General features: G+C 33.5%; 2 protein-coding genes across 15 annotated transcripts; one reads left to right on the top strand and one right to left on the bottom strand.

The window, feature by feature from the left end:
• Window positions 1–13,562: 13,562 nt before the first annotated feature.
• Window positions 13,563–25,687, top strand: LOC146945779 (protein TRANSPARENT TESTA 9-like). 14 transcript variants are annotated; one of them, XR_015026483.1, is made up of 21 exons: window positions 13,563–13,848; window positions 15,177–15,228; window positions 15,315–15,391; window positions 15,469–15,602; window positions 15,712–15,808; window positions 15,932–15,989; window positions 16,567–16,675; window positions 16,795–16,918; window positions 17,002–17,188; window positions 17,280–17,605; window positions 19,806–19,894; window positions 19,968–20,038; window positions 20,930–21,040; window positions 21,287–21,352; window positions 22,394–22,531; window positions 23,317–23,422; window positions 23,513–23,584; window positions 23,746–23,801; window positions 23,960–24,116; window positions 24,697–24,844; window positions 25,054–25,687. XR_015026483.1 is itself a non-coding variant. In XM_085744056.1 (21 exons), exons 1-21 carry the CDS (start codon window positions 13,796–13,798, stop codon window positions 25,057–25,059), a joined length of 2,256 nt encoding a protein of 751 aa, XP_085600182.1. In that variant the 5' UTR covers window positions 13,563–13,795; the 3' UTR covers window positions 25,060–25,687. The 14 variants fall into 14 exon arrangements, 8 of the variants coding, with proteins under 8 accessions (XP_085600182.1, XP_085600178.1, XP_085600181.1 ...); XR_015026482.1 differs by having other exon boundaries at window positions 25,049–25,687; XR_015026481.1 differs by having other exon boundaries at window positions 23,743–23,801.
• Window positions 25,688–33,256: 7,569 nt separating this feature from the next.
• Window positions 33,257–38,087, bottom strand: LOC146945778 (protein SMAX1-LIKE 4-like). The gene is made up of 3 exons (XM_085744048.1): window positions 36,603–38,087; window positions 35,395–35,602; window positions 33,257–34,963 (listed from the first exon to the last, which is right to left on the bottom strand). Exons 1-3 carry the CDS (start codon window positions 37,823–37,825, stop codon window positions 33,374–33,376), a joined length of 3,021 nt encoding a protein of 1,006 aa, XP_085600174.1. The 5' UTR covers window positions 37,826–38,087; the 3' UTR covers window positions 33,257–33,373.
• Window positions 38,088–72,089: the final 34,002 nt, after the last annotated feature.

Below are 72,089 nucleotides of genomic sequence, written 5' to 3'. Positions count from 1 at the left end.
CACCCGAAAACCAAGATAAAACAGCTGGCGACTTCACTGGGGAAATTCGAGAGTTACGCCTAGTCTTTATTTCCACGCTTGCGCTTGTATTTTTACTTGCTTCTTTTACTTGCTTTCCTATGTGAATAAATGTTTAATTTCTTGCAAACGTGTGGGGTGAGAATATCAAAAGTCCTGCACCCGGGCTGAGTGAACTTAGGATTTAGGAGGGATATAATCGACAATTCATTCCGGGGGTTGCCTCGTGTTTTGGGTTATGCGATCAATCCCACATAGCTGAGGCATTTTGGGGGTGATGTTGTCGGCGCGAGTTGTCGCGTTTAGGCACTTTGCCTCTAATTGTTCTATGACGCTATGAACCGTAGATAACCAAACCCATCCATGGCCATTTTCTAGGATGTAGTGCGGAGGCTAAACCGGGTGTTGTCTCGAGTTTTAGTCGTCACGCGATACTACACTCAAGTTAGACCTTCCACGTATAATCATGGAGCGAGTGTTGTCTCGTGACACCGTGATATACGTCGGAGAGGTTGCAACTTGGGAACCCTTTTTAGAACCCGGTTACTATTATCCTAAAGCCCTAGTTTCACCGGACACCGTGTCCACCCACGACTCCTTGACTTTGAACCCACCATGTTTTCTCCGAACTTGAACATAATCATGCATTCATGCATACATGCATAAACTTTTTCCCATGCATTTATCAGAGGACTTAGACAAGTCATCTTTTGAACATCACGGATGTGAACACCGAGTGATACCATCTCAACTAAACTTTTAGTTTTGCTCAAGATTTTCAAATAAAACCGTGTTTCTCCGTGATGTTCACAACCACTTTGACAAAGTCCTCTGACAAAAGAGAGTCTTTTTGCATTTGCATATCATGCATCATATGCATCATTCATCGGTCACAAATGGCTTCCCGTGCTCATTGTCTCCTGGTTCTTCTGCCGCAGTCTGAAAAGTGGTTCGTGCTCGCAAGGTTTACCAACCGGCTAGAATTCATCAAACAAGATTGTACAAGAGAAGAAACATGGCTAACCTTGAGGAAGAGAATGCCAGCCCCTCGGGCCAGCCCATTAAAGAGTCTAATCTGGACGAGGTTTTGAGGCTCATCAAGAAGAGCGATTATAAGATTGTTGACCAGCTGCTGCAAACTCCGTCAAAGATATCTATCTTGTCTCTACTCATGAGCTCAGAAGCTCACAGGGAAGTGCTGATGAAAGTACTGGAACATGCCTATGTTGATCATGAAGTCTCTGTGGATCAGTTTGATGGAATAGTGGGTAACATCACTGCTTGCAATAACTTGGGGTTTGGTGATGATGAACTCCCCGAAGCAGGGAAACATCACAACTTGGCTCTGCATATCTCAGTACACTGCAAGTCTGACATGATATCCAATGTATTGGTGGACACTGGATCATCTTTAAATGTAATGCCTGAGTCTACACTGAGACAGTTGAATCATCATGGACTCTCCCTAAGGGGAAGCATCTATTTGGTTAAAGCTTTCGACGGATCTCGCAAGGATGTTCTTGGGGAAGTAGACTTGCCAATTACCATTGGTCCGGAGACATTTCAGATTACTTTCCAAGTCATGGACATCAATGCTTCTTACAGCTGTCTCCTCGGAAGGCCGTGGATTCATGACGCTGGGGCAGTCACTTCTACTTTGCATCAAAAGCTCAAGTTCATGAGGAACGGTAAGATTGTCACTGTGCATGGTGAAGAAGCATATCTGGTTAGCCAAGTGTCATCTTTCTCTTGTGTTGAAGCAGGGTCCGCTGAAGGGACGTCATTTCAAGGCTTGACTGTTGAAGGAGCAGAACCCCGGAGGGCTGGTACTAGCATGGCTTCACTGAAGGACGCCCAGAAGGCTGTTCAAGCAGGGCAAGCTGCTGGCTGGGGCAAAGTGATTCAGATTCTGGAAAACAAGCGTAAAGAGGGCCTTGGATTCTCCTCGACATCTGCTGTTTCAAAGGGAACTTTCTACAGTGCTGGGTTCATCAACGCTATTACTGAAGATGCTGCTGAAGGAAGTCACGCGCCTACATTTGTTATACCAGGAGGCACTGTGAGAAATTGGGAGGCCATCGATGTTCCTTTAGTCATGCATGCTTCCATGTAATGTGTCGTGTTGCTCGTGTTTTTTGTTTTCAAAATAACAATCCTTTCGCTCTGCCCAAGGCGAAAGTGATATCATTGTAAGGGCATGTTTGTTTCGGCATTGCCGTTATCAATAAAAGTTGTCGTCTTTCTCACGACTCTTTGTTTTTTACTTTTTAGTGCCTTTTTCTTGGAAATAATGGTAATGCCAGAAAAAAACCAAAACATTTGTTATTTTCTTATTAATTTCAAAAATCTGCATGAAAAACTTTTTCTAAAATCATCCCAATCATATTATGCAGATTGAACCATAATAAACCCGTTGAACACAGTGACCCTATGGTTCCTCCAAATTTTGAATTCCCTGTATATGAAGCTGAAGATGAGGATGATGATTATGAAGAGATACCGTATGAGATCACTCGACTGCTTGAACAAGAAAGAAGAGCCATTCAGCCTCACCAGGAAGAGATTGAACTCATTAACCTGGGTACTGAAGAGAACAAGCGAGAGATCAAGATTGGTGCTGCACTTGAGCCAGAAGTGAAAAGGAAGATTACTCAGCTTCTCCATGATTATCCAGATGTCTTTGCATGGTCTTATGAAGATATGTCGGGTCTGGATCCCCAGATTGTGGAACATCGGATACCGACAAGACCTGAATGTCCTCCTGTCAAACAGAAATTGAGAAGGTCTCGTCCAGACATGGCTCTTAAGATCAAGGCTGAAGTACAAAAGCAAATTGATGCAGGTTTCCTCATGACAGCTGAATACCCTGAGTGGATTGCCAACATCGTACCAGTACCAAAGAAAGATGGGAAAGTTCGAATGTGTGTTGATTACAGAGATCTGAACAAAGCCAGTCCAAAAGATAACTTCCCATTGCCTCATATTGATGTGCTTGTTGACAGTACTGCTCAATCCAAGGTGTTCTCCTTTATGGATGGTTTCTCTGGTTATAATCAAATACGAATGTCTCCTGAAGATAGAGAAAAGACGTCCTTCATCACCCCGTGGGGAACGTTCTGTTATAAAGTGATGCCGTTTGGCTTGATAAATGCTGGTGCTACCTATCAAAGAGGTATGACCACTCTGTTCCATGATATGATTCACAAAGAGATTGAAGTATATGTTGATGATATGATTGTGAAGTCAAGTGACGAAGAGCAGCATGTTGTGTATTTGAAAAAGATGTTTGAAAGATTAAGAAAGTACAAGCTGCGGTTGAATCCTAACAAATGCACATTTGGTGTAAGATCTGGAAAGTTGCTAGGCTTCATTGTCAGCCAAAGAGGCATCGAAGTTGATCCTGATAAAGTCCGAGCCATCAGAGAGATGCCGGCCCCTCAAACTGAGAAGCAAGTCAGAGGTTTCCTCGGACGTCTGAATTATATTTCAAGATTTATATCTCACATGACTACTACTTGTGGTCCAATTTTCAAATTGCTCAGAAAGAATCAGCCTGTTGTATGGAATGATGAATGCCAGGAAGCTTTTGATAGCATTAAAGAATACCTGTTAGAGCCACCCATCCTTGTCCCGCCAGTGGAAGGAAGGCCTTTGATTATGTATCTGTCAGTGTTGGATGATTCAGTGGGCTGTGTTCTCGGTCAACAAGATGAGACTGGTAAGAGAGAGCATGCCATCTACTATCTGAGCAAGAAGTTCACCGACTGTGAGACTCGATACACAATGCTTGAAAAGACTTGTTGTGCTTTAGCTTGGGCTGCCAAACGCCTGCGTCATTATATGGTGAATCATACAACTTGGTTGATATCCCGAATGGATCCAATCAAGTACATCTTTGAAAAGCCTGCTGTTACTGGAAAGATCGCACGTTGGCAAATGTTATTGTCCGAATATGACATTGTGTACAAAGCTCAGAAAGCAATCAAAGGAAGTGTCCTTGCTGAGCACCTTGCTTGTCAACCTCTTGATGATTACCAGCCGATTAAGTTTGATTTCCCTGATGAAGAAGTTATGTATTTGAAGGCAAAAGACTGTGAAGAACCACTGATCAATGAAGGGCCGGACCCGAATAGCAAATGGGGATTGGTGTTTGATGGTGCTGTTAATGTTTATGATAAAGGAATTGGGGCCATCATTGTAACTCCACAGGGGCATCACATTCCTTTCACCGCTCGAATAACTTTTGAATGCACGAACAACATAGCTGAATATGAAGCATGCATCTTGGGCATTGAAGAAGCCCTTGATCTGAGAATTAAGCACCTTGACATCTATGGAGATTCTGCACTTGTTATTAACCAGATAAAAGGTGAATGGGAGACGCATCATGAGAAGCTGATCCCATACCGTGACTATGCAAGACGTCTGTTGACATACTTTACCAAGGTTGAGCTGCACCATATCCCTCGGGATGAAAATCAGATGGCTGATGCTCTTGCTACTTTGTCTTCCATGTTTCGTGTCAATCACTGGAATGATGTGCCCGTAATCAAAGTGCAGCGTCTTGATAGACCCGCTCATGTGTTTACCATTGAAAATATGCCAGATCAAGCTGACAAAGATGTGAATGACAAAAAGCCTTGGTACTACAACATCAAACAATTCTTGCAAAATCGTGAATATCCACCTGGTGCTTCTAACAGGGATAAAAAGACTTTGAGACGATGGGCTAGTAGATTCCTTCTGGACGGAGAAATCCTATACAAGAGGAACTATGACATGGTCTTGTTGAGATGTGTTGACAAGCAAGAAGCTGAGAAATTGATGCATGATGTACATGATGGTACTTTTGGGACCCATGCTTCGGGTCACACCATGTCAAGGAAATTATTAAGAGCCGGCTATTACTGGATAACCATGGAGCGTGACTGCCACAAACATGCTAAGAGGTGCCACAAATGTCAAATTTATGCTGACAAGATTCATGTGCCTCCACATGCTCTCAATGTTATATCTTCCCCATGGCCTTTCTCTATGTGGGGCATTGACATGATCGGAAGAATTGAACCGAAGGCTTCCAATGGACATCGTTTCATTCTAGTGGCAATTGATTATTTCACCAAGTGGGTTGAAGCTGCCTCCTATGCCAATGTGACCAAGCAAGTGGTTGTCAAATTTATCAAGAATAACATCATCTGTCGATATGGTGTTCCCAATAAGATCATCACTGACAATGGTTCCAATCTGAACAATAGCATGATGCAAGCTTTATGTGAAGAATTCAAAATTGAACATCACAACTCTTCTCCTTATAGACCTCAGATGAATGGTGCAGTTGAGGCCGCTAACAAGAACATCAAGAAGATTGTTCAGAAGATGGTCACTACTTACAAAGACTGGCATGAAATGTTACCTTTTGCCCTGCATGGTTACCGTACCACAGTGCGTAGTTCAACCGGGGCAACCCCTTTCTCTCTTGTGTATGGCATGGAAGCGGTTCTCCCTCTGGAAGTGGAGATTCCATCTCTTCGAGTAATCATGGAAGCCAAATTAACCGAGGCTGAATGGTGCCAAAGTCGGTTTGATCAATTAAATCTGATTGAAGAGAAACGTATGGACGTTATGACTCATGGACAGTTGTATCAAGTGCGAATGAAGAATGCTTTTGACAAGAAAGTCCGACCTCGAGAATTCAAGGAAGACGAACTTGTATTGAAAAGAAGGATAAGTCAACAACCCGACCCAAGGGGCAAGTGGACACCTAACTATGAAGGTCCTTATGTTATCAAGAAGGCTTTCTCTGGTGGTGCTTTGATCCTTACACACATGGATGGTGTTGAGCTTCCAAGTCCTGTTAATGCCGATATAGTCAAGAAATACTTTGTCTAAAAAGAAAAGAACAGCGTGGTAGGTCGAAAACCCGAAAGGGCGGCCTAGGCAAAAATGCGCTTCCCGGTGGATCGAAAACCCAAAAGGGCGATCCAGGCAAAAGTTAGGGACAAAAAAAATGAATATGAAAAGCTCGCTGAGATTGTACGCAACTCAGGCAAGAATGAGCGCCTCGATGAACCGAAAACCCGAAAGGGCGGTTCATGCAAAAATGAGGTTGATAAAAGACAAGTAACTATATCTGGCAAATCACCATCACCCCTTGGGGCATCTGCAACTGTCAATGGTCATCTTCATCAGAAGCTTCTGTACTTATGAATTCAAAATTTCTATGAAATGTAGCGGTCATCGTGTTCAATGTATCACCAACCAATAAAATTACCATTTTCCAAGCTTTGTAAATCCGTGAAGTCATGCCCTTGGCTGACTCTCACTCTTCTACATCAATTTGAGCCTGTGCTATTGTTTGAAATTCTATTTTTCTTCCCACTTTCAATGCTATACACAAAACATTTTCTTTCTGTTTGATAATGCTAATGTCTGAAACAAACATCTTTGAAAATTGAAAAATCTTTTTTGTCTATTTTGAAAGCAAACCTGAGCAATAGGGTACATTTCAATGAAACATGCATGAATAAATGTCTATCAATGTCTATTTCAATACGTGTTACGAGCAGGTTACTCCCCAGGATGATCTGTGGTCAATGGCAAGAATGAAAAAACAAAATGAAAATGAAAAAATCGAAAAAATGAAAATGAAAAGCTCGCTAAGTTGAAAACCCGAAAGGGCGGCTTAGGCAAAAATGAGCACCCCGCTGATTGACAACCTATGAAGGCAATTCAGGCAAAAATGGGGCAATGAAAAGAATCTTACTCCCCGGTGAATCGAAAACCCGAAAGGGCGGTTCAGGCAAAAATGGGGTTTGAAAATGAAAAATGGAAAATGAAATATATAAAAGCATTGACCACAGATGCGAACATCCAACGTTTACCCAGCACTGACACGCCTAGCAACGGCGACCTGTATCCAAGGACCTTCCAAGGGTCTCTCCTTTACAAGTTTTATTGCCCTCAGCCATGGTTTTGATACGTCTCTCAACGACGGTCTCTCCAAGGAGGTTTTTCCCCTGTGAATATGTTGCAGCACGAGCCACTACGTGCCCAATCTTCCAATGTTTCGTCTGCCCTTGTGAAACTTCTCTGTCAAACTGCCAATCAATCATGCATTTCAAGCATTCATACATGCATAATCATGCATTTTATGTGCTCATACATCCAATAATCTTGCTATACCATGCATACATGTTGCATATCCAACTTTCAATTGTCAAATTCGATGCAATCTCAACCTTCCAATCTCAATTCCAAACCATGTCAAATGTCGAATTCGAAGCAATCTCAACTCCAATAACAATGTCAATGTTGACATCCAATGTCAATGTCAAATGCAAATGTCAAATGTCAAATGTCAAATGTCAATGTCAAATGTCAAGTATCCAATGTCAAATGTCAATGTCAAATGTCAATGTCAAATATCCAATGTCAAATGTCAATGTCAATGTCAATGTCTATGTCAATATCCAATTTCAATGTCAATGTCAATATCCAATGTTAATGTCAAATGCCAATGTCAATGTCAATGTCAATGTTAATGTCAAATGTCAATGTCGATGTCAATGTTAGTGTCAAATGCCAATGTCAATGTCAATGTCAATGTCAATGTCAAATGCCAATGCCAATGTCAATGTCAATGTCAATGTCAATGTTAATGTCAAATGTCAATGTCAATGTCAATGTTAATGTCAAATGCCAATGTCAATGTCAATGTCAATGTCAATGTCAAATGCCAATGTCAATGTCAATGTCAATGTCAATATCCAATGCCAATGTCAATGCCAATGTCAATGTCAATGTCAATGTCAATGCCAATGTCAATGTCAATGTCAATGCTGATGTCAATTTCAACTGTCAATTCAATTCAAATCAATGTCAATTTACTTTTGGGCCAACAAAAATGGTCATGTCTATTTTCAAATCAAGTCAATGACAATTTACCCTCAATTGGTATCTTGTTAAACCAGACTTTCAATTTGTATCTTGTTACTGGTCAAGTGCAAGGTTCAATCCAAAAAGAACCACTTGTACCCAGCTTATGTTTTGTTATCAGTCAAACGGCAAGTTCGATAGAACAGTTTGTACCCAGCTTATGCTTTGTTATCGGTCAAACGGCAAGTTCGATCTAAAAGAACAGTTTGCACCTTCCCACGTGACGTGGTGATCATCCAACAAGCAAGTTCGATCCAAAGAACAGCTTGTGTCAACCCTTTTTGTCTATAGCTCCAGCCAAACGGCCAGTTCGATCCGAAGAACAGTTTGTGTCTGTCTATCTGTTTGTATTTTCAATCAAGTGTCAAGTTCGATCCAAAGAACAGCTTGTATCTGCCTATATGTCTATGTTTCTGATCAAGTGTCAAGTTCGATCCAAAGAACAGCTTGTATCTGCCTATATGTCTATGTTTCCGGTCAAGTGGCAAGTTCGATCCAAAGAACAGCTTGTACCCATCTCTTGTTTGTGTCTCTCGGTCAAGTGGCAAGTTCGATCCAAAGAACAGTTTGTACCTGTCTATTTGTTGCCCGTTCTTTCTACCTTGATGTCTATAAATCCCTTGGTGGTGTGACACAGCCCGTAGATTCCGGTTCGATTGCCTTGCATTCATAAATGAAATGTTGCATGGCATTCATGTTTTTTGAAAATCTGAAAACGTATTTTTATGTCCAAAAGCAGTGCAAATGTTAATATTTAAGTATCTTCGTCCCGTCAACTCTAAGACTTCGTCTCTTGACTCCCTGGACAAAGAAACTTAAATAGGGGCAGCTGTTATACCCTAATTTTGGACCTAAAAATACTTGTTCAATTCTTCTTTTCTTGCATTATAAGTCATTTGATATGTCTCTGATTAATTGCATCGTTCTCAGCATTTTATTTCAATGTTGTTTGCAAAATTCACATAAAAGGGTATTTTAGTCATTTCCTGCATTCAACTCATTTTAATCCTTGAAAATTGTTTGAGTCTTTTAAATTGGTTTGTATAAGTCCTTGTTTCAATCTCATGTCAAAATTCATTTCAGAAAATATCAGTTGAGTCATCTTTTAGTCAGTTTAGCCCCTAGGGGCATTTTAGTCTTTTCATGTGTCAAAACCCTGTTTAAATCTTAAAAAATTGTCTCTGAGTCTTTTAATTTTGCTTGTATGAGTCTTTGCTTCGATTCCTTGTTAAAAAATCTTTTTAAAATTGCATTTGAGTCGTTTTTAGTCGTTTTAAGCCCTAGGGGCGTTTTGGTCATTTCACATAATATTTCTGATTCGTTTTAATCTGCTTTGTTGTTTTTAATCGTCTCATTTTACGTTAATTTTCAATTTACTTTTTCAATTCAATTTTAGTTTAATTTTCATTTTGGTCCTCGTACTTTTGTTATTCGCTTTTTAATCCATTTTTTAAGTTTGTTAAAGTCAAAGTCAAGGTTTGTTACAAGTCAAGTGCCATGTGGCAGTCCATCATTGGTCCAAGCATTTCCACATCACCTATAAATAGGTCAAAGTTGGTCAAGGTTCATTGAATTAATCATTTTTCACAAAACTCCAAAAACAAATCATTTTTTAATTATTTTCTCTCCCATTTCTCTCTCATCTTCAACAACCTCTAACTAACTTCTCTCCACCACTCTAACCACCCTAACAACCTTTCTCCACCTCCATCACCACCCTAACTAATTTCCTCCACCACCTTTAACCACCTTTAACCACCCAAAATCACCTTAACTACCTTTTCCCTCCATCAAAATTCATCAATTCCTAGCCAAATCTTCAACCACCGCCGCAACATTCAACTTCACAACCTCCTTCACCGATTGCCTAGACTAGTTCTTCTCAAGTCATAATTTCCTACCAATTGCGCCAACAACAACCTGCTCTTTCATACCGAATTCATCACCGTCGCCGCCGCAATATCCACCACGAAGCTGTGAATTCGAATCATGCCGTAACCGTCATCACATAAACCGATCCTATCAACCACAACGGCGCGTTCCGAAACTGATTTGGAGCTACAACATAACAGAACTGAAAACGGCAGCAAGAAGAAGAAGATTCAGAACCAGAACCTATCCATTTCCAATTACCTATTCATCTCAATTCTCCAATTCGTGACGTAAACGCTTCTCTCGAATTCGCCATCGCAATCATCATCCTCATCCTCAAGGCTCGTAAACACGCATCAATTTCAATCCCTATATCATCTTTTCCAGAATTGGTGCACAACAGTTCAGACAACGGCAACACCAGGACGGGTTCGCATCAAAGTCGCGAAGGTTCGACGGCGAAAGGCCACATCAATTCTGAGGCGAAATTGGGAAAAGCAAGAAGGAGAAAACCGAACCTGTACAACAACAACAACAAGCAACAAACACGCCACCACAATGCGAATCAGCGTTTCCATCGAAGACGGTCACCGTTGCAAACTTCGAACGGTTGTTAGCGGAGCTCCGGCATCATGTCCGATCGTCGGACGTCGTCGCCATCAACCTCGAAATGGCCGGTGTTACAAGTTCTCCCTGGCGTGATTCATTCCAGTCTGATCTCTCTGATGTTCGGTATCTCAAGGAGCTTTCTGGTTTTGGCCCATGTGCAAGAGGTAAGCATGCTAATCCTTGTTGTTGTGATTTTCGTTCAAGAATTTGTCTTCAAAATGTTAAATCTGGATGTTCAAATTTATGTGTTTTGAGCATGAACATTTTTGAGAGAGAAAAAGGACTGGGTGAACACGTTTTTTATGAAATGAAGAAGAAGAGATCCAATTGAAATCCAATTTCCACCCACAAACCCATGGATCCGACCCATATTAACCCTGGGCTTGGGCTTGTCCCTTGCAAATTCGTTTTCTCTATGCTTTTTTGCTAGTTCCACACTGCCTAGCGCTTTTACACCCCTATGTTGCTCAATTTTCGTGTTAATGCCCTAATCTTTTTCCTATACGTTTCTAAGTACATTTGTGACATTTTTGCAGTGTTTTTACAAATTGAAAATTGATAAAAAAAATGTAGGAATTTTCTTGCTTATGTGTGATATTTTGTGAAAAACTAGAAAGAACCTTGCATGATCTTGGCCCTTAATCTTGAGTATTTGATATGGAACCTTGCTATATGAATCTTATGGATATTGTGACTTTGAATCCATGGAATTGGTGCTGTTTGTGAGTATTTCATTAATGCCTTGTGTTCCAAGTTTTGTTTGTGAATAAGTAATGTGAAATTTGCCTAATTTTTGTCTTAAATGCTTGGTAGTGTATATTCCTTTAATCCTCTTTGTGAAAATTGAATTGAAGTTCTTTGGAAACCCTTTGACGTATGAGGATTATAGGTCATATTCAAGCCTTGCATTGGTAATGATTTTTTAGGCCTATTTCACATTTGGTTTTGCTTGTTTTTCTTATGTTAATTTTCTTACTTTTGTTATGATAGCTTTGACTTGCTTTACATCTTGTGCTACTAACCATTTGTTCATTGTTTCATACATCATGAGCATTCCATACTTCATCACCTCATTCACTTTAATTTCTTGCACTTTAAGTTTTAATTTGTACAAAGATTTAGAATGTAAAACTTAGGAAATTTTGTAATATTTTTTCTTATGCAATTTTAATTTCTTGGCAAAGAGGCCATAGAATGTATCTAGGCCAATGATGTAAAGGACAATGGACTCTAATAATGTACACCGACACAAGCACCGACACATGCACACACTTCACTTTAGATAAATAGCTAGAATATGCATGTTTAGATGTATGTTTAGGATTGTATGTTTAGATGAATGCCTAGGATTCATACTTAGAAAAAAATCAACTTTCCAAAAAATATGAACAAACTTCACTCAAATCATTTTCACAATAAACCTTGGGGTCCAAAACCCCATTGAATTTTCCTTTTTATTTTCTTAATCAAAAATTCAATGAAAATTAATCATACTTTGACCTTTTTGCAATTAACTAATTCCACCTCACTCTTTTCATAATCTCATGCCCTTGAGGCCTCTCTCTCTCATTCTTCAAATTCCATTTTCAAACTTAAAATCAACCAACAAAAACAAAAACATTTTTGGAAGAGAACTACGGTGGATTTGATCCCTTAATCGGGTACGTAGGCAAGGAACAAAATTCCTTCAATTCAAATAAAATAAAAAATCCAAAAACATTCTTCACCCTCCAATTCTTCATTTAGAAAACCTTTGAGTGTAAACAACATCTTTCAAAATAGCATTTAAAAATAAAGCGCGCGCGTAGAAATTAAAGACGGTTCCTATAGGATACTATAGTCGTTATGGGTGCCTAACACCTTCCCGTAGCGAAAACAACTCCCGGACCTCGATTCTCAAGGGTTTTGCTTACTTTTTCCCTTCCCAAGAAAAAATAAGATATCACCGGTTTAAAAGGTTCAAACGTAATCAATGTTTGACACCCGAAAACCAAGATAAAACAAGAAACACAAACTATGATGAAGAGAAGAGAAACGCAAGAATCGAAAATCTGGAAAAAGATTTGAATCGAATATGAATCGAATATGATATGGATTGAATCTTTTACTAGATTTGAATCTTCGTAAAAAAACTCTTTTATTAGATTTGAATCTTTTACCTGTTCTTTGGATTGATTCTGAAATGATTTTGGATTTATTATTGAGTTTTTCTAGATTTGTTTTGATGAAGATGAAGAAGAGAAGAAATGAAGAAGATGAAGAAAGGTTAATAAGATTAAGTGTTGGTGGTGCAAGATTAGATATAGTAGACGTGTATCACTTAATGGTTGTATTTTTTTTTAAAATCGAACGTTTAAAATTAAACAAATTAATGAGGTTTTGGTGGGCCACTTACCGTGTGTATACATCTTAGTCATTTCGCTAATTTTTTGACGGAGATAATTTATTTGGTTAACAGAGTAAAAGTTGAGGGATCGAAAATAAATTTTTTAGAATTACGAGACTAAGGGCCCGTTTGTTACGGATTAAAATAAAAGTGATTTTGATATAAAATAATTTAGAGATTATATTTTAGAGATTATATGAAAAATCAGAATCTATTTTGCGTTTGTTTACTGTATTAAAAATCACTTTTTTTAAACAAAAAATCTAGTTTGTTTGGATACAACTATATAAAAGGGATTTTTTTGTTACAAAATTAGTTCAATCTTTTAAATTATATTTTCTCTCTCCTCTAAAAAAAATCTATTTTATTTTAAGCTGCTCCTAACAGCTTCTCATTTGAAGCTGTTTTTAGATTATTTTTAGATTCTGATTTTTTTAAAAATCTGTAACAAACGGATGCAAAACTCTTAAAAGTGATTATTTGTTTAAAAAAAGTGATCTTTTTTCTTAAAAAAGCTATAACAAACGGGCTCTAAAATGAAAACAACAAATAATTAAGTAGAAAGACAATTAGAGTGGAATAAGAAATTGTGTTAATTAAACCAGACATCATCTATACTCATCCTACTCAACAACACCGAGAAGATTCATTAATCTAAAATAAAACACACGTTGCAAATGCATTGCGTCACTTTTCAAGTTTCCTTCTTCAAATTGTTCTATTCATCATCATCACCATCTTCAACTTCACAACCTCTTTCGTTAATCAATAAATAAATTAATCGCAACTCGATACCCAAGTGTTTTGGATTACACTCTTTCTTTCTCTATTTCATCGCGATCTCTCTCTCTCTCTCTCTCTCATCGAAAACCCCACTCTCTCTCTCTCTCTCCCTGTGAAGCTGCTCCCTCGTGTGGAGGATCGAGCAGTTTCAATCTCGATGAATTTCGTCTCTTGATTGATTCTCATAGAACCATGTGGTTTTCCTTCTGGAGATCCAAAGATCGTTTTTCATTGGATCAACTCAGGTTTGTTCACAATTTCACTGTTTTCCTCATTAATCAACAAATATAATTGTGTTTCTCTCTAAATTTTGTTATGCATTGTTGTAATTTAAATTTTATATAATATAGTGAAAAAAATGTTTGTGCTTAATGATAATATAGTGAATAATTGGATAAACTAAATTTGTATGGTAGATAACATGTCAATTACGGATAAGATATGACTTGATTACTCAGGAGCTCATATGGCTCATACACTATGGTAGACACTTCTGATTGAAGGTGTGCCTAGTGTCCGACACATGTTACTGTCAGACATAACACTGACACATGTGATTAAATTGAACTATGACATTTTCTTAAATTATTATTATCGTTGTTGACGTGTCGGTGTCTGTGTGTATGTGCTTCATTGACTATGAGTCTCATTTTTGTTAATCAAAGCAACCTTACATATTGACTCTAATCCGGTCTTTCACGAGCAAACTAAGCATAATGCCATTTTACTTTTGAGAAAATTGTGTTTGACGAGATTGATACTTCATTTGTTGGTTCTACTAAAAATCAATTGGCTGACATTCTCACAAACATTCTTCGAAGACCAATGATAACTTACATATGTGACAAGTTTGATACCTACAAGGAAGAGAGAGAGCTTGAGGGAGAGTGTTGAGATATGCACTAATTTAATTCTTATTATTAGATATGTTCTTCCTTGGATATACTCCATCCGTTTCAAAATAATTGTCTCTTTAGTATTTTTTTCTGTCCCAAAGTAATTGTCAATTTAGAATACCGATGCAGCATTAATTAATTTTTTCCACTATTATACCCTTATTTATTGAATTTCATCAAAATTAACTACTCCACTAACTGCAATTAATAAGGGCATTTTAGTAAATGATACTAATTTTTACAATTGAAATCAACACAATTAATCATTTCCTTAAAAATTGTGCACAAACCTTAAACGACTATTATTTTGAGACGGAGGGAGTATATAATTGTGATTTTATTAGGATTTATATGTCATTGGTTTAGTCTAGATTTATTCCCTTAATTAGGGGATTCTCCTTGTCCGCAAGGCCTATCTCATCTGGCAATGTCGATATTGCTAGGCTGGACACCTTCGCCGGGGTTTGAACCTGGGACCCCGCAGCTGTGTGTATGAGTTTTAGGTGGTGCTTGCCACTTCATCTACAGACACAGAAAAAATAATATCAAGCTGACAGCTAATCTCTGAAGCTATTCAGTATGAATACTTTATTCTCATGTTAGATAGAATTGGGTAAACTTCATTGATGTTCTGTTTTGTTTATTCATTGAGTTTCCCTGCTGCTTGTGGTGCTTAGGTACTTAGCTGATCAGTTGACAAAAGTTCAAATAGTTAATGAGGTTAACAAGGTAATAAAATTCCATCTTATGATTAAAACTTTCTTTGACTTGTTTTCACAGTTTCCTCTATTTATCAATTGTATTATTTGTGGTAGGATTTTGTTATTGAGGCACTGAGATCAATCGCGGAGTTGGTAACATATGGCGACCAACATGACCCAACCTTTTTCGAGTGAGATTCCGTTATGCTTATGCTCCATGGTATAATTGTTTAAATGCTTGAAATTTATGTATCCTAGCTTGTGGCAGATTTTTCATGGAAAAGCAAGTTGTGGGGGATTTTGTACGTATTCTAAAACTTAGCAGGACTATTAGCATTCCACTTCAGTTGCTACAAACTGTTAGCATTATGATCCAAAACCTACAGAGTGAACATGCTATATGTAAGTTGATTGTCAAATGATGTTCTCTTTTCCGCAGTTACGTTATTTCCTACCCCAGATGTAACAATGTTGATGGGCTTGATTTTATTCTTTATTGTTACTTTTGCAGACTATATGTTCAGTAATGAACATATGAACTACCTAATTACGTATTCATTTGATTTCCGCAATGAAGAGCTGTTGTCATACTACATATCTTTTTTAAGGTTCGTTTTAATGTATCCGACTAGTGTACAGAAGTTGATGATTACACTGCACAACCTCTTTTTTTTGTCCCTTTTTATAATTTTGCTAACTAGTACCTTAATGTCTTATGGTCATCATTGAAGAGCAATTGGTGGGAAATTAAACAAGAATACTATTTCTCTGCTTGTGAAGACTCACAATGTAAGTTTTCTGTTTTCCGAATCTTCTTGCTCTGTTAATGATTTAGATTATTAGCTTAACAGTAATTTGTATGATGTTCTTCCTTTGCACGACGTTCTTCCTAATCCTAACACTTGGACTTGGTTATAGACTTATTTATAGTTGATCTCATGTTTGTGGCTTAAAAATGGTAAAGGAGAGGATACTTGGTTTTTGATTATTTTTAGCTGTATTCTTTTATTGTACTTTGAGAAGACTTTGAAATTTTATTGCATCAGGAAAAAAGAAGAAATGAAAGAAAGGAGGAAAAAATTAACGGTTCTTTTTTATCTCTTAAAAATTAACAATTTAAATTCAACTCAAGTCTGATGTTTTGTGCAGTTGAGGCTGCCTATTGAAAAATTGTTAGTCCTGTAATCCAGGCAGTCCAATATTGTGAGATTTATAATTTTATGGATCAGTTAATTAATGAGCATCCCAGTCTTTCAAGTATAATTAACTTCTAATAATGTTCTTTACTGGGTAGAAGATGTCTGATAACTCTGCCTTTGTTTTTGAGATGCCCATATGTATTTACTGTACTTAACTATCCATTTAGGACGAAGTAGTTTCATTTCCATTATATGTCGAGGCGATACGCTTTGCCTTTCATGAGGAGAGCATGATCCGCGCCGCTGTACGTGCTGTGACCCTTAATGTTTATCATGGTGAGTTTTTTTTCTGTTTTTTGGAGTCCGTTTTCTATGCCTTTTCAATTTCTTTCATAACTCAGTTATGTTATGATTAAAAATGATTTTTCTAATGTTTTTGTGTACTTAATTTTCAGTTGGAGATGACTCTGTTAATAGATATATAACTAGCGCACCTCACACAGATTACTTCTCAAATCTGGTTTCCTTTTTTAGGAAGCAGTGTATGGATTTAAACAGATTGATCTCTGAGACGCTGAAGTAAGACATACATATTTCTTAATTTACATATTACATTCAGATTTTTTTGTTTCCTTAGAGAGTAATTATGGTTACTGATACAGAAATCCAGGCCCAGATTCAAACTCTACCGTTACTACTGCTGTAGATGAAATTGAGGATAATCTATATTACTTTAGTGATGTAATCTCTGCTGGAATTCCTGATGTTGAAAGGTTAATAACAGACAGCATTCTAACACTTCTGATTTTTCCAGTCCTTCTTCCTTCCCTGAGGATAGTGGCTGATAATGTATGAAACTTCACTTTATGGCTTTCTTTCTTTACGTCTCATTTATGCTATTCAACATGATCTTATTAATGTTTAGTAGCATGTTGACCAGGATATGCAAAGTGGTGTTGTGACTTCTCTTTACTTGCTTTGTTGCATCTTGAGGATAGTCAAGATCAAAGATTTGGCAAATACAATAGTTGCTGCTCTTTATTACCCCTTAGAGTCCTTTACAAAATGTTCTGGGGGTCAAGTCAATGGCTATATACCTGACCATGGTTTTACATCTGAAAGCAACGGGATAGATAATGATAACCTTGCTGAGAATAGTACAAAATGTTTGGTGGTCAATGTGCCATGCTCATCTAGTTCTTCAGATTGTCATCCACAAAGTATCACCATGCTAAATAATGGTAGCAGTTCAAATGTGGCTTTGAGGTATTAGCCAATCTTTCCACATACTGATTTATATTCCATTTTCTGTTAATATTCTTATGTTAGATTGGGAATAGTAATTTTCATATTTCTTTTTCTTTTTCTGGTACAATGATCTTCATATTTCTGCGCTTTTGGAACTGTGACACATAAGTAAACATATCATGCCAACTTAAATAATCCGGTTCATACTTTTTACCAGTCATTTAAGTGAAAATTTGTAACTTCTATAGAAAAAGTAATTTATTAGAAATTTTCATACATAGCATTGATGATGGTGTTTTTGATTTTTGGCTGTGTTTGTTTCAAGGATTAAATTTACAATCCTGGGAATATTATTCCTAGGAATCTTAATCCTATTAAAGTGTTTAAATTCCGAGGAATATTTTTAAATATATTTAATTAAAATTTAAAACAAAAAAATAAAGGGGTTAAAATAGCGTGGGAGTGGGAAGTTGGGCTTTAATTTAAGGTTTCTCCTCTATCCTTACTCTTATGGACGGTATTAATACCCTTTGTAGGTAGTGGCTAGTCTCCTATCTCACACATGGCTACAGATTGACCACTAGTTGTTAAGGCTGTCTGTTATATATGAAAGAATTTGCAAGAGCGAAGTTCAAAATCCCTAGCTTCTGGTTTAGCCTCTGTCAAAGGGCTACCCTGTTTTAGGTTTCATTCTTGGGTGTCCAACTGTACACCTTGTTTGAACTAGAGGCCGGCGATTGGTAGTCCAACCAAGCGTTGTCGTCAAAGGATGTGTCACACGCTTTTACAATCATTTTTTGTGTAACTGTCTTGTATAGCGTCCACACGCCACCTTCCCGCTATTAATTCACAACGCCACCTTTTCAGTTCGTTTCGCCGGCTCATTTTGGTTTGTTTGGACCACTTCCAAGTGGGTCCCGCTGTTCTGGTATGTTTCAGAGGTTTTTCGTTGCTGTTTTGGTCATGCCGCTGTGATTGTTCCCTATGATCTGTTTGTTCAGATTCCATGCCTTCTTGTGTCTGTTGTATTTTTTTCCCCATCTTGTGGGTCCCACTTTGAGGGTTTTCCGCTGCTGTTTGAACATTTTTACAGCTGTTCGGACCCTGTTTTAAATTTCTTGGTAGCCTCGGGTTCAATTTTCTGGTTGCCCACTTCACTCCCATGTTGTTCAAGGTTAATTTGGTACCCAGTTTGATGGCAGTCCAACAGGCTTCTTTGTTGGCCACTCTGACTCATTATGGTAACTTTATTGTTTGCCTATGTCATTCTGAGTTCCTGTATTTAGATTTTGGTGCATATAGCTGGTAATTTCTCATCTATAATTTGTCCCCTAAACACCTCATAGCATTACCTTGCAATGGTCAAGGTTTGCCTCTTCCATCTCTGTCTCTTGACCCGTTAATTTGATTTTAGTTAATCAACTTACCCGCTCTCAGTTGTTTTGTAACATTTACCTCTGACTCCTGTATAAAGGATTGAAGCATGGGACACACGATTGGAACAAGATCTGAATCATGATATTTCGTTTACCTTCAACCTCATTCACCCACTGTGTTTATTGTTTATGTTCATGCATCTCCAAATATCCTTCATTGTCTGTCGTGTCATCAGTGCCTGGATAAGTTAAAAGTGTTGGTTCCTTATCTGTAGAAATATGGTATTTGATAGAATGTTATAGCATCGTATGATCCATGTAGTTGACCCCACTTAGTGGGACAAGGCTTGGTTGTTTCTGTTGTTGTTAATATTTGATTTCTAAATTTCCCAGTCTCACTTTTTATCCAACCAAATAAAGGGAGAGAGAGTACATACTTTTTTCTTCTCTATTTCTCTCGTACAAAATAATACATAAAGTCCACTCTATTTCTCATCCCTCTCACTCTCTCACTCTCTCTCTCTCTCTCTCTCTCTCTCTCTCTCTCTCTCTCTCTCTCTCTCTCTCTACATACTCATTCTGACCTCTTTCTCTCGTCTCATCTTCACACATCCAATCAAAGCCTTAGGGTTCCTTCACCCTTTTAAAAATTAAGGGTTCTGAAGAAATATTGGGTACTTTTTTGAGTTGTGATTTGAAACTTTGTTTCCAGGACACGGTCTTTTTGTAGGCTAAGCATTATAATGCAACAATGATACTTCATCAAGTTGTGGTTTAAAACTTAGCTTCTAGGATATGTACTTTGTTTTTGTTTTTTGTCATAATGTCTCTGATTGTTGTAGGGAAGTTTTGCTCGAATATGTAACTGGCGGGGCTGATGTACAAGTTTTGGGTTCCTTGAGTGTGCTTGCCACTCTGCTGCAAACTAAAGGTTGTATAAGTGAATGTCTTTTTGCTTCACCATTGCACTTATTTCTGTTTCCTTAATATATTTCGTTTTGTAGAACTTGATGAGTCAATGCTGGATGGGCTTGGAATTCTTCCACAACGCAAACAGCAAAAAAAGCTCTTACTGGTAAGTTGTATTAAGGATACACCTAGCTTGCATCTGCCATTTTGGCCATTTTAAAATATGAGCATTTGACTGTTGACTTATGTTACCCTTTGTCAATACAGTAAATCAGGTAGAATTTCTACCTTCGATACAACAAATCCTCATACGACATACAAGTTTATATTGTTCTTGCTAGGATCCAATCCCGCGTTCTATATTTTAAAATTTGCTATCCTTGTTAAGTGTGGCGTTTCTTTAGCGTAGTTGCTTTGTGAATACGTTGAAGATACCTGATTCATCCAAGTGCCATTATTACTGTAACCTGTAAATTGGAAAGGAAAAAAAAAAATCAAGAATTACTGTTAATAGTTTTGATGACACTGATTATTATCCACATAATTCTTGGATGTGATATTCTCTAAATGGTGTTGAAGGTGGTGAGGAAGACTCCATTCAAGGCTGTGCGTTGGTGGCAAGAAAGCTGTCTTGCGGACAGAACAAAAAAGGGGAACATTTGTTGATGGACATGAATAAAAATATGAAATGCTTGTAGAAATGAATTTGTCTCAATTAGGTTTTTGCCAGGGGCTTTTGTTGTAAGCAAATTAAGTTTGGATATGTGAGAACTTGATTTATATAATATTAACAATAAGATGGTATTCTGTTCTCTTTGTATGGTCGAAGAAACAATTAGAAGATTAGTGGAGACTTAAAAGGTTTGCTTAGGAAGGTTATTTCTGGATGGTTTATTAATTATTTCCCTTTGCTATTGAAATAGGGATCATTTTAATAGGAGGAGGGGAAATAGCTCATAGTTTTATTCTAGCGAAGTGACTTGGTACTTATTTCGACTTTTGATTGATTCGGTGTACTTTTAATATGCTATTTGATTTCCATTGCATGTTTGTGCAGCAAGCTTTGGTTGGCGAGGCTTCAGGAGAAGAACAACTTTTTTCTTCTGAAAGTAGCTCAACAAGAGATGGTATTGCATGTGGGCTTGATGTTTATCTTAATAAGATTAAGGTTTGCAATTTCCTCTATTTTCCAGTTTTAGTTGATGCCTTTTTTCGCCTACTGTATATTTTCACTTTTGCCTTCTTGAATGCAAGCTTAGTTCTATCATATTCATCAGTCAACTAGTTGGTTCGGTCATTAGATTTAAATAATATCTGATTATTATTTTCTTCCCTTGGTTTATTTTATATGAAGGTTTAAAAGATGTTTTGCTTGATGATGGCTTCCTTACATTTTGCTTACAATGTTTTACAGGAGCAGTATGGTGTATTTTTTCAGCCTTCAAACGTGGTATCAAGCCCTCGTGTACGTAGATTTCAGGTACATTTTTATATTTGATAGTCTTATTGACATACTTTGTCGAAACAGTTAAATCTATACTATATGGAAGTCCCTAACTGCTTATGGGTAGGAACATCTTTTCATTTTCAGGTATTGGAAATGTAGTATTGACATATTTGACAATTACCATAGTACCTAAACTTCATGATTGCCAAATTTTCTAGCAATCTCTGAATCATGCATGTTTACAACTCTAGGTATTGAGATCAAGTAAATTGCTTTAGAAAGTCGTTTATGTAAACTTGGGTACACTTGCATAGACTTGCGTAAAATTGCGAGTTTTAGGACAATTGAACGAGTCTACAACATAGCAAATATTTTCGCTGGACATGCTGAAATGACATTGGCTCAGTGTATTTGGAAAAACTCTAAATGCAATAGCTGCATGATCAAGCTCCTTAGTGCACAAACCATGTTAAGCGAGCTTCTGCTATCTACGCTTTAATGCCTGCTACTCTAATATTCTCTTAAATGCATTTGTTCACATATATTTTCCTGTTCCTCCAGTAACAGCTGAATCACTGTGCCTTTAACCAGTGTTTTTTTTCCCACACTTTACCAATATTTGACACCGAAGTGGTGAAGAGTATTGTTGGTCAAAGGATCTAATAGATTGTATATATTATAACATATAAAGTTTACCTATTGAAGGAACCATAATTCAAGTGATATGCTAGACTGATAATGCTACTTGGACCAGAATATTGTGGTTGATTTTACTAATAAAAATATAAGTATCTCCTAACGTGAACAAATAAAAATAAAGTTTGGCAGTTCATGTGAACAAATTACCTGCCTGGTGTCGCTAACTTTACCATTTAGTTTATGCCATGATGTTCCAGATTCTATAGGATATGATTACAATGCTATAGTCAAATGGTCTTTATTATTCATGGTTTACGGTTTATCTTTTATCCACGGTGACATTGCATTTTTTGATGGAATGTCAAGACAATCTTATTTTATCACTTGATGTTCAAATTTAGTAATTTTTTAATATATATGGGATGTTTTTTTCAGGTGCTCGATGCATTAGTGAGCCTCTTTTGCCGTTCTAATATATCGGCAGAGACACTATGGGATGGTGGTTGGCTTTTACGCCAGTTGCTTCCTTATAGTGAGTCAGAATTCAACAACCACCACCTGGAATCGTTGAAAGTAAGAACATACGATGCCTTAGCAGTGACATCGACACAAATATTAATGCATGCCCCTATACTCGCATACTGTTTACACATGTAGGAGGTCCACTTCTTTACTTGAGTATTGAAGCAATTTTCAGGCGGGGCTGGCTTTGTGGTTCATGTGTCAATTTGTTTTATGCTCTGTCGTTCTTCCAGATATATAACTTGCAAAAACTTGTTTTTTCCTGATATGAAATGATCGGGACTTGGTGTTATGGGGTGCCTAAGTCCCACATTGGGTAGTTGAATGTCTTTGTTATTCCCCCTTGACAGCCAGCTATCAAGGGATTTATCCCTAAATTTCAGAAGGTTGACGTGGAATATCCAGAAAAAATGTTCTTTGATTTGCAAATGTAGTAGGTGTTCATAGCTTATAAGATGATCCCATGAAATACTCCATTCGGTCCTTATTATAAGAAACCCTTATTTATTATGAGAGAATATTAAAAATAAGTAAGTTGGTAGAAATAAGAGTAATTGATATAGGGGCATTCATGGAACAAATTTAAATTTATTGGTGTATTAAATGAAATCAACTATTTTAAGACGTTTTCTTGGTCTTGATGAATTAGGGTTTTGTTTCTTGTAATAAGGAGCGTAGGGAGTAATTAATAGTCAACTAATACAATAAGTATATGGTTTTCGACATGAAATTACCATATTCCCTTTAGGTATAGTCAATAATCATTAATAAAATGAGTTTATTATATGTGCTACAGTAATACCTTAATTTCAGTTGCATCTACTTTCCTCTCACAGATTTCTTACGAGAATTCGGCTTGTGCTCTTGAAAAGGAAGTTAAAGGTTTTTGGCCTGACCTTCTTATTACTGTTCTTTGTGATGAGTGGAGAAAGTGCAAAAGAGGTGATTTTAATATTTCTTGTTGTGCCCAATGGATTTCTATGTTTGTCTGGCTTACTTATGTGCTTGAATTATATAATTTTCTACCTCCAGCAATGGAGTCCTCATCCCCTCCAAAAGAACCAAAGTGCATGCTTTTTCCACCTCGGATGTTCTTTTCTGAAGGTAAGCTTGTAACCTTGTAGCTTTTCGAATATTTATATATTTATTTTCTTTAGCTGGTTGTTATATCCAGGCTCTTATTTATTTTCTTTAGCTGGTTGTTATATCCAGGCTCGAGAATAATAAGAAAGATTTTAATTCTGTTTCTGTTGTTCCGACAGAAGATATACCTGAGGGATCATCATTTACTGCTGGAGAAAGAATGCACGAGTTGGTGAAGGTCTGCCTACACTTATTTATTGTCTTGTCTTGTTATATTATAAAATTGCATTTGTTAATAACATGCTCATACAGTTGGATTTTCGTCCATTCTGATTCGTCATAGATTGCATACCTTTATAATGAAGAACTTTACATTGGTTCCCCTCTCTCTTGTAGGTATTTGTACTTCTGCACCAACTTCAAATATTCACTCACGGTAGAGCTTTGCCTGATCAACCTCTTATTTATCATCCTTGTGATCATCGTACGAATTCTCGAGCCCAGACTTCTGGACTTGCGGCAGTCCCAAAGCCAGGCACTGAAATGAACCTCGGTAACTGTTCTGAATTACGATTTGTGTATTTTCTCATGACTGGTTTTTTTTAATATATTAAGCTTATTGTTACCTAAATACTTATTTATAACTTTGCTTTTTATGTTGTCAAAGAAACATCAAGTACTTATAAATACCTCACTTATGATATTTACCATAATAAGAGTTATCAATCCCAGATAGCGGCATATAGTAGACAGCCTAAAAATGCTATAGTGGGATAGAGCGAGCATAGCGGAATGACTGTTATTAAAAAAAAAAAATTATACATATTCCCTTCAGTCTTTTGTAAGAAAAAAGATTAGATCACAAAGATCAAGGAAGCACATTCAAGAGAGTTGATGCTAATTATTTGTTTTTTTTCAAACATGCCCCTAACAATCATTAAATGAAATGAAACCCACTTGCACATGGAAGATCAATCTTGGTCAAATAAAACACAATAAAATAGGGGGTATAGAAGGAAATTAAAAAATTAATACACTTAAAAAGTGTTCTGTGTTTTATATTTTAATTTAGGACAAAAAAATAACCTATCTGTCTCTTATTTACCACCTGCAGTTAATGCTGTGCCTTGTAGAATTGCTTTCGAGAGGGGCAAAGAGCGCCATTTTTGCTTTCTAGCAGTCTCTGTAGGAACTTCTGGTTGGCTCGTGCTTGCAGAAGAATTGCCTTTGAAGAAGCCGTATGGAGTTGTTCGGGTTGCTGCACCTTTGGCTGGGTGCAATGTATGTATAGTTGTCTTCTACCTTGCATCTTAATCTTGAAACAAGTAGTTCTGTTAGCTGACAGTTATACACATTAATGTTTGTTTCCACGCAGAAAGAATCCATGAATGCAATTTAAACAAACCGAATGTTACAATTATTTTTACTTTCAAGTTTTATCAGTCAGTGTATAGTGATATTACAATAACTTCTGTCATTCTTTAGCCCAGGGTTGACGATAAGCATTCAAAATGGTTACACCTGCGGATCCGACCTTCGGCTTTACCTTTTCTGGATCCTGTCAAGTTCAATCGACATGGGAAGTTAAAGACAAAAGCTTTTGTTGATGGAAGATGGATATTGGCGTTCAGGGACGAGGAGTCTTGCAAAAATGCTTTTCTCATGATCCGTGAAGAGATTAATTATCTATGCGATGAGGTTCATAGAAGAATAAAACCTTTGCTCAAGCTTGAAACCGTGCTAGACATATCAAGCTCGTCTGCTCCTGTTTCAGAGGATTCCTCTTCACATACAACACCTCCCGATTCATTGTAAGTCTTTGACCTAATTTATAATAATAGGCTGTTTACTCCAGGGGTGGGAAATTATTAAGTCTGTCACCCTTTTGTATATGCTCCCAAAATATATATTAGGTTTGTAGATTAGAAATTGTGGTTTAGTGTCATTCTTTTTGTATACTAGTCTTTTCTTTCCTGATTTGTAAATTTTCCCTTTTCTCTCATTCTTTAGGAGCTCTAACGTAGGCCCTATATTTTTCTCCTATGTTATAATAACATTATTTGTAAGCTCTATAACAAATGTAAATTTGAGGGAACTCCATAGAGTTTTTTTCCTCCTTGTTCAGACTGGTGTAATTTTTGTTGTATGTGTGTTATTTTTGATTATATGGATTATACAATAAATGAAAGCTTTTCACATTCACTTCTATTGTCATGTGTTATTGTCTTTTTGTCCTAGTGCTAATGACTAGTATTTTAATCTCCCCATAGATGTTATTTGTCACTTTTAATTCTATTTTTTTAAATATTAAATAAATTATTAATGTGATATGATTTGATTGTATTTCTATTTATTTATTAGCAAGTTTTTGTTTGCGAGAAGGATCAATTTGGTAGCTCAAAAAAAATAATAACCAGAGGCTAGTATTAGTATATTAGAGAAATATGTGTAACTTCAAGTCCTAACAAAATAAGAATGCCCACGTCTATCTGCCAGTATACATAACAATGATTATGTTCAACTAACCGACTAACATTAGTGATATGATATGATGTTGTATTATCTTTTCTCAAATACTATATACATTACTTAAAAATAAAGATCACAAGCACTACGTGCGTTTCTTTTTCCACCATAAGAAACTGAAGCACTACGGTTGTAATGATTTCAGGGTTATTGGGTTTATGTCTTTTAGGTTTTTATTGACTATACTTTCAAAAGGCTCTTAATTGATTGCATAGTCTACAGTGATGATTGCGGTACAACAACTATATCATTGCAAACTTTTGTTTCCATCCAACTAAACACCAATTGGCAGCTCTTTTGAAAGATAATGATTTGTTTAGGAGCTAGAAGGAGAAGAAAGGAAAGGACTTTGGGCGAGAGAGGAGGGAATGGAAATTTCTCACCTTGTTTGGGAGGAAATTTTTAAAAAGGATGGAAAAGAAAATGTTGATGATTGATATTTGTAGGTTTAAGAGTATTATATCGACAAAAAGATGATTTAGTTTGAGAATTTGTAGGGGAAGAAATGTAAAAACTTTGGAAAATACTTGAGTGACTTTGCATTTTGGTGACTTTGGTAACTTTAGTGTATTTTAGATGAGAGAGAATGATAAATGAGTGATTAAAATAAATTATTTTGATGAGAGAGAATTCTTGGTTAGGAGAGAGATAGAGACAAAGTCAAAGTCACCGAAGTGTTACCCAAAAACTTTGGGAGAGGGGAGGACAGAGAAATAAAGATAAGTTTTTTATGGTTTGAGACAATGTTTTTTTTTATAGAGAATGAGAAAAGAATGTATCCTTTTTTGGGGAAAAAATAATGTATATAAATAGGAAAATGCTAAATTGTATCTTTTTTAGGGAAAAAATAATGTATATAAATAGGAAAATGCTAAATTACTCGGAAGAAACCATCCCGAGATTGTCCCGAACTAATATGTGTTATTTTAGGGAATGCTAATATATGAAGTTAATCAATTTTTGCTGGATATTCGTGAGAATATTTTCGCGAGATATACCATTGCCCTTATAAATAATACATTTAATGAGAAAAGAGTGTTTTTATTAGAGAAAAAGAGATGAAAATGATTTTTCCTTCAAAAACAGTTGACAATGATTTGAAGAATTTGTTCAAGCCCTCTAAAATTGTTCACCAATATAATTTTTTTAGTTCTCCGATATTAAAAGATTCTGTATTATAAAGAAAATTAAATCCTTCATTTAATTTGAGAACTATCTTTTCTTCACTTTTCGTTTCCTTTTTTTTAAGTCCTAAACTCCCAAATAGAGATTTATAGAATTTGCTCGATCCAACAATGTCCTCCAAAATTCTCTCTTAATATATTATTTTGAGTTTCTCTTCATATGAGAGTTTTAGCTTTATGGAGAAAAATAAACGTTCCATGGGAGGGTTTATCATCTACCTCCTTTTCTTCCTTTCTTTCTCCCAAAGTCCTTTCTCTCTATTAACTCTATTCAATCACTGATTGAATCAAAAGAGAGGGACCCAAATAATGAAGGTACCCCGAAAATCATAAAAGACACTAAGGCTCTGTTTGGTAAAAATAGCGGATAGTTGATAGCTTTTAGCTGATAAGCTAGCTGATGACTGATAAGTTAGTTGAAGTGTTTGGTAAAATTAGCGGTTCAACTAGCTGACTAGTGTAAAATGACGTAAAAGGACATTCTTAATTCATAGTAAAATTTATATCAATTAATATTCAAAATATTTTTTTGACAAAATAGTTAAGATATGTAGAATTTAGTAATTTAATATGTATTATGTATTATTATTAAATTAATTCCTTTTCAATGAAATTTTGTTTTAAATATGTTTCCATCTATTCATTTTAAATTATAATCTTACCAATAAAATTATAAACTTTTCTTTAAAAACAATTCGATACACATTCAATTCATTATTCATTTTATTTGGAAGGGTACAATACATAAGTAACAAAAAAAAACGGTTAAATTCATAAGCAACGTAAAAAAAACTGTTTGTTAAATGAAACAAAAAAATTCAGACAAAAAATTGGGGATGAAAATCACTTCAGCTTAGCGTTTATTTTATTATCGACGTTTCAGCTTTGAATTGAAAACATATCATGTTTTAATTATAATAAAAGTTATAAAGGGTAAAAATGAGTTTTAGTTAAAATGATAAGGGTAAAATAGGAACAAAAAATGATAAGCTATAAGCTATAAGCTCAAACGCTACTTGGAATAGCTTCTTAAAAATAGCTTATAAGCTCGTGAAATAAGCTATAAGCTCATGGTGAAAAGGTGTTACCAAACAGAGCTTTTTTTGTCAAACGAGCTTATAAGCTATAAGCTATAAGCTATAAGCTCTTTCGGTGGCCTTACCAAACAGACCCAAAGAGGTTTGTCATTATTAAATCTTAACAAGGTATGCAACTTTTGGACAAACTCTACACAATCACATACTTAAATATTTTCTTCACGATAAAATTTATTTAGATTGGCATTCAAAAAGTGGCCCAAGGAGTATAGCTCAGTTGAATAACACGTAAATTTTGTGTAAAAAGATTAGAATTGAATTGATAACCAAAGCTCACTATTGAGGAAAAGTAAAAAGATTTAAGTATGAATAAGCACTAAATTAATAGAAAATCTTATAATTGAACCTAATAATGAGATATATAAAAATAGAGAGGATAAAATGGGTCTGACTGCCCATCTATTAATCCGTCTTAAGTGAGACAAAACAAGACGAGTTTGTGACATTCTCTATCTTAAAAGTGTTTAAAAACGTAGTATTTAGAAAATTACGGATAAATATATCCATTTTTAGAACACTCCCAAACATGGGAAAAAATAAACTTAGAGAATAATATAAATCAACTTGCATTATAATTTTTTTTTGAGCAAGCTTGCATTATATTTATTTAAAATTAAAGAGTACAACCCCAAATATGTTGTCACATCGTACAAAATTGACTCTAAATATAAACCCAAATGTCAATCACATAAGCAGTAATTGAATTATCAACAACATAAAATAAATCCATATATACCGTGACAACGACATGTTGATCACTTCAGGCTTTGGTTTTCTCTTCAAATGTTGTCAATCTCATCATCTAACCTTACAAATGATTGTGCAAATAGGCACAATGGAACATATAGAGTGAGTCCTCATTTTCAAGAATATACTCCCTCCGTTTCAAAATACATGTCCAATTTTTGCAATGTGCACTATTCACTTGACTTGCTTTGACCATACTTTTTAACTAATGTATAAATACAAATATGGGTTATGTTACAAGACACCTTCATGAAAAGTAGTGTGGTGTCTTTTATCAAGTCACACCTCAAGGTGTGATTTTCACTTTTTTAGTTATAACTTTGATAAAAGACACCTTCATAAAAAGTAGTTGGTGTCTTTTAACAAATGCTCATAGAGTAACTTGATAAAAGACACCTTCACAAAAGGTGTCTTCTATCATAACCCTACAAATATTAGCATGTAAGATGTTGTTTGATTTGTCTCGACTAATATTTTCAAAATATTAAATTCTTATAATTTTTTACTTTAGATAATTAAAGATATTAACGGTCAAAATTGTGCATTGACATATGTGAAATGGTTGACTTGGACATGTATTTTGAAACGGAGGGAGTAATAAACTAGAGTATAACATACTAACTACACAACATTTATACAAAAATAATCAAACAAGCACACAAGTCAACATAGAACACAATCAACACGTTATACAAGACCATGATTCATGCAACCTATACAACTACTTGGACACATGGGTCCAATCTACTCCAAGTTGGTGAACGTGGAGAAGTCACAAACCATTGAATCGAAGAGTGTAGTCGATATAGGTGTTAATATGCAGTCGGATCACCCCATTCTTCTCTTCCTTTCATGTAAGACTTTTTCCTATTGATACCTCTTCAATACTTCAATTTGATCATCTGTTCTAATTCTATAACGACACTAACATTTTGACATTCCCTCTACATGAGCACAAGGAAATTAATCGATAACATTTCCATCAAACGATACTAAACACACTTATTTCATGTTGAGTTGATTTAGGTTTACAAGTCATTAATCATCAATAAACACCATCAATCATCACCCATCATCATTATTAATTAGCTAATTATTATCTAAATCCATTAACTAGAGATAATTAGGTTTACAAGTCATTACATATTAATTACTAAGACTTTTAAGATTTTCGTCATATAAAAATTGATTTCTACAATGCTTAAGGAATTTCATATAAAAATTGATTTCTACAGTGCTTAAGGAATTTCATGACTTTTGACTCTAAAAAATCGATTTTTGTAATCCTAAAAATTGATCTATGTAATTCAATTCAATCAGCCAAATTTGTTCTTAACATCCAATTAACATGATTTTATCTCTTAAAGTCCATTTATTGTCATCATTAACCTATAATCTAAGACCAAAATCACCACTTAAGTATTTTCCAAGTATTCAACTTCTAAATTCATTTTTTCTAAGCCAAAAATAGATTCTTCTAATCAGTTTTCTATAAGCCTCAAAGTTCATCCTAAAAATCGTTTTCTCTAATCTAAAAATTGATTTCCTATGTTCTTTTTCACACTCCCGAGTTACCAATTTCCATCCCAATTTTTTTTTTCCTATAGTCATGAAATCAATTTACGAATCCAGAAACGATTCAAAGCTCAACAGAATCATACAACAGTCATCATAAATCACATTCCAACAATATTAACATCACACCAATTACATGCATTAATAACTTAAAAATTCTTATTTAATTCATTCCATGTTAAAAAAATTAAAATTTTACATGAGAGATTTTTGTAAAGTATTAAATACCTTAAAAGAATAATTCAAAATTTCGAAAGATAACATAATTTTACTTAAATGTAGGGACCGAAAGTGGTGACTCAATATTTAGGGGACTAAAATTTGATGAAAATTTTTAGAGCGACTAAATTTTAGACAAGACTAGTGTTATGCTTCTCTAGTTTGGTGATCCACAACAACAAGCATCTTTAAAAACGATTAAGAATCGACACTTTTATTGTTTTTTGAGTGTAAGAGAATTTTGAATCAAACTTTGATTTCAACTATTAATTCAGAGAAACAAAAATCTGAATTAAGGCCCCTTATATAGGTTGGTTTTCTGTTTTAAGAAGATAGGGTTTTCTAATTCAAATTTCATAAACTATGGAACTAACTCTATATTTTAAATTTGGCTTCATAAAATCTATTTCTGAAACAAGGAAAATCAACCTTTTGCAGTGAAAATAGAATCTCCCGGTGCAACCTGATTAAAAACGGTTATTGCAGATTGAAAAATTGTTTTTTTCCTCAATATTTCAATTTTTGATGTCTAAATATTCAAACATCTAACAATTAACATAATTGACTTTAAAAAGGTTTAGAATGAAAATATTCATTCTGATATTTAATATTCATTCTGATATTTTCAAGATTGCAAGAATGAATATCAATAACGGCAATTTCAAAAGTCAAATTGCCGGGATGAATATTCATTCCGGCAATTTCAAAATCTCAATTATCATAATTAATATTTATTTTAGATGAATTTTTCGTACTTTCACATGAGTTTTTTTTCCTCATTTATAACAAAAAAAGCTTTTGTATATTTTTTCCATATCCATGTAAGTTTGTTGCTGCGGTCCATTAGTATCAATATGGGCCACATTGTAATTCAAATATAATGAGAGGATATCTATCATTCAACTATGATGGAATAACTTTACATAATTAAAACAGCAAGACACTCAAGTACTTTTCTCTAAAAAAGTATAAAATGTTACGATCATACATCTTAAATCTAACGCAGAAAATCAAAGCCATGATGATGTTCTAAGAATGGAAGACAGGACCCACATTCGCCGTTCAATCATACAAACTTTAAGGTCAAAGAAATTATAAAGAATAATATTTCAAGAAATAAATTTGGAAATATAAAGTGTCCATGTCTTGTAGTGGAGTCTTGTTTTTGGTTTTCATTGGGTTGGTATATTTGTGCATGGCTTAAGATAAGCATGATGATCAATATATTAGTTAACTAACAAATAATAAGCTATAAAAATTGAAATGATTGAAGATTCAGAAGTAAGATATACTTATAATTTTAAAAGAAAATCAAGTACGATAGTTGGATTACATTAGGATATTGAAAGAGAATTGTTACTGGTTGAGAATTTAAAATCCAACTTAATTTTGAACAAGGAAACTCTTATTTGTGGATTTAGAAATTTTCTATATGATGTATCTCTTCAATCACATGTTTTAAATTGCATTGTTTACATCATGAACATGTTATAATAACTTTTCAAATTTATCATATGTTTTTGGTATCTCCAAACTAATGAACTTAATAGTGCTCCATAGTCTTCCAATTATATGTGACAATTGAAGTATAATAGGGTTGATTCATGATACATTTTTTTCTTCATAATAACAATATATAAAGCTTATACTTATCCAAGTTTTGATTAATATTCTATGAACAAAAATTAGGAACAAAATATCAATATGAGATTTTACTTTTTAGACATGAATTTTTTGTTGTAGTTCAAACGAAGTGTTCAAAATTTGGATATGGCATCAAAATCTTGATAGCACCTAATTCTGTTCTTGTTCGGTCATGAAATGATTCATCAAATTGATGAAATGACTATGATGCTTGCTGGATAGAGGATTAAAAATGGTGCTTTCTATGAATAGATAGTGCATTCTTAAAACGGATCAAAGATATTTCACCATGATGTTATATTTTTTTTTTGCCTTCTATAAAATATCTCAACAAACATCTGCATTGGTGATATTTGATTGAATAACATATCGTTAAGCCTCCATTAGACATGACCAAGTATTTGCATACACACAAACATCATCTTTAACTTCATGCTTTTTTTTTTTTTTTTTTTTTTTTTCTTTATGTGTTATTATACTTTATCAACTATTGCACCTTAACATTCAAAAATTTATTACAATCAAGTCTAGCGCAAATGGTTGGTGCATATAGTGTGTGAGTGTTGTAAACCCTGAGATCTTTCGATTCCTACTTATTAAAAACAAATCATCAATGGCATTACAAGATGCTGCTCATGATTGTAAAGAATACATACAAAATAAAAGGTAAGAAATGGTTAACAAAAAAGGACCAAAATGCATTAGAAAAAAACAAACACATTCTATAATAGAAATTAGAAGTTACACAAAAGAAGGTACCTATTACTTGCATTTTACATCTTCTCCACCCCCACTACTAACCAAAGTCAGTGATATGATCAATCCATTAAGTAGTTAACAATTTGGATATTTTTAGGCAAACATGAACCCATAAACCCACTATCCCATTTTCTATCCTCTTTACCACCCCAACAAAGTGTATAAACTATACCATTTTTACCCCCACCATTAACCCTCTCTAAACTTGTTTGAAAAATGCCTTTTAGCCATTTCTCAAACATGTTGTTAGTAAAAGAACCACACCCTACACCAATTTCCTCTATCACCTTATCTTGTACACTAAATTTTACATTCCCAAAAACCTCCTCAAATGACTCTTTTACCCTTGACATAAACATCTTTGTCATTTCCTTGTTCTTAGCTGGACTTTGATTGAACTCAAACAAATTCTCAATTGAGTCTAGGGACTCATTTGAGATCAAATGTTCTCCTAATGTTTCTCTTGTCAAATCACTTGAAATTGGACTATTTTCTCCCTCATCATAGTCTTCATCTTCTTCTTCATCAGCTTTCATATTCAAATCAAGAGTGTTGTTGAAGCTTGATTGTCTTGAAAATGAAAATTCTATCTTCTTGTTCCCTTCATTTTCTTCAATCCTTGGAATTTTTACCTTGCTAAACAAGTCAAGTTCAGCACTTCTTTTATTACCTAAACAAGGTGATTTTGATGATGATGAAGATGGTGATAACTCAAAAGTTGGTTTTTTCTCAGTTTCACTAATCTTCAAAACCAACTTCATCACTGAATCCTTCTTCTGATCTTCATTGACAATACTGCCACCATTGGACAATATGAATATTTTTTGGCCTAAAGTTCCAAACTTTGCAATCTCAAATTCATCAGCAAGCATTTTCCTTAAAAGGGTGTCACCAAAATCAGCATTTTCAACCAAAACAACAAACTTTTCATTGTTTTTCAATAGCCCAACAATCTTTTCAGAAAAGGGTGTCTCTGCATTCTCTCTCTTCATCATATCCATCTGAGAAAACATTTCAACTGATCCAAACACTGATTCTGCAATTGCAAGTGCCAACCTTTTTTTCCCAACAGAATCATTTCCTTGCAAAAACAACCAAGTAGCACATTCCTTTGATGATTTGGAATCAACCAAAGCTTCTGCTATTGAACTAACTGTTTCACATTGCCATGGAACATTCTCCTGCAACACTTTATATATATGATCTCTTTGCAGTGTTAAATTTTCCATCTTTTTCTGATCTGAACCACTGAATGTTGAATTTCCAAGTGCAAGAGTTGTCTTTACTTCTTTAGTACCTTCCATACCCTTAAGAGAATCCAACTCCAAGGTTGTTGTTACTTGGTTTTTCTGTGCTTTTTCATCATTGAAGCTGAACTCAATGGTGCATGATTGTTGTCCGCGACGGAATCGAGGTATAAGGTTTGAGCTATAAGCTGGTTTGGTTGCAGAATCAACAAAAGATATTGAACTTGGTGTATCTGGCAAGATACTACTACCTTGGTTTGGCCAATAAGGGTATGATGAATTATAAGGGTAGATCTTTGCATTGGAACTATGATTGTTGCTCCAATGGTTTTGAGGTTGTTTGTTCTGGTGGAGACATTGACACAATCTGTTCCACTTTTTGTTCAACTGGGTCAATTCATCCTGAAAAAAAAACATTAAATTGTTCATAAGCCACTATTTCAAACATACGCCAAGTCAAAAATCACATAAGATCATTGTATCTTATAATCAATTTTGATGAAGTCAAAATATGAACCGTCTAATTTTGATCTAATGATTAAAATGTTTCAACTAGGATACGATAAATGTATGGTTTGTGACACTAAATTCAGATTTGACGCGTTAAATATGTGTGACGCATTAATTAACCTAGACCGGTTGATCTCAAATCAACGGTGTAAATGATTTAAAAATGATTTGGTAAAAGTTTAACATATATGTGTGGCACTAGTTATATTATGTAATTATAATTAAGTGTTGGTTTGTATATGAGATAAATCTTTTTAAGAATTAGCTTTTTCAGTCTTTTGTATTCTTGTACATGTTGGGAAAAAAAGATAAAATTTTGCTACCTTCTGACGTGCTTGTGTGCTATGAGACTGAAGCCATGAAGGCAACAGATTCTTCTGGTCTGGTTTGAACAATTGAGCTTCTTTTTCATAATTGGAGACACACTCTTCACAGCAATTAAGCTTCTCATGTTCCTCCTTGTTACTGAAAAACTTTGATTCCAGCATAGGAGATGGGTTTTGAGAGATGCTCATTTTTGAATCATGCACACTGCAAATTGAGTAACAAACTCCAATTAGCATCCAAAATTAAACAAATAAACACTAACACGTCAACACCAATAATACACAAAATATATCGGTCTTAAACACTGATTATGTCAGACGTAAGACATGTCTTCGATCTAAAGTGTCGATATTATATTTTATCACACTCTTAGCTTAATATGTTTGAAAATGTTGCTATAAAATAATATTTAAGAGAATGAAACGTTGGAAATAGAACATATTAGCAAAAACATATATCCATGTTTTTACTTTATGATATTGCTTTTGGTAAAGTATAGTACCTTGTACAAAACATCATGTGAATCCGTAATGTCTAAAGAGGTTTTGTTTATACTGACAAAACAAAGTGAAGCAGAAAGGCACTGCTTCACGTCTACCTTACCTTACCAACCAACAATGCTTTTCACAGTGCCTTCTGCCATATAGTCCAGAATACCGTACATACTTAGCCACAAATTGCAAAACAAATTAACCTTTCACATAAACACTTATCATGCTTCATAAACTTTTGTATATATTTCCATATTTAAAATAAAAATTATAAAGTAATTAGTTGTTTGAAATTTAATCAAGATACTTAAATAATAAAACCCTCTTTTTTGTATTTTTTTTAGTGTTATGAGTGTCATAATATTATTTACCGACTGTATCAAAATTACAAAAACATCCTTAAACGTGTTTTGTTAGTAATTTCATGAATCAAACGTAGTAAATTGTTGTCAATTGTCGTATGGTCATTAAGTGTATCAAAATTACAAAAGTATTCTTGATTGTGTCTTTCATTAGTAAATTTATGGTCCGAAATGATTCACGGAAGACATGTCCTAAGTTGAAACTAAAAAACAACATAAGACAAACCAAACTAAGTAACAAAATACACCTTCATATATGTTTTGATAAATATATAGACTAAAGTACCAAAAAGGACTATTTATTCTTAAAAAAAATGATTAAGCTAATAAGAGATTAATTAGATTAATTACCTTGATGAATGAAGACTCAAACCAAGTCCACCAGATGGAACAGGAACAGCTTGAAGACACCATTGATTCTCAAAAGTTGGTACCCTCATTTGACACCTCATGTAACTTTGATAACTAGATGTTGCAACAAGCCAAATCTTACCATTCTTGTTCCCTTCTTCACCAAACAACTTTCCTATTTCTTCCACAACATAATCAACAATCTCTTTTTCATTCAAACTTCCATCATTATCATCCACTATCCACTTCAAATCTCCAACATAGAAAATAGCTCCAACACCTAATGCAACATAATCACTAACCTTCCTTTTCAACACTCTAATAACATTCATTTCAACTTCTTCCTTTTTCATATACTTCAAAGAAACTGAACTAAGACCATGAAACTTCACAAAATGAGTTGTTTTCAATTCATCCGGTACTTCACCTCTTTCAAATCTTTTCATTATTTCACTAACTAGTCCTTCAGTTAAAGAAACTGTATCACCAACTATCACAGTGTTTTTCTTCTTCTTCCTCAAAAGAACATCAAAAACAAGATTAATATCTTCCTTATTAGACTCAGAAGATTTTAAGAAAGGATGATATACTACTTGTTCTTTCTTCTGTGAAGAAAAGAGAACAGAACCATAACCATAAGAACTCAAAAAATGGTTATGACTAAGAGAAGGTGAAGAATGAAAAACAGAAGAGTTTAATAAAGTTGAAGAGTTTTCCAAATTGTTTTTAACAGAAGGACTAGAAAAACCAGCTTCTCTCATAACTCTACTAACAGAAGGGTCATCAAGAATGGAAAGAATAAGCTGATCAAGTTCAACTTTAACACTCAAAAGTGGTTGCTGCTGTTGCTGTTGGTTTTGCTCAATACACCCCCTTCTTTGATGAGCTTGAGCTCTTTTAAGAGCAGCAATGAGTGCATTAGAAAGAGAAGGAACATGCTGTGGTTGAAGCAAAGGTGAAGTAGTAGTAGTTGGAAGTCTATTAAGAGCAACATTGAAGCAAAGTTCAAGAGCTCTACATTGAAGAGGATGATTATTTTGTTGTTGAGATTTGAGACATGCATTTCTTAAAGAAGAAGATGGTAAACTCAAAAGTGTAGCAGCAACGTGAAGAGGTGTGATTTGTGCATGGCCTCTTCTACGTGCTAAGCCTAGAGAGTGCTTCAAGATTGAAGCAGCCTCGGCTGTTAGTGTCTCTTGCAATGTATAAGCTCCTGAGCGCATTACAATTTGCTATACCCACCCCCACACCACCCCCACTTTTGAAACTTAGTTTTCTTCACTCTACTACACTTGTTTTTCTCTTATGTTTCTTTTCCTCTCTCCACCACCACACCCCCTTGTGTTTTTCCTAAGGTGAAGTTTGGTATATTTCCTCTTGAAAGAATAGAGGAAATTTGAAGAAGAAAAAAAAAAAGTTTAAAGGGTTTGAAAGATGAGAAGAGTTTTTTTTAGAGAGAAAGAGAGTGTAGTTAAGATTTAGAAATACAAGACTAGGCCTCACCTCTTCTTTATACATCTTTGTTGCTCATTATTTTTTTAATTTTTTTTACTTTTACCTTTTACTTTTGCTTAATTCTCTTTTGGTTATAGTTTAAAGAAGCAGCTTTTTCTTAACTTTTTATTCCACTTCATTTCTCTCTCTCTCTCTCTCTCTCTCTCTCTCTATATATATATATATATATATATATATATATATATAGTTTAAATTAAGTTTATTGCTATAGAGACAACAATTCATACCAATTTTTTTTTTTTTTTTTGAAAAGGCAGTTTGTACTAATCTAAATATGTGTTTATTCCATAATGCATTATCAAAGTACTGCCTTTTAAAAATGTAATGATGTATTCTTTGATAATGTCTCAATATATAATACATTCATTTCATTTTTAAATGGGAATATTTTTTCCCATAATATATTTCAGTCTTTTGGACCTAAATTAATAAAAGCAAATAAATTGGACAAATGCACATTTTTGTAGAATTTGATAAGTATATATTATGATTGTTTACAGAAGGGTGAAAAGCTGTAGATTGCAGGCAGTAACCATAGTTCTGCAAATAGCAAAATGCATGCATGTTGGTCATTATTGTGAAATAACAAAGAGGTAAAAAAAAAACTATTTGATTTCAGTGATTAACTAATTAATTAATTAGATGAGATAGTTAAGTTTGTTTATGCATGTTGTAACATTTGTGGAGAAATTAGAGAATAAAACAATGGTGGACCCCACAATTCAAAATTATATAAGTTGGAGTCACACAAAGCTTCCCTCCTTACACATCATCCTTTGAATAGGCAGACAAGCCGATCAGAGATTAAAAAAAAGGAGAAAAGTGGAAAGGTGAAAGAAAAAACGGTGTGATCAAAAGAGATCAAAATGTAAAGAAACAAAAGCAAAAAGCGACAAATTAATAGGACTATTGTTTAAGCAAAGAATAACTCATGTTTGATAGTCCCGTAAGTGTAGCTCAGTTGGTAGCTACCAGGGATAATGTTTGCAGGGGCTGGGGTTCGAACCCCGGATTCCCCACTTCTACACACTTTAAAAGTGTGTGATCTAGCCACTAGGCTATTGAACAAAAAAAAAAAAAAAACTCATGTTTGATAGACTTAAATATAAGAGAAATTTAACTAATTATATAAGAGAAATTTAACTAATTTTATGTATTTAATGATAACATTTCAAAAATACTCTTAAGTAATATTCTCATAAAACAAATTTTCATAAAATCAAATGAAGAGAAATCATAGTTTTCTTTTTTGTGTAAATCTATTATTCTTTACATGTAGATGTGTAAACTAATTCTTCGAGTTGATAAAACTATAATTTACGGTAAAATTTTATTTCAAGGGTTTTGATTAAAATTGGATTCAAATCCGCGTCAGTTGATTTAGTGTTTATTTGGTATTTAGGTGAGTTTAGTAGTGAAACAATCATGAATTTCAATGATTTTCTAAAAGTTTCACTTTGTAATATTTAGATTTACAAAGACTTTGTCAAAATCACGATTAACCATTGTGGTTTAGGTAAAACCACTTCAATATCAAACATATACCGATAGGTTGTTTGGTTTGGTAGTGAGAGAAGATTTCTTGCGTTCCAACGTTAATTTATTGTGATTTTAACCAGCTAAAATTTGTAGCTCTACTCAAAGGTGGTATTCTGTCGCGAAAACAAATATACCATATTTTAACAAAATCATGGCGCTAATATGACTTCGTGTAACACAGTTGGAAACAAAACACAGGTGTAGCTGGAAAAGATCCGAACCATCTCATTGACACATTCTTGGGCTAGAAATTGTAGTTTGTTGAGTATTAATATTTTTCTTATGTTTTTGTTTTAAGTTAAATAGAGGACTATATAGGACTATGGACAACAATAAAACTAGCTTGTTTGTATTATAAAAGAGTGATAAAAAAAGAGCTCTTTCTTCATCTCTCTCCACGCCAATCCTCGTAGAGAGACAGCATTTTATTCCCCAAGTACCCAAAAAGCAACTCTCTGTCTCCTATCCTTCATTGCATTATTGGTTAGCTCTTTTTCACCTTTTCTATTAATCTCTTCTAATTTCCAACAATGCATTTTTTTAAAACCTTTTGTGTTGCCAAATAAAGGAAACACAACTGATATATACTGTTATAATTCATACAAAACATGATGCTTCATTTTGTTTTTTCTTGTAAGCCAGAAAACATTTTTGTAAGACATTAATTATAAACTTTCAGTGTTTTAACTTTTTGACTAGCTACTTTTTCATCATGTTTTTACCCCCTAAAATTTTTATTGCTAATACAAATCTATTATTTTATTTGCTATACTATTTCTTTCTTTGCTTTCTAAGTTCATTTTTTTTTTTATTTTTTGGGATTTGAGATGGATGATTTACTTTATCCTCACTATTTTAGATTCTTATCTAGACGAATGAAAGGTTGCTAGGGTCTCTTTAATAATAAATTTAGATAAGTATATACTCCCTCCGGTCACTATTATAAGCAAAAGTTGACTTTTTAGGTTCATTCAATAAATGATGTATGTTGTCTATATATAGACTACATACATAATTTATTGAATGAATGTAAAAAGTGAATTTTTGCTTATATTAGTGACCGGAGGGAGTACCTTTTTAATTATCCTTAATTCATTTAGTAACAATAAATTCATTTTTGCACCAAAAAAAATCCTTAAAGAATCAAAGTTTTGGTACAAAAATGAAAAGTTTAAAGGACCAATGATTAACTTAATTGAAAAAATTATCAAAATTGATTGACTGAACGTTATGACTGGAGTTCAAACTTCAACTTATCCACTTGTGTGTGTGAGTTTTTAACGACTAATGTTATTTTGTCTCTACCAAAATGAAAAAAAGATAAAGGAAGGAGTAGTTGATTATCTTATCACAACATTATGGAGACACTATTTTTGTTATCATTGTCCTTAAGATATCTTAATCTGTGTATTTTTAGTTATGCGCCTAACACCATTGTCACACCTAGTGACGGTATATCTTGACAACCAAAGAATCTCACGAAAGTGAGACAATTTTAAAGAAGTTTGAAGGAGAGGGTCATGAATTCAATATCCTAAAACTAACATTTCTAACATTTGCTAAAAAAAAAAAAAAAAAGAAAGAAGAGAGACAATTAATGTCCACTAGCTATATTCAAGAATGGAAGGCATGTTCTATCCTCTTATAACTTAGAAGGTTTTGAAGAGTTGAATCATTTCCAATCTTGGGTGATTCATAAGTCCATTTTAACATCTTTGATCCTCTACTTTTAATCTTTGTTAACTTTTGATACCTCATTCTAGAATCAGAGTTTAAGATTTAAGCCATGTTATTTTATTATAAAATTGTTTTGTTTGACCGTACCATGCAAGGCTAAAACCCTAGGTCGATTCACTAGTTAAGGATTATTCATTGAGGATATTGTGGTTCCGTTTATAATGTCGATTTGATTTTTAGGATTCTATCTCTTTTCTTTCAAACCTTAGTCGTGCAATTTCAATTTCACTCTAATTGTTGTTTAGCTCTAATCTAGTTTGGAGTAATTAGTTGATGCTTTCAAATTAGAATTAAGATTATTCTAATTAATTTCAATGGTTGTTAGTTGTAGGTTGATTGAATTTGGTTTCTAAATTAATTGTGTTTTTGTAGCGGTTGTGCAAGAATCACGATTGATCATCAAGGTAGTAGGAATTCATATAAGAAGAATCTAATTAACTTAAAGAAAAGTGGAAATAATGAATAATACAAAGATAGAGCCTAATCTAAAATTAGGATTATTAGTCCACATAATTAATTTGATTCTAAACAAAGTAGTAATATATACCCTTAAGTGTGATAATTCTGTTAACTTTCCTGAACTGTATTCAACTTCTTTATTGTACGAAAATAGTACAATTGTTTTGTAAAGTCTTAAAACGTAAAATAGTACTGATAATTGAGAAAGCACTATTTGAAATAACTTTGACCAGATGAATAATAAGGAGGCATATGGGTCCTCACGTAGTCACATTAATCTGATCCTTGCAAAGATTCGGAGAATGATGAAAAATTAATCATTATAAACTTTACCTTTAATTTTATTATTTTAAAAACTAAATGGAAGAGATAAAAAATAAAAAAGGTATGGGGAGAGCTTTGATCTTGGATGCATATGCATATATTTAGTGTGGATTCCGAGGTTAGTATCGATCTGTTCAAGAATTTAAGGTATGTATTGAAGAAAAAGAAAGTGGAAAATATTATAGAAGAAAAAGTATATTACTCTAAATTATGCAAATTCCTTATTCACCAGTGCATAAAAAGAGCCAAAAGAATCTGCTAGTTAAGACCTATACCAAAGAGGTTCTTTGGTTGAAAGTGTGTCGAAAGAACATTCAAATTATAAAGTGTTCTCTGATTGCTTTGCATAGTTTTATTTGAAAAGAAAAAAAATTATAAAGTGTTCAATAAAAGTACAAGGAGATGTAATTTTGATCGAGGATTTTGTGTTATGAGATTCCTATACGCTGTTCTAAATACATAAAATATGTCGCAAGACTCAACAAGCATTAATGGAGATACTTACATATCATCTATTAAAGAGATCCTCATAGTGATGGTGAGAGTTGAATCCATAACTTTATGGTAAATAAACTTCTTACTAATTGAGTTAACATTCAATAACACAATACAAAGCAAAATACAAAATTGACCAAATTTATAAATCGTTTTACAATATTAATAAAATATTATTAATTTTATTATAACATTTAATATTTATTACTACAACTTTTTCTAAACTTCTATTTTATATTTTCCACATAAAATTAACCATATTTATTAATCACTGTGTAATTATTAAAGTGACCTGTAATTTGAAAATGAAGGAATACATCATTGTTAAAAAAAATACATATACATGTCCATTACTTTTTGATTAATTACCAAACTTTAAGAGAAGTTATCTTATGAGACAAACAAATTTTGTTGCCAAGTGTATCAAAAATGTATGCTCTTTATCAAAATTCGTCCGATTTGAATGAATGAATATCTTTCTGCATCCTGTCAATCTCACATGACTTGTCAACATGTGGTTAAATTGGTCGTCTCAAAGACCACCAATGGTCGATTTTAAGAGAACACATGGAAATATATTTTGCCATAGTTGGATGAAATAAAGGATTGTGGATCTCAAATTATTTCTAATTGTTGTGAATTTTATAAAACTCACACCAATACTATGATGAATGCAGCAAAATTATTAGCAGCCAATAACCAAAGTGATCAAGCAAACCATAAACAATGAAAGAAGAAGAAGAAAAACACATCAATATTTGTTTACCCGATTCGGCCCAAGTCAACCTATGTTTGGGGATAGAATAGCTATCCAATCCATTATCAATGAGTTTCTTATAAAGATATACAAGAGTTACAAGAAACTGTCCTTCAACAATAAACCTTAATTTCTACAATTTTCCCAATCTCTTTCCTTGAACATGATAGAATCAATAATTTTACCACATAAGGTTTTTCCCAATCCTAGAATCTATCCCAAAAGGAATCAACCTTAAGCTTTTGATTTTCTAAGGATTCCATCTTTTTGTAAAATCTAGTCAGACTCACTCTCACCTTTTTCTTTACACCACTCTTTGCTGAATAGAAACCATAAATATATAGGTACCTCTCAACACTTCAAACTTGGCAAGCAAGAAAATAATATAGTAAGGCAACCGCCTTGCTTTTCTTACAATTTAAGAAATAACCTTGCGGACTACAAGACTTTCCAAGCAAGAAATTAAACAAGTGAAGGAATCTCCTTGTTTGTCTTGCACTTTAAGAAGCAACATTTCTTGTCTTGCATATCAAGAAATAGCCTTGCAGTCCATATGTCTTATCGAGCAAGAAGTCCTCCTTGTAATTCCATTTTCTTGATAAGCAAATAGCTTAAGAGTAAAATAATTTAGAGACACCAACTCTCCACCTTGACTCCAAATCAATTTTTGTTCCAATTTAACCATCTTCCACCTTGATGTTTGTCCTTGTACGCAATTGCACTTTGTTGCCCCACAAGATTCCACCTTTACCTCTTCAATCCTCAAAACATCCTATCATCTTGAAGATTTTATTTCTCCATGACCTCTTTAAACCTCAAAGATGCTTCCCTATCATCTTGAAGATTTTATTTCTCTAAACTAAGCATTATACTCAAGGACTCTATAGTTGTACCTTTTCGGTACCACCATTTGTCTCATCCTAGTCCTTGTAGTGGAAGACTCCACCTGAAGTTGAGCTTTCTCCACCTCAACTTCCAAATGTGTACATGCATTATGACTTTCACCTTATAGCCTGCACCTCTTAAGTTGATCATGAGTATTCTCACCTCCACCTCTTTAGACAAAACTTGAGTATTCTTGCCTCCTCTTCTCCAAACTGAATTTGAGCATTCTTGTCTTCGCCTCTCCAAACTAATCTTGAGTATTCTTACCTCTGCCTCTCCAGACTGATCATGAGTTTATAAGGTCTCACTAGACAAACCCCTCTTTTACATGAAGGTCAACTTGCAAGTGTCATTGTTTTCATGGTCAGATACTCCACCTTCTTCTTTCTCCCAACTTGACACCATCAGAGCACTGCCATCCTCACAATCTTTTGAGGATATTTCAAATTTCGCAAAGTCATCTTTATACCCTAACTTACGACAATCTTTCTTGAAGTGAACGATCTTGTGACACTTAAAGCACTTATACTTTGACTTGTCACCACTGTACGAGTTTGCTTGATTTCCTTTACTATCACCTTTTCCTCTTAATACACTGAAGCCTTCAACACTATTATCAACTTTCAAGTACTTGTACTTGGTTCACTCCTTTGTTCTCAGCGCCGCTTTAACTTCCTCCAAGGTGATAGTGACTTCATTATCATGAAACGTGGTATCCTTAGAATGCTAAAAAAATCTAGGTAATGCACAAATAAGAGTAAAGCCTTGTCTTCATCCTCAATTTTCACTTCAAAGTTCACCAAACCATCAAGGATTTTGTTCATCTCCATCAACTTCTCTGTGATGATTTTTGACTCATACATCTTAAATGAGCAAAGTTTTTATTTCAGGAATTGCTTATGAACCAATAATTTGGTAATATACAACGACTCCAACTTTTTTCACATCGCCTTTATGGTTGTATCTTTCACGACTTCTCTCAAAACTTTATCTCTGAGGCACAAGACAATGAAACTCCTGGCATTGTTAGCCATCTCGGTCTTCTCTTCTTGTGACATTGTGTCTGACAACAAAATCTTATCCTTTTGTGCCTTTGCACATTTTTGCTGAATCAAGACTGCTTGCATTTTCATCTTCCATAACCCGAAATCACCGTCTCTGATGAATTTTTCGATATCCCACTTGGTACCCATAATGCTCTCTTAATGATTTGTTATGATTGCTCCCACGGTGGACGCCAATTGTTGTGAATTTGATGAAACTCGCATTAATACTTTGATACATGGAGAAAGATTAGTAGAAACCAATAACCAAAGTGATAGAGCAAACCACATACAATAAATGGAGAAGAAGAAGAACACATTGATATTTGTTTATCTAGTTTGGTCTAAATTGACATATGCTTGGGGGAGAAATAAACTCTCCAGTCCATTATCAATATGTTTTTCACAAAGATATACACGAAATTTGCCTTCACACACACAACCCACACACACACACAAACATATAGGCACCACTCAACCCTTCAAGCCTACGAAGACAAAAAATAAACAAGTGAAGTAACTACCTTGTCTTGTACTTCAAGAAATAGCCTTGTGAACAACAAGTCTTGCCAAGCAAAAAAGTAAAGAAGTGAAGGAACTGCCTTGCTTGTCGTGCAATTTAAGAAACAAGATTTCTTCCTTTTTAAGAAATAGCATTGCAGCCCATATGTCTTACCGAGTAGGAAAACATCCTTGTATTTCCACTTTCTAGAGATGTAAGTAGCTTCAGAGTAAAATAATTTAAAGTCACACACAACACTGACCTTTGACTTTTTGTGGAAGAAATTAGTTTGGTTTATTGAATTCTAAACTATCTATATATGCATCGTTAGTGTGTATTCAATTATCTTCATCAATTATACTAATATCAAATTATGGATAAAAAAATGTCTCAATTCATGATTCTTTGGATTGTATTATTCCTATTTCAACATTTGAATGAATGAAATTATTTTAATTTACGTCAAAAAAAAAAATGTATATGCATATAGCTAGCTAACATTAGAGACTTCTTTTTACTTTGTGAAAAGTTTTTTATTGAATAGATCATTTATTAAACATGCCCTTTCAAGATTAATGTCTTTTGTCGTTTACACATCCGTCATGATTGAAAGCTTCACATATCAGATTGCTTAATTACAGTGAAAAGATAAAAAGCTAAAACAATTTAAGATATCTATGTCATAATGTGTGATCAAATGGGGGCACTAATGTCTGTTCTTTGTGCACTCTTTATCATCCTTTACTCATAATTCAATTTAAGATATCTAAGTACATAATTATGGGCTTACTCATTTTGGGGTCATCAGTGGCAACCCTTTAAGAAAGGATGAGGTTTTGATTGGAAGGAAGGGTGCCCCCAAAATCATTGGAACATTATATAAAAAGTGGTGAAGACAAAAATTAAGAGTTCTCAACTTAGAAGAAAAGGATCCCTTTGTGCATTAATGTGAATGTAAAGTTTTCTCAACGTGACAAAAAAATTAATCTTGTTAGAACTTTGGACTTAATCGAATGATTTGGTTTGCTAATTCCCTTACAAAATTTCAACAAAGCAGGAAAGTGAAAACTTGAGGTTTTTCATGATTAGACTAATTAAAAAGGCAATCAATTAACAACGTTTTTACCATATAAGACAAACATTAAGTAATTCAACATTGAATTTGTAAGCTACTAGGTACAACTTATCAATTGTATGGTATAAAAGATGTGGGGGCATAATTTCCCATCTTCAAAAAAGGAGATAAATAAAAAGTTACACTTTAGTGTGAAGAACGCCTATTTTATTTACAGCCAGTAACATTTATTTTAGTAGTATGTTTTTTTTTTTTGACTAATTATTTTAGTAGTATGTTAATTAGGAAGAAATGATATAATTAGTATGGTTTTGTGCATGGAGTTAGGTAGTTAATAAGAAGTGGAGTGATAAGAACGTCGAGGGTTTAATCTTCATCAACAAAGATTAACAATATTAATATTTATCATTTAAAAAAAAGGTTTGGGAACAACAAAACAAAATATGTTCATCGTTTTAAATTGCAGTCTGCAATGAAACTAAAAACACAATATAAACATTTTAGAGGTGTACGCAATGACACCAAATTCACAATTGTGACTGCATCCATCATATCCATATGCATTTTACCGTAATATAAAGGTTCACAGTGTAACCGCAACCACAATTTAAAACTATGCTTGTTCATATAATACTTAATCAAAAGCTAGTATAGCCGATGGCATTTGATGACCACCAATGCCAATAAGTCAAGTTTACTTCTATAATATATATAGAAGTACCTATAACATTTTATCATAAAGAAATTGGATTTTTTTTTAAGGATAAACAAATTGGAAATTCTTCATTTATTTTTTATTACATTAATATATCCTGGATGATCTTTAGATTTCCATAGTCAAATTAAGGATCAAATCTTATCAAAAAGAAAAACTGAGAAGCTCACATATCAAGATAAGATGGGATAAGCATGCATGGTTTGATTTCTTATTTTTGGGCGTTCCATTAATTTAAATATTATGTCAGTCCACAAACAAGACTAATCCTAGATTGACAAAAGGAATTTTTTCAGATTGATTATTAAAGTTCAATTATGCTAAGATTAATGAAAAAATATATTATGGGGACGTAGTTTGTTGAACGGAGTAAAAGTGTATGATACTGTATCTTGAAATACATGCGCGTGAGAATAAGATCTGTACCCATTATATGTTAATCAGTTCAACTCTGAAAAGGTGAAAAATACATCTTATATTGGTAATGTGACACGTTTATGAATAATATGATCAAAGCTTTTGAGAGCAATATGATGATCAATGCTTTTATTTCTCTTTTCTTCTTTGTAAGAGTGAAGAAAGGTTTGGGTGATCAATGATCATCAAACCAAAACCAATCTTACCATTTTTTTGTTTAATATAAATATGTAGTTGTGAATGGATTCATCTTAGCAAGAAAATACCTTCCAAATTATTATGCTAAACAATATAGCACATATATGAACACACAAGAATAAGTGAAAAATGAGCAAATTAGCATGTATTATACAAACAAAGATATATTGTTCAAATTGGTAAAATTCCACCTCATGAATATCATGAACACCGACTCTCTGCGGTCACTGACTGCACACATTCATATTGCCAGAATCTATGACCGGTTGACGAGTCCAAATCTAAAGTAGATTTTAGTTTTGGACTAAAATTACTGATTTTGAGATTTAGATTGTCTAATCTGACTGAACAGTCAGAAAATTCTTAATCGCGTGAATGTTTGTAGCCACACCCTTAATTAGTGATTTAGTCTGGAAATCCAGGTTTAAAATTTACGCCGAAATATTTAATTTCTTCTAGTTACACCTTCTGTTTGAATCTAATAAATTATAATTTTCAAAATGCTCATAACAATAAGCATTTATTTTTCAAAAAATATATTCGATACATCATAAAATTGAAACATAAGTTTATAAGTGGAGCAACTATCATTTACAAGTCAATTTTGTAAAATGTTCGGTTAGGACCAACACAAATTTTAAGATCATGTTCAAATGCGAAAATTATTAATTGAAACATAAGTTTATAAGTGGAGCAACTATCATTTACAAGTCAATTTTGTAAAATGTTCGGTTAGGACCAACACAAATTTTAAGATCATGTTCAAATGCGAAAATTATTGACCAAAGGTTAAAAAAAGTAAAAGGAAGGATGTGAAAGATAAAGAGTAAAGGAGGCGGAATATAAAGATAGATGGAAGATGGTAGGTTTTGAAAATTTGTATAGACTTGGGGATAGTTTCATCAACTCATTTGATTTTCAAAACCAACATGAGCGTAATAAAAATTTAAGGGGTATAACGTATAACTAGGAGAAATCATATTTTTAACTAAATTAAACACGTGAAATCTAATTCAAATGCTCTTAAATAAACTATAATTTCTCTACTAATCGTGATTATTTATATATATAACTATATAAAATTGTTTATGAAATGAATTTTTGATAGTATCCTAAAATGTCTACTATATTAAATGATGCACATGCATCTTTTTTTTAGCAAATCAAAATGAGATAGAAGGCAAGCAGGCAACAAGCTGCGCCGCTAGACCTTTTGGAAGGCAAAACCAATCCTCGTGAACACAACATTCATAGACCTAGGAGACATGACATTGCTATGCATGACGTTTTGAACTCTATGTAGAAGGTCAACAGCCTCTGATGCTAGGAAACCGAAAGTGTCAAAAGCAAATGATATAAAGGCATGTTGATTGTCAGAACACGTTTTCTCATGTTTGACCACTTTGCTATATTAAAAATATTTGGTCCTTATAAATGAGATATATTAAACACTACAAAAAGTCACGTCATCAGCACAAGATGTGGTGAGAAGAAGCAAAAAGTTTAAATACACAACAATTAACCAGCAGACTATTATTGTTGGTTGGTAGGCGCAGCCACCAACCAGCAAACTCAAGAGAAACATTTACAGTCTTATGCTTCAGCCACCACAAAAACAAATATTTAACCTTATTAAGTAAGTGAGACATCGACTTCTCATTATGATTAAAAACTCTATCATTTACCAAATTATTTTATTTTTTTATTTTGGTTTACAAACGGCAATCATTTACCACATTCTATGACAAGTGATCAAGTAGCAAAAAGGTTGATATACGGAGAACATTAATGCATTACTCATTCATATATAAACTACTGTGCAACATGACCTCCAACTTTCTAAGTGGGAATGTGAGAAAAAGAGTGAGAAGGGAATGTTGGGTGGGTCCTACACATGTTAGAACAATGGAACCCACAAAGACTATTCTCATATAAATGTGTACATATATCTATAATCACTAGAAATATTTTCAACAATTTCCAAGTCATACCTCACTCAAAAAGTTAAAATAGGGAGATTTTTGGGGGGTAGTAAAGAAGGCTAGCGTGCTACTTTATACAATAAATGTCCCCAGAAACACATACTATGCTCTTTGATCATATGCTTTCTCTCTTATTCATTCAGTCCTTTGCTTTTCCAATTACAGTTCTCATCTCTTTTTTACGTACTCACACTCACATAACATTCCAAACCCTTTTTCTCGGGGAATGCGGTTTTCAATATCAACCCTAGCTCCACTCATTTTAATTAATTAATTGAGTAAATCACCATTATCATCTTGCTTTATACTAATATTTTTTCCACATGTTCGTTAAATGTGTTAATATATGGTTTTGCACAATTTTTTTATGTAAATCAGATATCTTGTGCACGCAATCGCAACGACTACTTTGTGTGAACCTTGTGAGGGTCACAAATTCTCTGAGTGTGTTTGGTTTAAAGAGAATTTGTGAAGTAGGTAAAAGAGTGTGAAAAGAGAGAAATTAGTGAGAAATATAATATATTTGTTGGATTGTTTAGTATAAGACAAGAAGAAAAGAAATATAGAAGTGTTCATGATCCGTTTGAGTTTAGATTAAAGAATTCACTAAGATGTAGCCTCACCCGTTTAATTTTTATGTTTCAAATGAGAAGGTGGCGAAGACTATTTTCTTTATGTTATTTTGCATTTTGATGTTATCTTAACTTATGAATATTTTATGTATTTCCTTAAATTTGTAACTTGTACTCAAACTTAAGACAAGTGTATGATTACAAGTTGTAACTCTAACATTATTTTCTAATTTATCCGGTATAAGAATGTAACACCTTAATTGATATTCTAGAAAATTATTTAGGGTGTTATATTTTGGTATAATAGCAGGTCGATTCATATCATATCTTGGGTATTTGAGGTTCATGTGTACATTGGTTTCCTTAGTTTTTTATTGTATATTCTAATTACCATTTTATTAAATATTAGGGATGATCAACTTAATGTGTATTTGATATGCAAATTGATATGACTGAAAACAGGAGGAGACCTGACAGGCTCCCACTGAACCAAGAGACGAATGTAGATGATGACCATTGGGGTAAGATAGTGCAACAACAATTAATGCAACAACAAGTGCATGCCCGTCATCAACCACCATTTTCACAGGGAAACAAGGCTTTTCATGAATTTTATAAGCGGAAACCGCTAACATTTGAAGTCGTTGATGACTCTTCAACGTTCATTATTTTTAGAGTCTTTTTACTTAAGTTTTTAGTCTATTATATTAACTTTAATAAATTACGATTTTTTATTTATCAAGTCAATTAAATACTTATACTTTCAAATTTATCTACTAATGAAACAAGTCTCGTAGTTTTGATTTATTTCAATTATTCAACTAAGCAGGTTGATATTTAGAAGTGAAGTACTACAGATGTTTGAATGAGAAAAAGGCCAAATTAAAGATTTTGTGCAAGAATTATGTGTAATATAAATTATATATTATATATTATTAGTCCAATCTTGGACCAAAAATAGAAGGAAAATGTGGCATAGAAAAATGCTCTTCTCCCAACAAAATATGCTCGCTCCCAACTAAACTTCTCAAAAATACCCCTGCATGAGTTAACTCGTGCTGGGTATAACACCCGCTTGAGTAAACGTGATCATGGCCCAAAGAAAGAAAGGTGTACGTGAATTGGCCTTGTGCAAACATTAGGTTTTCTAGCTTAGAAAGTGAATCATGGAACAAAAAAGGAAGAGGAATCACCTTAATATATAAGGAGTACGGATATGAAAGGAAAAGAGTTGCACTAGGAGAGAAGCACATTGAGAAAAACAAAACGGCAGTGAGCAAAAACTACAAAGGTGGAGAAGAAAAACTCATGAGCAACATATCTCTGGTTTTAATTTCTTTTGTTGTTATTATCTTTGACTGCATATGAGCCCAATTACAGACTGTTATTATCTCTGGAGAGAACCATGCTAATATGAGCCCAATTACATAATTATGCAATCATATTACGACTTTGTCACGATATACATATATAGATTTTGGTTTGATTATTGATTTGATCCTTTTATTTCCACCTGCTCACTGGATATGCCACCTATTTTAAAATTCATCAATTTTTGTCTCTTTGATATATTTATGAACTAAAAAAATCTGCAAAATATTTAGATGACTCGATATACGACTTGATGATGTGAAATAATCAATACTTTGAAATTGGAAAAGAAAAAAAAAGTCTCTAAAAACTTTGAACTCAAAACTAGAAATTATTCCTTTTTATAATTTAATTAACGTGTATATTATTTTCCCTAAAAACCCTAAAAAAGAAAAAAAATCCCCTGAAAAAATATATATAATCTATCCCAATTTTTTTGTTGATAAAATCCACATATGATTCAAAATCACCAAATCACGTCATTTAAAATATATAAAATCACCACTTTTTTAGTTTAAATTTTTTGAAAGAGTGACCAAAATCGGTGAATTTTATAATAGAGGGATCAATTCCTCAACGAAAAATAAATAGGAATCAAAATTATAATTAAGCTTTAGGTAGATTTTAGCATCCGTGATGGTGGTGGTTCAGCGTTGGGTAGTTGTTTTTTCGAAAATTTACGTCTTAATGTCGGTAACGAAGTTAGTACTTTTTTTTTTTTGGTTGGAGGGTTGGAGATGTCCATCTTTGTGATAGGTTTCGCCATTTGTACGATTTATCAGAATATAAATCGATTACTGTGGTGGAAATGTTTGCTAGGGGGTGGGACGAGGGAATGGATGCTTGGAAGTGGAGAAGGAGATTATGGGTGTGTGGGAGGAGGAGATGTTAGAGGAGTGTCAAAATTTATTGCTGACTGTTGTGCTGCTGCAGGTTGATCTTGATGATGTGTGTGTTGGAGTAAGCCCTAATAGCCAATCTATGTTGATTGGATTTGGCTTTGTATCATGATATTGATATAAATATATATTGTGAATATATAAATAATAAGGCATTTCTTTATTGATTTTGTTTTGTTTCAAAATAATAAAGTCCCTGGAATAGTTAGTCTGTTTAATGGAACATTAAGTATAACTTAATTGTGAGACCCCGTTAAACATAAGGAAACTATTCTTAAAGTATCCGTAGTCAAGCTTTATTGAGAAGTGGGATATCATTAAAGCATAGAGACTATTACGTGGGTAGACTGATGATCACATCTCACAGATCATGGATAAAGAGTTATCAAATCTTCACATAGATATAAATATTAGGAGTAATATTTATATTGGATTGACCCGCCATGAGAATGCTACATAGTAAAAGTTATGAAAAGTGTCATAAGATATTCTCATAGTGATAGTGGTGTATTCCACCCTTCGACCTGAAACCACTATGTACCCTAGATGTTGGAGTCGAGTGCTTTGTCACCATTCAAACGTTGTCCGTAACAGGATGACTATAAAGTTGGTTGATGGGTACTCCATGAATCATGCTGAGGGACATGAGTGACCTAGATGGAATTTGGCCCTCCTACATAACAAGAGAAATGTCTACGGGCCCAATATTGAACTAGACAAGGATGACACGGTCTATGCCTTGTGTTCAATATAGACATGAGGGCAAAAGGGTAATTATACACATGATCATTATCATAGAAAAGGTTTCGTCAGATCACATGACATTCTCGTCACTTGGGTAGCAGTGATGTGTTGCTAGATACCGCTCACTGTTTATAATATTAAATATGTGATTTAATATTATTGCCAACGTTATGAGAATCTATAGGGTCATACACAAAGGACAGATAGATGAGAGAAATAAATAAGTAAGACTTATTTATAAAATAAATAAGTGAGACTTATTTATAAAATAATAAGTAAGACTTATTAGTAATTAAATAATTAAATATGACTTTATTATTTAATTTACGAAAAAAATAAAGAAACGCGGTCCACCGTAAAGTACGGTGTATTTAAGTGATTGGCTTGCTGACCACACAAGTGGTTCTATAAATAGAACCCTTGTGCTGAAGCATTACTAACCTTCTGTTGAAACACTTAACCTAATTCTAAGAGTTAGAAACCCTAGCCGCCGCTCTCCACTTAACCTAATTCTAAGAGTTAGAAACCCTAGCCGCCGCTCTCTAAACCTAGTCTCTCTGAATCTCCGTTGGAATTGGCTAGCACCGGTCATCGGAGAAGTTCTGTTCGTGTGGACTGAGTAGAGGCATCGCTGCTTTGCTGTGCTTGTGATCAGAAAGATTTCTACTACAAAGGTTCTGCTCTTCAAGAGGTAAACACATGAATCTTAAAGTGTTTACGTTTCTATTTGATTTGTGATTAATGATTTAATCAAGATCCGTTTCAATGGGATTTCTTCCGCAAAGAGGATTAAAATTTTGAAAAACCCCTCTTAAAATCCCTTCAGTGGTATCAGAGCCTAGGTTATGATTAAATGATTGAATTCAAATCTAATTATGTTTGCCTAAAAACGAGTGCGTGATTTCTAGTTTTGAATATGATTCAATTTTAATCATGTTGTCTCGTCTCGGTTGTGAACATATGATGTTCATGATTTTGTACATGTGATATCTATTGTGGCATGTGTTCATAATTTTAATTTGAATATGATTCACGAGTATACGGTGATATTTTAATAGTTAATTGTTTGCCTATTAAAATATGATTCATATTTCATGTTTGTTACCGTGTATATATGACATACATGAATAAGCTGATTCTTTTGATTCAAAGGAAAAACCGAATGTTTTTAATTGGCTAGAAGCAAATATTGTTTTGTTAAAGTTTTGTTTCAACGTTTTTTCTGAGAATAAATAATTTTGTATGTATGTACTATGTGATAGTGCAATGGCCAAAATCAAAAGATGTACTATATGATAGCGCTACCATAAATTGTTTGCTTTGATTTTGGTAACAAACATAACCTGATATGCTGATTAATCTGTTAAAAGCATGATCTCGTATAATTTAAATTTCCATATTAGATATGTGAATATAGATATGGATGCACCGAATGAATTCAATGATATCCAGCAAGTTTTGTTTTGCTTCTAAAACATGAGTTTTGATTTATAAGAGTCAATGGAAATCGTGGGATGCAATACACAGTGTGAATTTATTTGATTTCGGAAACTTGTGAATTTATTTGATTTCGATATATTTGCGATGTGAATAGTATAAGTATCAATTACACAGTGTGATTCTGTTAAATGTCATTGATACGCTAGTTTAAATTGGTAGTATTAGTTTGTTGAGACTAATAGGCTGACCCGAAATATGTGGCAAGATATTAAAGGTTATTTTTTAATTTATAGTTATTATAATAAGGGTTATTATTGCAATTATAATATTTTTTTTTTGAAGAAGCTAATCGAAAATATATTAAAGAAAACTGACAGTTCCTCAAGCACAAGGTGTGCTTAAAAGAAACTGTTAAAAAACAATTACACCAACGTTAAGCCATAGTCAGGCAAGAAACCGAAAAGAAAAAAATTACAATAAGGCTTGCATACAACATAAAGGATTTAGCCTCCAAAAAGAATAGTCAAAATCAAACAAGGTATAGTGTGATTTCAGCCACCAGAACGTTTGGAGTTTCACTTTTTCTGCAAGAGTCTCAATTTGATCAGACCTGTTTTGGAAAATCCTATTGTTACGGTCTTTCCAAACAACAAAAAGCACCGAAATCCATAAAATAGCAAACACCGTCCTTGAATTTTTGGAAAAGTCTCCAAGGCCACAAAACTGATAAGCATGCGTACTAGGTGTGGCATTAAAAGCCGATTCAAAACCTAACCATTTTGAAATCAATAGCCAAATACGTCCATAAACACCACACCGAAAGAACAAGTGATCTCTGTCTTCTAAATCTCCACATTTAGATATGACCTGCGTGATTTATTTTGGCGCGTGATTTATTTTAGTTGAATACGACCTGCGTGTCATGATTTATTTTATTTAAATATGACCTGCGTGTCGTGGTTTATTTTAATTATTTTATTTAAGTGTTAAATAATGTAATTGCTCAAGTTGAAGAGAAGACGACGCCAAATGATGATTCCAGTTGGAGAGCTTGGGAAGTTTGCTAGTGGGTCAAAGAATTGTAATAAAATAGTTTATTTAATTCTTACGCATTAGGAGGTCATAATCATACTACCTAATTTATTTTATGTATGTGATGTATGAAATGTATGTTTATTTAGCGCATGTATGTGATGTATGCTTAACATGTTTTAGATGTATGTTAGCATGTATATTTTAAATGTTTTATATACTTGCTTTCTATGAGCATGAATGTCATGCATCTTTAAAGACGTGTGTATGAGATACACGTGTCAATAAGATCTAACTAAATAAAAATCCTTCAAATAGAATATGAAGTAAATTGTTTTCCAAAGTATAACACACTTCAAGACTAATATCGAAATGTGTAGGTTTCGCCTCCGCGAGATGCACTTTCTATACTAGTAAGTTGTGGTGCGGTAATTCTATTTACCGATTGTTATTTTTGGATCTAACTAAAATATATTTTAATAAGATTAATATATATATATATATATATATATATATATATATATTTACTTCAAATGAAATATTAAGTTTAATGCTTTCCAAAAGTTTAACACCCTTCAAGACTAATATCGAATATGTGGGTTTTGCCTCCGTGAAGCGCATATTCTATACTAGTAAGTTGCGGTGCGGTAATCCAATTTGCCCAAGTGTTATTCTTTTGGGTTTAACTTAACTAAATTAATTTTAATAAGATTAGAATAAATTTAGAAGCTATAATTGGGGAATGTCTATATGATAGACTTGAGTAAGAGTTATTCACCCAATTGATTTGAAAGTTGTATAGGATACAATTGGAAATGTTCCTACCTAAATAACTGAGTTTTGAGTACAACCTCGTTGACTTAAAGCAAGGTGAAATATGGATTTCAACCCACTAGAAAATCTTCCAATGAGATTTTCGGATTCAAATGTTGAAGGTCATTTGTTTTGAGTAAAATAGTGGGAGCATATTTAATTAAAGACCTAATTAAATATGTTTTTCAATCATGATACATTTATTTTATTTATTTTCTGTATTTAGAATTTCTTCGGCATATACATTTTTATTATACTGTTAAATGTTCTTATGAAGAACAAAATAGAAGTAAGACTTCTTATCTGCCCATATAGTTATAGAAAGTTAAATTTGTACTTCTGCATCATAAGTATATGATACTTGATGATTAATCTCATATTTGTTGAAATATAGAGAGTTTTAAAGAAGCGAGACATTAACTATAAGTGAAGTCCACTTATGTTTAGAATGAAACAAATTGTTTCATTGACATAGGAACTAATGCTTGGACTTAAATTTAACTTGATATGGAACCAAATAATTGTTATTAAATTCCATATAAAATAGAAGCATCAAATCATAAATCTTGCATTGACAAGAGAATGATTGTGTAGTTGAATAAAAAGACAAATGTTGTCCTATTATCCAAATAATGTTTTCTATACAAGTGTGCTAATCAAGTAATGGAATTGAGTTCCATGATCGTGATAAGCTGATCTATATAATATGAAAAAGGATCAAATGAGATTTTAACCTTTTTGTATATCATTGGCATTATTGTTTAGTACAAACAGGTGTGATTCACATTTCCAAAATCCGTAGATATGGACTATTGGACTCATTTGATTTTATATCATTTGAAGGATGTGAGTCCCACCTTTCAAAATAGATTAGTATACCAGTCACCAACAAAGGTGAAAGGGCACGTAATTTATTTGAGTTTATATACATATGAGATGTATATGGAGAACTAAACATATTTGCTAGATATTGTTTCTATTACTTTATCTAACCTTACTAAATCATTTAGTAGATAAGCAAAGTGTATTTGACACGATTCAAGAAAACTTTGAAATTGTTCAAAGATTTTAACAATGAAGTAAAAGGAATAAGTTTGAAAAGTATAAAGACTATACGAGTAAGTCGTGATGGTAAATGCTTGATTAATGAGTATAATGATTATTTATATCGTTTCATGTTTGACCTGACTCGATCTAAAATAGTTTGATTATAACTCAAAGACTCTTGAAATTAATTAAATTATAGTTATTCTTCACCCACAACAAGTTCTAATTGAGTAATCATAAAGGCACCATATTAGATATGGAGGTAAGAGTACCTATTTTTGACTTCATGATAATATGAGGTTATATGGTTTACTAGATAAACTAAACTTCAAATTAAATGAATGTATACTTGTGGAGGTTCCCTTAGGAAACTAGAGGATACTATTTCTACATCTTCTTCCTTGACAAAAGTTGTCTGTCGCTAGAACTGGAGTATTCCTTTTCAAGGAGTATAGCTTTGCAAGAGCTAGTGGGAGTGATGTAGAACTTGAATTAAGTCAAGTACCACAAAATACATGTTTCTTTAAGAATGGAACATGAACTGATTCAACAAAGGGTTGTTGGTAAATCGCTAGTTCGAGTAGCACATGATCTAGATGAGTCTGATATGTTATAACACTTGGATGAGAAACATGATTTTGTCATGACTCAACAAGGTGGATATGATGCTCATGGAAGATGAGCACCTGACTTACTAGAAGGTCGCAAATGACCTGATTTTGAGAAGTGGCTAGATGCCATGGGATCTTATAAAGAATCCATGTACACAAACCATATATGGATATTGGTTATTGTTGGAGTAAGCCCTAATAGCCAATCAATATTGATTGGGTTTGGCTTTGTATCATGATATTGATATAAATATATATATATATATATATATATATATATTGTGAAAATATAAATTATAAGGCGTTTCTTTATTGATTTTGTTTTGTTTCAAAATAATAAAGTCCCTAGAATAGTTAGTCCGTTTAATGGAACATTAAGTATAACTTAATTGTGAGACCCCGTTAAACATAAGGAAACTATTCTAAAAGAATCCGTAGTCAAGCTTTATTGAGAAGTGGGATATCATTAAAGCATAGAGACTATTATGTGGGTAGACTGATGATCACATCTCACAGATCATGGATAAAGAGTTATCAAGTCTTCACATAGATATAAATATTAGGAGTAATATTTATATTGGATTGACCCGCCGTGAGAATACTACATAGTAAGTTATGCAATTGTCATAAGATATTCTCACAATGATAATAGTGTATATCGCTCTTAGACCTGAAACCATTATGATCCCTAGATGTGGACTCAAGTGCTTTGTTGCCATTCTAACGTTGTCTGTAAAAGGATAACCATAACGTTGGTTGATGGGTACTTGATGAAGCATGCTGAGGGACATGAGTGTCCTAGATGGGATTTGTCCCTCCTCATAAACGGGAGATATATCTTTAGGCCTCTTGATAAAATATGACTGTAAAACTGCATGGCCATGCCGAACTAAGTCAATATAAGATATTGGACTTATTCGTTATTCAGTATATTTCGGAATCAAGGAATATATATATTGATCTATACAAGGGTGACAATACCTATGCCTTGGGATCAATAAAGATATCGAGACAAAGGAGTAAGTGTACACATGAGTATTATCATGGAAAGGTTTCGTCAGATCACTTGACATTCTTGTCACTTGGGTAGCAATGATGTGTTGCTAGATACCGCTCATTGTTTATAATATTAAATATTAGATTTAATATTATTGCCAACGTGACTAGAACCTATAGGGTCACACACAAAGAACAGTCAAAAGAGAAATATATAAGTATGACTTATATAAGGGGTGCGTTTAGTAAATAACGCTAATTAGTTAGCAAAATTACTAAACTCGTTGTTGGGCTTAATTAAGCCCATTAGTGACTTATGACTTGCAGATCACACTAGAAGTTCTATAAATAGAACTCTGGTGCTGAAGTTTTTGGTTACACGTTTTGAAGCAACCCCTTTCTTCTCTGCACTTCCAATTCATTGGCTAGCACCGAGTTTTGGAGGAGCACTGTTCGTGTGGACTTGCTAGAGGCTTTGCTGCTTGCTGCTTGCTTGGCTGTGATCGAGATTCCAGTTTCCAGTTCCAGCTTTCAGATTCCACAGTTCAAGGTAACAATCAAATCACTGATTCATGTTTGAATTTCGTAATGATCCAAGGAATGAAAATCGAAATTTTTCCGCTGCTTCTACTCCATTCTTCTATTCGATTTTCCTTCAGTGGTATCAGAGCCAATTACGAAACCTTGAATCGGATTGCTTTGTTACTGCTTTATGTTTTAATTTGATTAAACATATTGAATGTAATTAAAATTAATAATTGAGGAGGACGAAGAGGAAATTTGATTTCTATGTTCATCTCTTTTAAGATATATGATGCGAGCACAGGATCCATTTGCAAAGCTATTAGCCTATACGTATCCCAAGAGATCATGCCACGTTTGGATTTTGGAATTGTTTCAAAACAATCATCTTTAGAAGTTGTTCTAAAATTAAGCATGTCTTTGGTTATATAGCCTTTATGGATCGGTTAATAAACTCAATTCGGTTAATTCCAATCCGTTGAATCCAATCCGTTAATAATAATAATAATATTAAGTGTTAGTATTTTATTATTTTAAATAAAAATTAATTAAAATTGATTGATCAACATCATATATGTGATATATGATTCTAATACAACATCATTATATGTGATATATTGATGATGTCATTCGTTCAATAGATTTTATGAAATTGATTGTGAATTTGTAGACAATTCGTGAGATTGAGCTTCGATATCCGAATATTCAATTCTGGTGAAGCATCAAAGATCCGGTTGTCCATACTGAACAAACAATTGTTAAAACTATTGATGTTTGATTGTCGTATTAGGGTACCTAACTATACAAGAGTTGTATAATTATGGTTGATCAATTGTTTTCAAGAAGATTGTTGTGACTTTGAACAATTCGTGAGATTGAGCTTCGATATCCGAATCTGGTGAAGCATCAAAGATCCGGTTGTTCATGCTATACAAACAATCCTTGAAAATATTTATGTTTAATTAATTTATTCAATTTGAGTAAGGTAGTAAATTTAAAATATATGATTTTGAAAGAGTTTCAATATCAAATATGATTCTTTGAATTTGGTAATAAAATATTTGCTTAACTTTAGCACCATAATTTGTTTTGGAAACAAAGTGGTCACCCAAATAAAGCAGATTTAATTATAATAATTATTGAGTGTCAATATTACTATAATTAAGTAAATAAAAATTCTACCTTTTGGATTGTCTTTCAAAAGTAGTTTGAAAAGGTAATAAACGATCCTAATTTGTTTCTAATTTAAAAGAATCATGATTTTGAAAAGGTTTCAATATGAGATATGATCTTTTAGATTTGGTCCTGAAATTTGCATAATTTAATTTTATTTATGACCCGATTGATTTTGAAAATAGTTTCAAAAGGAATATATACTTATATATGAATCAATTTTATTTGACATATATCTCGGTCAAAATATTATTTCCAAATCTTGATTGATTCTAAAATTGTTTAAAATAATAATAAATAGTTATTATTATTTATTATATGGTAATCAATCATAAAACGCAGTTAATAATAATATCAATCATGTTTATGTGCATGGCTTTTCGATTTGCTTTGATGGTTCAGAAACCGTTTCTGGTGAAACGTCAAACCTTTCGATTATACATATCGACAGAAGCATGATTGGTAAATTCTGTATAACAACGATATATGTGATATACTGGATTTGATTGTATTTTAAATAAGTCAGATGATATTTGTTCATATTAATTGGTCTGACGTATGGAGCTTCGTAACCGATTCTGTGTACTCTGGTGAAGCATCCTAGACTCGATCATGATATGTGAATAAACAATCAGAGTACTTGTTTAATAAGATCAGATTGTTATGACAGAATTAGGGTTTGCCGAAACGGTTAGGGTAACCAGAAACGCGTCAAGTGTTGATGCAAAATACAGTGCTAATTCAAAGTGAATCGTTCATATGTGGAATTTTAATTTAATTTATTTAATTATAAGGTATAATTAATAATAATAAAAGTGTGTTTGTTATTATTATCATGTGAATGATTATGGCCTTAGTCCTTTTATTTTATTTCTTTTGGATATTAAAATACGGCCTGCGTGTCGTGCCTCTCTCTTATATCTCTATTGTACATTCTCTTCTCATCCACTCCCTCGTATGTAAAACGAGTTTCTTTCATATGTAATGTAAATAGAATGCAAAGAAGTAATAGGGCTCATTACGTTAGGATAGTCCTGGAGGTCAAGCTTGGAGAAGCAAGGTCGTTTCTAGGATTAGTTTAGATTCTCTCATTGGCTTGAGAGAGTCATAGCGTTAGGATGGCCATAATCATGTCACTTTTATTATTGTATAATCGTTATGCATGTTATGATTGGAATGCGAATATATATGATATATAAGCCGTGGTGAGGTGAGATCAAACTTAATAAAAATCCTTCAATTCAAAATATTAAGTTTAATGCTTTCCAAAAGTTTAACACCCTTCAAGACTAATATCGAAATGTGTAGGTTTCGCCTCCGCGATGTGCACTTTCTATACTAGTAAGTTGCGGTGCGGTAATCCAATTTACCCAAGTGTTATTCTTTTGGGTTTAACTTAACTAAATTAATTTTAATAAGATTAAAATAAATTTAGAAGCAATGTTTGGGAACATCTATATGATATATTAGAGTAAGGAGTTATTCACTCAAATGATTTGAAAGTTGTATGAGATACAATTGGAAGGAGTTCCTACCTAAATAACTGAGTTTTGAGTACAGCCCCCGTTGACTTAAAGCAAAGTGAAATATGGATTTCAACCCACTAGAAAATCTTCCAATGAGATTTTCCGATTCAAATGTTGAAGGTCATTTGATTTGAGTAAAATAGTGGGAGCGTATTTAATTAAAGACCTATTTAAATATGTTTTAAATCATGATACATTTATTTTATTTATTTTCTGTATTTAGAATTTCTTTAGCATATATAATTTTATTATACTGTTAAATGTTCTTATGAAGAACAAAATCTTCAGAAAGGAGTTTCTGAATTGGTACAAAATTAAGAATTGTTCTTAAGAATGAGAAAAACCGTTAATGTTTTGAAAGAGTCAAAATAGAAGTAAGACTTCTTATCTACCCATATAGTTATAGAAAGTTAAATTTCTGCTTCTACATCATAAGTATATGATATTTGATGATGAGTCTCATATTTGTTGAAATATAGAGAGTTCTAAATTAGCGGGAGATTAACTATAAGTGAAGTCCACTTACGTCTAGAATGAAACAAATTGTTTCATTGACTATAAGAGCTTATGCTTGGACTTAAACTTAACTTGATATGGAACCAAATAATTGTTATTAAATTCCATATAAAATAGAAACATTAAATCATAAATCTTGTATTGACAAGAGAAGGATTATGTAGTTGAATGATAGACAAATATTGTCCTATTGTCCTAATAATGTTTTCTATACAATGCGCTGATCAAATAATGGATTTGAGTTCCATGATCTTGATAAGCTGGTCTATAACTTATGCGAAAAGAGGATCAAATGAGATTTGAACCTTTTGTAGATTATTGGCATCAACGTTTAGTACAAACAAGTGTGATTCACATTTCCAAAATCCATGGATATGGACTATTGGACTCATTTGATTTTATATCATTTGAAGGATGTGAGCCCCACTTTTCAAAATAGATTAGTACACCGGTCACCAACAAAGGTGAAAGGGCACATAATTTATTTGAGTTTATATACATATGAGATGTATATGGAGAACTAAACATATTTGCTAGATATTGTTTCTATTACTTCATCTAACATTACTAAATCATTTAGTAGAGAAGAAAAGTGTATTTGACACGATTCAAGAAGACTTTGAAATTGTTCAAAGATTTTAACAACGAAGTAAAAGGAATAAGTTTGAAAAGTATAAAGACTATACGAGTAAGTCGTGATGGTAAATGCTTGATTAATGAGTATAATTATTTATATCGTTTCATGTTTGACATGACTTGATCTAAAATAGTTTGATTATAACTCAATGACTCTTGAAATTAATTAAATTATAGTTATTCTTCACCCACAACAAAGTTCCAATTAAGTAATCATAAAGACACCATATTAGATATGGAGGTAAGAGTACCTAGTTTTGACTTTATGATAATTTCAGGTTATATGGTTTATTTGATAAACTGAACTTCGAATTTAATGAATGTATAATTGTGTAACTATTCTTAGGAAACTAAAGGATATTATTTTTACATCTTCTTCTTTGACAAAATTTGTTTGTCGCTAGAACTGGAGTATTCCTTTTCAAGGAGTATGTCTCTACAGGAGCCAGTGGGAGTGATGTAGAACTTGAATTAAGTCAAGTAACACAAAATACACATCTCTCTAAGAATGGAACACGAGTTGATTCAACAAAGGGTTGTTGTTAAATCACCAGTTTGAGTAGCACAAGATCTAAATGGCTTGAACTTTGAGAAGTGGCTATATGCCATGGGATCTTATAAAGAATCTATGTACACAGACCATATATGCATATTGGAATGTGAGTTTTTTTTTTTTTTAGAAAACTGACATGGATGGTATTATGAATACCTTTAAGATGTGATTGATTGTAGAAGGTTTCTTGCAACTCGTGATGCAAATCATGACGAAACTATTACATCATTGTAATGCTTAAATCTATCGATCCCAAATTCCCGTTGTTGTATAATACATGTTCTAGAAGATGGATAACGAGGTTGTATTCCTTAATTGGAATAACCTTATATATGTATTTGACATATGTAGGATTTCGTTAATCCAAAGGATACTAGAAAGGTAGATGTATTATCAAATTCATTTATGAATTAGAGAAAACTTCTCGAAGTTGAATTGTTTATTTTATTAATGAAGTTTTATGAAAACTATGATTAATAAAGAAATCTTGTGCACACAAGTAAATTAGTGGGAGCATTTATATTAGTTTGATGGAGTATGTAGATGACATACTAGTCACCAAAACAATTCATCTACACATGTAAGACATGGTTAGAAAATTATTTCTAATATGTACCAAAATTGATTATAGTGTTCGACACTAGAATACCTTCAAGAATATCCTTGGATGTCTTAAAGGATATTGGATTGTTTCTTGAACACGGATGAAAGAAACATTGTAAATGAGTTACAATGCTGTTGACTTTCATATCAGTGTACAGTATATGCTAGGATATAACCTATGAAATTTGTAAAAGTACAAGCTTCAGATAGTTGTTGTTTCTATTACAGATGTCAAATATATATGATTTGGATTGTTTAGCTCATAATTGAGTGAAAGCATGTGTTTCATGCATTGCGGATTCCATTGATCTCGTCTGAGGTAAAATTGTTTAAATCTTGCGAGCAATGAAAACTTGATCTCACCAATGATCCAAATGTATACTTTGACACTTCAATTTCTTTTCGATAGAAGATCGAAAGTGGAAATTGAAAGAAGTATGACCTACCAACATAGGAAAGAGTTCCTTATCTGCTAGTAGAGTATCTTGTCCATAGTGTGCTTGATGCTAACACTTGACCAATAGATATTGAGTTAATATTTGATTGGCTTTTAGTGCTAGTGGGAGATTGTTGGAGTAAGCCCTAATAGCCAATCAATATTGATTGGGTTTGGCTTTGTATCATGATATTGATATAAATATATATATATATATATATATATATATATATATTGTGAAAATATAAATTATAAGGCGTTTCTTTATTGATTTTGTTTTGTTTCAAAATAATAAAGTCCCTAGAATAGTTAGTCCGTTTAATGGAACATTAAGTATAACTTAATTGTGAGACCCCGTTAAACATAAGGAAACTATTCTAAAAGAATCCGTAGTCAAGCTTTATTGAGAAGTGGGATATCATTAAAGCATAGAGACTATTATGTGGGTAGACTGATGATCACATCTCACAGATCATGGATAAAGAGTTATCAAGTCTTCACATAGATATAAATATTAGGAGTAATATTTATATTGGATTGACCCGCCGTGAGAATACTACATAGTAAGTTATGCAATTGTCATAAGATATTCTCACAATGATAATAGTGTATATCGCTCTTAGACCTGAAACCACTATGATCCCTAGATGTGGACTCAAGTGCTTTGTTGCCATTCTAACGTTGTCTGTAAAAGGATAACCATAACGTTGGTTGATGGGTACTTGATGAAGCATGCTGAGGGACATGAGTGTCCTAGATGGGATTTGTCCCTCCTCATAAACGGGAGATATATCTTTAGGCCTCTTGATAAAATATGACTGTAAAACTGCATGGCCATGCCGAACTAAGTCAATATAAGATATTGGACTTATTCGTTATTCAGTATATTTCGGAATCAAGGAATATATATATTGATCTATACAAGGGTGACAATACCTATGCCTTGGGATCAATAAAGATATCGAGACAAAGGAGTAAGTGTACACATGAGTATTATCATGGAAAGGTTTCGTCAGATCACTTGACATTCTTGTCACTTGGGTAGCAATGATGTGTTGCTAGATACCGCTCATTGTTTATAATATTAAATATTAGATTTAATATTATTGCCAACGTGACTAGAACCTATAGGGTCACACACAAAGAACAGTCAAAAGAGAAATATATAAGTATGACTTATATAAGGGGTGCGTTTAGTAAATAACGCTAATTAGTTAGCAAAATTACTAAACTCGTTGTTGGGCTTAATTAAGCCCATTAGTGACTTATGACTTGCAGATCACACTAGAAGTTCTATAAATAGAACTCTGGTGCTGAAGTTTTTGGTTACACGTTTTGAAGCAACCCCTTTCTTCTCTGCACTTCCAATTCATTGGCTAGCACCGAGTTTTGGAGGAGCACTGTTCGTGTGGACTTGCTAGAGGCTTTGCTGCTTGCTGCTTGCTGCTTGCTTGGCTGTGATCGAGATTCCAGTTTCCAGTTCCAGCTTTCAGATTCCACAGTTCAAGGTAACAATCAAATCACTGATTCATGTTTGAATTTCGTAATGATCCAAGGAATGAAAATCGAAATTTTTCCGCTGCTTCTACTCCATTCTTCTATTCGATTTTCCTTCAGTTATATCATCCAAATGAGTATGACTCATAAGATGAATGTGAGTTTTCTTATAGAAAACTGACATGGATGGTATTATGAATACCTATAAGATGTGATTGATTGTAGAATGTTTCATACAATTCATGATGCATATCAAGATGAAACCATTCCATCATCGTAATGCTTAAATCTAACGATCCCAATTCCCATTGTTGTATAATACATGTTCTAGAAGATGGATAACGAGATTATATTCCTTAATTGGAATAACCTTATATATGTATTTGATATATGTATGATTTCGTTAATCCAAAGGATACTAGAAAGGAAGATGTATTACAAAATTCATTTATGAATTAGAAAACTTCTCGAAGTTGAATTTTTTTTATTTTATTAAATGAAGTTTTATGAAAACTTTTATTAATAAAGAAATCTTGTGCACATAAGGAGATTAGTGGGAGCATTGAAATTAGTTTGGTGGAGTATGTGGATGACATACTAGTTACCAAAATAATTTATCTACACATGTAAGACATATTAGAAAATTATTTTCAATATGTACCAACATTGATTATAGTGTTCGACACTAGAATACCTTCAAGAATATCCTTGGATGTCTTAAAGGACTATGGATTATTTCTTGAACACGGATGAAAGAAACATTGTAAATAAGTTACAATGATGTTAACTTTCATATCGGTGTACAGTATATCTAGATTGTAATTTGGAAAAAAATGTTATGCTAGGATATCAACTATGAAATTTGTAAAAGTACAAGCTTCAGATAGTTGTTGTTTCTATTACAGATGTCAAATATATATGATTTGGATTGTTTAGCTCATAACTGAGTGAAAACATGTGTTTCTTGCGTTGCGGATTCCATTGATCTCGTATGAGGTAAAATTGGTTTAAATCTTGCAAGCAATGAAAACTTGATCCCACCAATGATCCAAATGTATACTTTGATACTTCAATTTCTTTTCGATAGAAAATCAAAAGTGTAAAATGAAAGTAGTGTAGCCTACCAACATAGGAAAGGGTTCCTTATCTACTAGAATAGTATCATGCTCAGAGTGTGCTTGATGCTAACACTTGACCAATAGATATTGAGTTAATATTTGATTGGCTTTTAGTGCTAGTGGGAGATTGTTGGAGTAAGCCCTAGTAACCAATCTATGTTGATTGAGTTTCGCTTTGTATCATGATATTGATATAAATATATATTGTGAATATATAAATAATAAGGCATTTCTTTATTGATTTTGTTTTGTTTCAAAATAATAAAGTCCCTAGAATAGTTAATTTGTTTAATGGAACATTAAGTATAACTTAATTGTGAGACCCCGTTAAACATAAGGAAACTATTCTTAAAGTATCCGTAGTCAAGCTTTATTGAGAAGTGGGATATCATTAAAGCATATAGGCTATTATGTGGGTAGACTGATGATCACATCTCACAGATCATGGATAAAGAGTTATCAAGTCTTCACATAGGGTCACACACAAAGGACAGATAGATGAGAGAAATAAATAAGTAAGACTTATTTATAAAATAAATAAGTGAGACTTATGTATAAAATAATAAGTAAGACTTATTAGTAATTAAATAATTATTATGACTTTATTATTTAATTTACGAAAAAAAATAGAGAAACGCGGTCCACCGTAAGGTACGGTGTATTTAAGTGATTGACTTGCTGACCACGCAAGTGGTTCTATAAATAGAACCCTTGTGCTGAAGCATTACTAACCTTATGTTGAAACACTTAACCTAATTCTAAGAGTTAGAAACCCTAGCCGCCGCTCTCTAAACCTAGTCTCTCTGAATCTCCGTTGGAATTGGCTAGCACCGGTCATCGGAGAAGTTCTGTTCGTGTGGACTGAGTAGAGGCATCGCTGCTTTGCTTTGCTCGTGATCAGAAAGATTTCTACTACAAAGGTTCTGCTCTTCAAGAGATAAACACATGAATCTTAAAGTGTTTAAGTTTCTATTTGATTTGTGATTAATGATTTAATCAAGATCCGTTTCAATGGGATTTCTTCCGCAAAGAGGATTAAAATTTTGAAAAACCCCTCTTAAAATCCCTTCAGTGTGGAGGTGGGCTCCTGATCCAGTTGTTGGGTACACAGTTAGTGGAGCTTATCACATTCTTACCGATAGGGCGCTCCTCATTGATTATGTCCATGCGGCCCTCTTATGGAGGAAGGATATTCCTCTGAAGGTCTTGGTGTTCGCTTGGTTTCTCCTACAAATCATGAGCAGTCCAGTCCCCTTGCACTACCAAGGAATTTTACTATAATTTCACTAGATTACAATTGCTCGAGGACACTTGCAAGAGACTTTCAAATGTTCAAGCACACAAACAAGAGACTTCCAATGATCAAGCACGCAGTCAAGAGACTTCTAAAGGTTTTCAAATAAACAAGATTTGTTCTTAGACTTAATATACAATCAGAGGTATAAACACAATACAATTCAGAACAAACTCTTAAGACATAGCAATTCAGAACCTGAGACACAATTTGTTTCGGCATGGTTAATCATAACCGCATGAAAACAACATTTCAAATGATAAACAATCACATTGAAAGCACATAATCCCATATGGACACAATATACAACATATCATTTTTATTCACAAACAAGCACACATATAAGCACATAAATCAACATACACATTTAAGTAAGTATGGTATTGCCAGAGAGTGCCCTTACTATAAATCAGTTTTTCTTACACACGTACAACTCTACAATTCAAAATATCTATAACTTGAAAATCCTACAACATGAACAACTCTAACTCCTCGAGCTAATTATCGCAATAAAACATTTTCTAAAACGACCTTCATCTTATTTTGGTACCACATTTGCATGAATCTAACTAAAAATGAGCGAGTTGTGGTGGTGGTTCGTGACCTAGAGAGAGTAGAGAGCGAAATTTTGTGTTTTTATGATTCTTGGACCACGGTCTTATACTATATATAGTAAGTGGGTGGTTTGAAAATAAATCGGATCTGGTTCACTAATGGTTCAAACATACGTCACTTGATAATGCTCTATTATAATTCTCTGATAATTCTAACCATTTTGGAACATTTTAAAACTATCGTGCTACTCAAAAACCTCTACTCAAGTGACAACCTCTTTTCTCGAAAAAATTCTCATTCTAGTACTTCTAAAAAGTAAAGACTCGAAATTTCTCTACAACTACAAACGACATATACATTCTCTGGTTGAATTTTGATGACTACTTGAGTTTATTCAAATCTTTAATAAAATAAAAAATATATTCGATTTCACTTCAATCCAATTTTTTTCACAAGGCACAAGGTCAGACAAATTCACAAAGCACAAAATAAAATATTTCACAAATAACCATGCTTGCCCATTGTAATATAATCATGTTTAAATTACTCATCGGAAATAAATTGCAATCATTATTATTTTTATCAACACAATACTATCGGTTCACGACAAAAATCCTTCAAACCAATGAAGTGTGGCGTCCTTCAAGGTGCCTGATAGGATTTTTCACTTCAAGGGTTTTGCGGCCCCAATGAACACCGTTTGAGTGTTGATTGTTGCCAAGTGTTTCTAAGACTCCTTGCTTCATGTCAAAGGTCTCCAGCCAAGAAGGTTTGAAATTCTCTAGTGTAAAAGTTAAGGTTCGTCCAACTCTTCGTTAGAATTATCATCTACAACCCTCTATTGTTTGAACTTGTGTATACAAGTTCTTATTTTGGCGTCACAATTTCTCCATAACGGCCTGAATTGCGTGACAAACCTCATTATCCTTAGATGTGATTCGGGTTGCACCATCTTGTCTTAGCTTACGTAGTGTGTCCGGGAACTTCTTTATCGAGGCCAATGGTGGACACTAAATGATCTTGCTAAGAATTACAGGGTAGACCTTGTCGGTACCATGATCAAGACATTGAATGTTGAGTATTTAGTGTAAAATGTGTAGATTTCAATATAGCATTTGTTTTTGTTACACATGCATAATTCCCTTTTACATGATCACATACAAAAAAGAGTAGTATACTATAGCTTGAAAATAGTACTAAGGGATAGCAAAATTAGGGTAAAAGGAAAAACGAGGAGTAAGCTTTTGTTACTGAATTATAAGATAGTGATTAAAGTGGTGACCATAATGCCTAGAAAGTAAAAGAAACAACAAAAGGAAAAGTTATGAAAGTATGTTCCTTTCATTCTCTACTCATCTTTCTATATTGCATGCAAAACGATGCCAACTTAACCCATCATTACTTCCACTCTCTTTGTTCACTAATCCCCATAAAAATGTAGTCATTGATCCCTTTCTTTCTCTTTAATAACATATGAATACCCTTTTTGTCAAAGACACATAGAAATAATCAAAGTGGTGTTATTTAATTAGAAAAGCTGTCCATAAAATAAGAATATAGAAAGAATGGGGCTTTCTTGGTGAAATGCACAACTACATGGTAGAATATTACTTTCCTCTTTCCATTTTGTCTCTACGTCAGTGGATTAGAAAAACTTAACCATCAAAAGCATTTTTATTTTATTGATCGAGAGATATAAAAAGATGTTCAACATTTTCTTTCCATTAAAAAGAGAAAGGACAAAAGATTACCTTTTTGAAGGAAGTTATGTTGAATCTTTTGCGATTTTATATTAATTAATCACCTAATACGTAAAAATAACACAAGTAGATGTAGATCACTTTGGCTTAGCTTGTGTTTGAACCACGGTGGCCAATCCATTCTCGCGGC

This window comes from Medicago sativa, chromosome 2, assembly GCF_051527215.1.
Source record: "Medicago sativa cultivar Bolivia chromosome 2, Bolivia_mono, whole genome shotgun sequence".
NCBI lineage: Eukaryota > Viridiplantae > Streptophyta > Magnoliopsida > Fabales > Fabaceae > Medicago > Medicago sativa.
The sequence above is the reverse complement of the archived record's forward strand: the minus strand, read 5'-3'. Positions and strand labels throughout refer to the sequence as shown.

What these genes read in the sequence shown, in the direction of transcription:
- LOC146945779 (XM_085744049.1), top strand. Translation starts at nt 13,796, where the DNA reads ATGTGGTTTTCCTTCTGGAGATCCAAAGATCGTTTTTCATTGGATCAA. An exon ending in CATGACCCAACCTTTTTCGA is followed by an intron (nt 15,392 to 15,468) that starts GTGAGATTCCGT and finishes AGCTTGTGGCAG; the next exon opens with ATTTTTCATGGAAAAGCAAG. An exon ending in ACCACCTGGAATCGTTGAAA is followed by an intron (nt 22,532 to 23,316) that starts GTAAGAACATAC and finishes TTCCTCTCACAG; the next exon opens with ATTTCTTACGAGAATTCGGC.
- LOC146945778 (XM_085744048.1), bottom strand. Translation starts at nt 37,825, where the DNA reads ATGCGCTCAGGAGCTTATACATTGCAAGAGACACTAACAGCCGAGGCT. An exon ending in TTGAGTCTTCATTCATCAAG is followed by an intron (nt 35,603 to 36,602) that starts GTAATTAATCTA and finishes CTCAATTTGCAG; the next exon opens with TGTGCATGATTCAAAAATGA. An exon ending in GCACACAAGCACGTCAGAAG is followed by an intron (nt 34,964 to 35,394) that starts GTAGCAAAATTT and finishes TTTTTTTTTCAG; the next exon opens with GATGAATTGACCCAGTTGAA.